We start from the raw sequence: 72,089 nt of genomic DNA, 5'->3' as shown, positions 1-72,089 counted from the left end.
TGTCACTTTAAAGAAGTAGTCCAGTTACACCTTTGTGGGCTTATAACTTGGCTTCTGAATATCCTAGAGAGGTCAGGTTTGTTTTAGAGTACTCCAATTAGCAGCCCCCATTACCACTAAAAGGAATGAAGTCATTAGCATTTATGGTTTGTAAATGGCACCCAGAATTATGTTGCACGAAGCACAATTTCACATCATTCTGGGTTCATTTGTGTGAAAACAAGGTCCAATCAGGCTGAAACGTTACAGGAAGATAGAATCTATTTAGTTGTAAGTGATCTGAACGTTTCATGATGATAGCACTTTCCTAAGGGGGTCAAACCATGTCCCAAAGGTCACTGGGCCTTGTGTCACTTTAAAGAAGTAGTCCAGTTACACATTCGTGGGCTTATAACTTGGCTTCTGAATGTCGTAGAGAGATCAGGTTTGTTTTAATGTACTCCAATCAACAGCCCCTACAACCACAAAAAGGAATGGAGTCATTAGCATTTATTGTTTGTAAATGGCACCCAGAATTATGTTGCACGAAGCACAATTTCTCATCATTCTGGGTTCATTTGTGTGAAAACAAGGTCCAATCAGGCTGAAACGTTACAGGAAGGTAGAATCTATTTAGTTGTAAGTGATCTGAACGTTTCATGATGATAGCGCTTTCCTAAGGGGATCAAACCATGTCCCAAAGGTCACCGGATCTGGTGTCAATTTAAAGAAGTAGTCCAGTTACACATTTGTGGGCTTATAACTTGGCTTCTGAATGTCCTAGAGAGATCAGGTTTGTTTTAATGTACTCCAATCAACAGCCCCTACAACCACAAAAAGGAATGGAGATATTAGCACTTATGGTTTGTAAATGGCATCCAGAATTATGTTGCACAAAGCACAATTTCACATCATTCTGGGTTCATTTGTGTGAAAACAAGGTCCAATCAGGCTGAAACGTTACAGGAAGGTAGAATCTATTGAGTTGCAAGTGATCTGAACGTTTCATGATGATAGCACTTTCCTAAGGGGGTCAAACCATGTCCCAAAAGTCACCGGATCTGGTGTCAATTTAAAGAAGTAGTCCAGTTACACATTTGTGGGCTTATAACTTGGCTTCTGAATGCCCTAGAGAGATCAGGTTTGTTTTAGTATACTCCAATCAACAGCCCCTACAACCACAAAAAGGAATGGAGTCATTAGCACTTATGGTTTTTAAATGGCACCCAGAATTATGTTGCAGGAAGCACAATTTCACATCATTCTGGGTTCATTTGTGTGAAAACAAGGTCCAATCAGGCTGAAACGTTACAGAAAGGTAGAATCTATTGAGTTGTAAGTGATCTGAACGTTTCATGATGATAGCACTTTCCTAAGGGGGTCAACCCATGTCCCAAATGTCACCGGATCTGGTGTCAATTTCAAGTAGTAGTCCAGTTACACATTTGTGGGCTTATAACTTGGCTTCTGAATGTCCTGGAGAGGTCAGGTTTGTTTTAATGTACTCCAATCAACAGCCCCTACAACCACAAAAAGGAATGGAGTCATTAGCACTTATGGTTTGTAAATGGCACCCAGAATTATGTTGCACGAAGCAAAATTTCACATCATTCTGGTTTCATTTGTGTGAAAACAAGGTCCTATCAGGCAGAAACGTTACAGGAAGGTAGAATCTATTGAGTTGTACGTGATCTGAACGTTTCATGATGATAGCACTTTCCTATAGGGGGTCAAACCATGTCCCAAAGGTCACCGGGCCTGGTGTCACTTTAAAGAAGTAGTCCAGTTACACCTTTGTGGGCTTATAACTTGGCTTCTGAATGTCCTAGAGAGATCAGGGTTGTTTTAGTGTACTCCAATCAACAGCCCCCACAACCACAAAAAGGAATGGAGTCATTAGCACTTATGGTTCTTAAATGGCACCCAGAATTATGTTGCACGAAGCACAATTTCACATCATTCTGGGTCCATTTGTGTGAAAACAAGGTCCAATCAGGCTGAAACGTTACAGGAAGGTAGAATCTATTGAGTTGTAAGTGATCTGAACGTTTCAAGATGATCGCACATTCCTATAGGGGGTAAAACCATGTCCCAAAGGTCACCGGGCCTGGTGTCACTTTAAAGATGTAGTCCAGTTACATCTTTGTAGGCTTATAACTTGGCTTCTGAATGTCCTAGAGAGATCAGGTTTGTTTTAATGTACTCCAATCAACAGCCCCTACAACCACAAAAAGGAATGGAGTCATTAGCACTTATGGTTTGTAAATGGCACACAGAATTATGTTGCACGAAGCACAATTTCACATCATTCTGGGTTCATTTGTGTGAAAACAAGGTCCAATCAGGCAGAAACGTTACAGGAAGGTAGAATCTATTGAGTTGTAAGTGATCTGAACGTTTCATGATGATAGCACTTTCCTAAAGGGGTCAAACCATGTCGCAAAGGTCACCGGATCTGGTGTCACTTTAAAGAATTAGTCCAGTTACACATCTGTGGGCTTATAACTTGGCTTCTGAATGTCCTAGAGCGGTCAGGTTTGTTTTAGTGTACTCCAATCAACAGCCCCTACAACCACAAAAAGGAATGGAGTCATTAGCACTTATGGTTTTTAAATGGCACCCAGAATTATGTTGCACGAAGCACAATTTCACATCATTCTGGGTTCATTTGTGTGAAAACAAGGTCCAATCAGGCTGAAACGTTACAGGAAGGTAGAATCTACTGAGTTGTAAGTGATCTGAACGTTTCATGATGATAGGACTTTCCTAAGGGGGTCAAACGATGTCCCAAAGATCACCGGATCTGGTGTCAATTTAAAGAAGTAGTCCAGTTACACATTTGTGGGCTTATAACTTGGCTTCTGAATGTCCTAGAGAGATCAGGTTTGTTTTAGTGTACTCCAATCAACAGCCCCTACAACCACAAAAAGGAATGGAGTCATTAGCACTTATGGTTTGTAAATGGCACCCAGAATTATGTTGCACGAAGCACAATTTCACATCATTCTGGGTCCATTTATGTGAAAACAAGGTCCAATCAGGCTGAAACGCTACAAGAAGGTAGAATCTATTGAGTTGTAAGTGATCTGAACGTTTCAAGATGATCGCACATTCCTATAGGGGGTAAAACCATGTCCCAAAGGTCACCGGGCCTGGTGTCACTTTAAAGAAGTAGTCCAGTTACACCTTTGTGGGCTTATAACTTGGCTTCTGAATGTCCTAGAGAGGTTAGGTTTGTTTTAGTGTACTCCAATCAACAGCCCCTACAACCACAAAAAGGAATGGAGTAATTAGCACTTATGGTTTGTAAATGGCCCCCAGAATTATGTTGCACGAAGCACAATTTCACATCATTCTGGGTCCATTTGTGTGAAAACAAGGTCCAATCAGGCTGAAACGTTACAGGAAGGTAGAATCTATTGAGTTGTAAGTGATCTGAACGTTTCATGATGATAGCACTTTCCTAAGGGGGTCAAACCATGTCCCAAAGGTCACCGGATCTGGTGTCAATTCAAAGAAGTAGTCCAGTTACACATTTGTGGGCTTATAACTTGGCTTCTGAATGTCCTAGAGACATCAGGTTTGTTTTAGTATACTCCAATCAACAGCCCCTACAACCACAATAAGGAATGGAGTCATTAGCACTTATGGTTTTTAAATGGCACCCAGAATTATGTTGCACGAAGCACAATTTCACATCATTCTGGGTTCATTTGTGTGAAAACAAGGTACAATCAGGCTGAAACGTTACAGGAAGGTAGATTCTATTGAATTGTAAGTGATCTGAACGTTTCATGATGATAGCACTTTCCTAAGGGGGTCAAACCATGTCCCAAAGGTCACCGGGCCTGGTGTCACTTTAAAGAAGTAGTCCAGTTACACCTTTGTGGGCTTATAACTTGGCTTCTGAATATCCTAGAGAGGTCAGGTTTGTTTTAGAGTACTCCAATTAGCAGCCCCCATTACCACTAAAAGGAATGAAGTCATTAGCATTTATGGTTTGTAAATGGCACCCAGAATTATGTTGCACGAAGCACAATTTCACATCATTCTGGGTTCATTTGTGTGAAAACAAGGTCCAATCAGGCTGAAACGTTACAGGAAGATAGAATCTATTTAGTTGTAAGTGATCTGAACGTTTCATGATGATAGCACTTTCCTAAGGGGGTCAAACCATGTCCCAAAGGTCACTGGGCCTGGTGTCACTTTAAAGAAGTAGTCCAGTTACACATTCGTGGGCTTATAACTTGGCTTCTGAATGTCGTAGAGAGATCAGGTTTGTTTTAATGTACTCCAATCAACAGCCCCTACAACCAAAAAAAGGAATGGAGTCATTAGCATTTATGGTTTGTAAATGGCACCCAGAATTATGTTGCACGAAGCACAATTTCACATCATTCTGGGTTCATTTGTGTGAAAACAAGGTCCAATCAGGCTGAAACGTTACAGGAAGGTAGAATCTATTTAGTTGTAAGTGATCTGAACGTTTCATGATGATAGCGCTTTCCTAAGGGGATCAAACCATGTCCCAAAGGTCACCGGATCTGGTGTCAATTTAAAGAAGTAGTCCGGTTACACATTTGTGGGCTTATAACTTGGCTTCTGAATGTCCTAGAGAGATCAGGTTTGTTTTAGTGTACTCCAATCAACAGCCCCTACAACCACAAAAAGGAATGGAGTCATTAGCACTTATGGTTTGTAAATGGCACCCAGAATTATGTTGCACGAAGCACAATTTCACATCATTCTGGGTCCATTTATGTGAAAACAAGGTCCAATCAGGCTGAAACGCTACAAGAAGGTAGAATCTATTGAGTTGTAAGTGATCTGAACGTTTCAAGATGATCGCACATTCCTATAGGGGGTAAAACCATGTCCCAAAGGTCACCGGGCCTGGTGTCACTTTAAAGAAGTAGTCCAGTTACACCTTTGTGGGCTTATAACTTGGCTTCTGAATGTCCTAGAGAGGTTAGGTTTGTTTTAGTGTACTCCAATCAACAGCCCCTACAACCACAAAAAGGAATGGAGTAATTAGCACTTATGGTTTGTAAATGGCCCCCAGAATTATGTTGCACGAAGCACAATTTCACATCATTCTGGGTCCATTTGTGTGAAAACAAGGTCCAATCAGGCTGAAACGTTACAGGAAGGTAGAATCTATTGAGTTGTAAGTGATCTGAACGTTTCATGATGATAGCACTTTCCTAAGGGGGTCAAACCATGTCCCAAAGGTCACCGGATCTGGTGTCAATTTAAAGAAGTAGTCCAGTTACACATTTGTGGGCTTATAACTTGGCTTCTGAATGTCCTAGAGACATCAGGTTTGTTTTAGTATACTCCAATCAACAGCCCCTACAACCACAATAAGGAATGGAGTCATTAGCACTTATGGTTTTTAAATGGCACCCAGAATTATGTTGCACGAAGCACAATTTCACATCATTCTGGGTTCATTTGTGTGAAAACAAGGTACAATCAGGCTGAAACGTTACAGGAAGGTAGATTCTATTGAATTGTAAGTGATCTGAACGTTTCATGATGATAGCACTTTCCTAAGGGGGTCAAACCATGTCCCAAAGGTCACCGGGCCTGGTGTCACTTTAAAGAAGTAGTCCAGTTACACCTTTGTGGGCTTATAACTTGGCTTCTGAATATCCTAGAGAGGTCAGGTTTGTTTTAGAGTACTCCAATTAGCAGCCCCCATTACCACTAAAAGGAATGAAGTCATTAGCATTTATGGTTTGTAAATGGCACCCAGAATTATGTTGCACGAAGCACAATTTCACATCATTCTGGGTTCATTTGTGTGAAAACAAGGTCCAATCAGGCTGAAACGTTACAGGAAGATAGAATCTATTTAGTTGTAAGTGATCTGAACGTTTCATGATGATAGCACTTTCCTAAGGGGGTCAAACCATGTCCCAAAGGTCACTGGGCCTTGTGTCACTTTAAAGAAGTAGTCCAGTTACACATTCGTGGGCTTATAACTTGGCTTCTGAATGTCGTAGAGAGATCAGGTTTGTTTTAATGTACTCCAATCAACAGCCCCTACAACCACAAAAAGGAATGGAGTCATTAGCATTTATTGTTTGTAAATGGCACCCAGAATTATGTTGCACGAAGCACAATTTCTCATCATTCTGGGTTCATTTGTGTGAAAACAAGGTCCAATCAGGCTGAAACGTTACAGGAAGGTAGAATCTATTTAGTTGTAAGTGATCTGAACGTTTCATGATGATAGCGCTTTCCTAAGGGGATCAAACCATGTCCCAAAGGTCACCGGATCTGGTGTCAATTTAAAGAAGTAGTCCAGTTACACATTTGTGGGCTTATAACTTGGCTTCTGAATGTCCTAGAGAGATCAGGTTTGTTTTAATGTACTCCAATCAACAGCCCCTACAACCACAAAAAGGAATGGAGATATTAGCACTTATGGTTTGTAAATGGCATCCAGAATTATGTTGCACAAAGCACAATTTCACATCATTCTGGGTTCATTTGTGTGAAAACAAGGTCCAATCAGGCTGAAACGTTACAGGAAGGTAGAATCTATTGAGTTGCAAGTGATCTGAACGTTTCATGATGATAGCACTTTCCTAAGGGGGTCAAACCATGTCCCAAAAGTCACCGGATCTGGTGTCAATTTAAAGAAGTAGTCCAGTTACACATTTGTGGGCTTATAACTTGGCTTCTGAATGTCCTAGAGAGATCAGGTTTGTTTAGTGTACTCCAATCAACAGCCCCTACAACCACAAAAAGGAATGGAGTCATTAGCACTTATGGTTTGTAAATGGCACACAGAATTATGTTGCACGAAGCAAAATTTCACATCATTCTGGGTCCATTTGTGTGAAAACAAGGTCCAATCAGGCTGAAACGCTACAAGAAGGTAGAATCTATTGAGTTGTAAGTGATCTGAACATTTCAAGATGATCGCACATTCCTATAGGGGGTAAAACCATGTCCCAAAGGTCACCGGGCCTGGTGTCACTTTAAAGTAGTAGTCCAGTTACACCTTGTGGCCTTATAACTTGGCTTCTGAATGTCCTAGAGAGGTTAGTTTGTTTTAGTGTAGTCCAATCAACAGCCCCTAAAACCACAAAAAGGAATGGAGTCATTAGCACTTATGGTTTGTAAATGGCACCCAGAATTATGTTGCACGAAGCACAATTTCACATCATTCTGGGTTCATTTGTGTGAAAACAAGGTCCAATCAGGCTGAAACGTTACAGGAAGGTAGAATCTATTGAGTTGTAAGTGATCTGAACGTTTCATGATGATAGCACTTTCCTAAGGGGGTCAAACCATGTCCCAAAGGTCACCGGATCTGGTGTCAATTTAAAGAAGTAGTCCAGTTACACATTTGTGGGCTTATAACTTGGCTTCTGAATGTCCTAGAGAGATCAGGTTTGTTTTAGTGTACTCCAATCAACAGCCCCTACAACCACAAAAAGGAATGGAGTCATTAGCACTTATGGTTTTTAAATGGCACCCAGAATTATGTTGTACGAAGCACAATTTCACATCATTCTGGGTCCATTTGTGTGAAAACAAGGTCCAATCAGGCTGAAATGTTACAGGAAGGTAGAATCTATTGAGTTGTAAGTGATCTGAACGTTTCATGATGATAGCACTTTCCTAAGGGGGTCAAACCATGTCCCAAAGGTCACTGGATCTGGTGTCAATTTAAAGAAGTAGTCCAGTTACACATTTGTGGGCTTATAACTTGGCTTCTGAATGTCCTAGAGAGATCAGGTTTGTTTTAATGTACTCCAATCAACAGCCCCTACAACCACAAAAAGGAATGGAGTCATTAGCACTTATGGTTTGTAAGTGGCACCCAGAATTATGTTGCACGAAGCACAATTTCACATCATTCTGGGTCAATTTGTGTGAAAACAAGGTCCAATCCGGCTGAAATGCTACAAGAAGGTAGAATCTATTGAGTTGTAAGTGATCTGAATGTTTCAAGATGATCGCACATTCCTATAGGGGGTCAAACCATGTCCCAAAGGTCACCGGGCCAAGTGTCTCTTTAAAGAAGTAGTCCAGTTACACCTTTGTGGGCTTATAACTTGGCTTCTGAATGTCCTAGAGAGGTTAGGTTTGTTTTAGTGTACTCCAATCAACAGCCCCTACAACCACAAAAAGGAATGGAGTCATTAGCACTTATGGTTTGTAAATGGCACCCAGAATTATTTTGCATGAAGCACAATTTCACATCATTCTGGGTTCATTTGTGTGAAAACAAGGTCCAATCAGGCTGAAACATTACAGGAAGGTAGAATCTATTAAAATGTAAGTGATCTGAAGGTTTCATGATGATAGCACTTCCCTAAGGGGGTCAAACCATGTCCCAAAGGTCACCGGATCTGGTGTCTAAAGAAGTTGTCCAGTTACACATTTGTGGGCTTATAACTTGGCTTCTGAATGTCCTAGAGAGATCAGGTTTGTTTTAGTATACTCCAATCAACAGCCCCTACAACCACAAAAAGGAATGGAGTCATTAGCACTTATGGTTTGTAAATAACACCCAGAATTATGTTGCACGAAGCAAAATTTCACATCATTCTGGTTTCATTTGTGTGAAAACAAGGTCCAATCAGGCAGAAACGTTACAGGAAGGTAGAATCTATTGAGTTGTACGTGATCTGAACGTTTCATGATGATAGCACTTTCCTATAGGGGGTCAAACCATGTCCCAAAGGTCACCGGGCCTGGTGTCACTTTAAAGAAGTAGTCCAGTTACACCTTTGTGGGCTTATAACTTGGCTTCTGAATGTCCTAGAGAGATCAGGGTTGTTTTAGTGTACTCCAATCAACAGCCCCCACAACCACAAAAAGGAATGGAGTCATTAGCACTTATGGTTCTTAAATGGCACCCAGAATTATGTTGCACGAAGCACAATTTCACATCATTCTGGGTCCATTTATGTGAAAACAAGGTCCAATCAGGCTGAAACGCTACAAGAAGGTAGAATCTATTGAGTTGTAAGTGATCTGAACGTTTCAAGATGATCGCACATTCCTATAGGGGGTAAAACCATGTCCCAAAGGTCACCGGGCCTGGTGTCACTTTAAAGAAGTAGTCCAGTTACACCTTTGTGGGCTTATAACTTGGCTTCTGAATGTCCTAGAGAGGTTAGGTTTGTTTTAGTGTACTCCAATCAACAGCCCCTACAACCACAAAAAGGAATGGAGTAATTAGCACTTATGGTTTGTAAATGGCCCCCAGAATTATGTTGCACGAAGCACAATTTCACATCATTCTGGGTCCATTTGTGTGAAAACAAGGTCCAGTCAGGCTGAAACGTTACAGGAAGGTAGAATCTATTGAGTTGTAAGTGATCTGAACGTTTCATGATGATAGCACTTTCCTAAGGGGGTCAAACCATGTCCCAAAGGTCACCGGATCTGGTGTCAATTTAAAGAAGTAGTCCAGTTACACATTTGTGGGCTTATAACTTGGCTTCTGAATGTCCTAGAGACATCAGGTTTGTTTTAGTATACTCCAATCAACAGCCCCTACAACCACAATAAGGAATGGAGTCATTAGCACTTATGGTTTTTAAATGGCACCCAGAATTATGTTGCACGAAGCACAATTTCACATCATTCTGGGTTCATTTGTGTGAAAACAAGGTCCAATCAGGCTGAAACGTTACAGGAAGGTAGAATCTATTGAGTTGTAAGTGATCTGAACGTTTCATGATGATAGCACTTTCCTAAGGGGGTCAAACCATGTCCCAAAGGTCACCGGATCTGGTGTCAATTTAAAGAAGTAGTCCAGTTACACATTTGTGGGCTTATAACTTGGCTTCTGAATGTCCTAGAGAGATCAGGTTTGTTTTAGTGTACTCCAATCAACAGCCCCTACAACCACAAAAAGGAATGGAGTCATTAGCACTTATGGTTTTTAAATGGCACCCAGAATTATGTTGTACGAAGCACAATTTCACATCATTCTGGGTCCATTTGTGTGAAAACAAGGTCCAATCAGGCTGAAACGTTACAGGAAGGTAGAATCTATTGAGTTGTAAGTGATCTGAACGTTTCATGATGATAGCACTTTCCTAAGGGGGTCAAACCATGTCCCAAAGGTCACTGGATCTGGTGTCAATTTAAAGAAGTAGTCCAGTTACACATTTGTGGGCTTATAACTTGGCTTCTGAATGTCCTAGAGAGATCAGGTTTGTTTTAATGTACTCCAATCAACAGCCCCTACAACCACAAAAAGGAATGGAGTTATTAGCACTTATGGTTTGTAAGTGGCACCCAGAATTATGTTGCACGAAGCACAATTTCACATCATTCTGGGTCAATTTGTGTGAAAACAAGGTCCAATCCGGCTGAAACGCTACAAGAAGGTAGAATCTATTGAGTTGTAAGTGATCTGAACGTTTCAAGATGATCGCACATTCCTATAGGGGGTCAAACCATGTCCCAAAGGTCACCGGGCCAAGTGTCTCTTTAAAGAAGTAGTCCAGTTACACCTTTGTGGGCTTATAACTTGGCTTCTGAATGTCCTAGAGAGGTTAGGTTTGTTTTAGTGTACTCCAATCAACAGCCCCTACAACCACAAAAAGGAATGGAGTCATTAGCACTTATGGTTTGTAAATGGCACCCAGAATTATTTTGCATGAAGCACAATTTCACATCATTCTGGGTTCATTTGTGTGAAAACAAGGTCCAATCAGGCTGAAACATTACAGGAAGGTAGAATCTATTAAAATGTAAGTGATCTGAAGGTTTCATGATGATAGCACTTCCCTAAGGGGGTCAAACCATGTCCCAAAGGTCACCGGATCTGGTGTCTAAAGAAGTTGTCCAGTTACACATTTGTGGGCTTATAACTTGGCTTCTGAATGTCCTAGAGAGATCAGGTTTGTTTTAGTATACTCCAATCAACAGCCCCTACAACCACAAAAAGGAATGGTGTCATTAGCACTTATGGTTTTTAAATGGCACCCAGAATTATGTTGCACGAAGCACAATTTCACATCATTCTGGGTTCATTTGTGTGAAAACAAGGTCCAATCAGGCTGAAACGTTACAGAAAGGTAGAATCTATTGAGTTGTAAGTGATCTGAACGTTTCATGATGATAGCACTTTCCTAAGGGGGTCAAACCATGTCCCAAATGTCACCGGATCTGGTGTCAATTTAAAGTAGTAGTCCAGTTACACATTTGTGGGCTTATAACTTGGCTTCTGAATGTCCTGGAGAGGTCAGGTTTGTTTTAATGTACTCCAATCAACAGCCCCTACAACCACAAAAAGGAATGGAGTCATTAGCACTTATGGTTTGTAAATAACACCCAGAATTATGTTGCACGAAGCAAAATTTCACATCATTCTGGTTTCATTTGTGTGAAAACAAGGTCCAATCAGGCAGAAACGTTACAGGAAGGTAGAATCTATTGAGTTGTACGTGATCTGAACTTTTCATGATGATAGCACTTTCCTATAGGGGGTCAAACCATGTCCCAAAGGTCACCGGGCCTGGTGTCACTTTAAAGAAGTAGTCCAGTTACACCTTTGTGGGCTTATAACTTGGCTTCTGAATGTCCTAGAGAGATCAGGGTTGTTTTAGTGTACTCCAATCAACAGCCCCCACAACCACAAAAAGGAATGGAGTCATTAGCACTTATGGTTCTTAAATGGCACCCAGAATTATGTTGCACGAAGCACAATTTCACATCATTCTGGGTCCATTTATGTGAAAACAAGGTCCAATCAGGCTGAAACGCTACAAGAAGGTAGAATCTATTGAGTTGTAAGTGATCTGAACGTTTCAAGATGATCGCACATTCCTATAGGGGGTAAAACCATGTCCCAAAGGTCAACGGGCCTGGTGTCACTTTAAAGAAGAAGTCCAGTTACACCTTTGTGGGCTTATAACTTGGCTTCTGAATGTCCTAGAGAGGTTAGGTTTGTTTTAGTGTACTCCAATCAACAGCCCCTACAACCAAAAAAAGGAATGGAGTAATTAGCACTTATGGTTTGTAAATGGCCCCCAGAATTATGTTGCACGAAGCACAATTTCACATCATTCTGGGTCCATTTGTGTGAAAACAAGGTCCAATCAGGCTGAAACGTTACAGGAAGGTAGAATCTATTGAGTTGTAAGTGATCTGAACGTTTCATGATGATAGCACTTTCCTAAGGGGGTCAAACCATGTCCCAAAGGTCACCGGATCTGGTGTCAATTTAAAGAAGTAGTCCAGTTACACATTTGTGGGCTTATAACTTGGCTTCTGAATGTCCTAGAGACATCAGGTTTGTTTTAGTATACTCCAATCAACAGCCCCTACAACCACAATAAGGAATGGAGTCATTAGCACTTATGGTTTTTAAATGGCACCCAGAATTATGTTGCACGAAGCACAATTTCACATCATTCTGGGTTCATTTGTGTGAAAACAAGGTCCAATCAGGCTGAAACGTTACAGGAAGGTAGAATCTATTGAGTTGTAAGTGATCTGAACGTTTCATGATGATAGCACTTTCCTAAGGGGGTCAAACCATGTCCCAAAGGTCACCGGATCTGGTGTCAATTTAAAGAAGTAGTCCAGTTACACATTTGTGGGCTTATAACTTGGCTTCTGAATGTCCTAGAGAGATCAGGTTTGTTTTAGTGTACTCCAATCAACAGCCCCTACAACCACAAAAAGGAATGGAGTCATTAGCACTTATGGTTTTTAAATGGCACCCAGAATTATGTTGTACGAAGCACAATTTCACATCATTCTGGGTCCATTTGTGTGAAAACAAGGTCCAATCAGGCTGAAACGTTACAGGAAGGTAGAATCTATTGAGTTGTAAGTGATCTGAACGTTTCATGATGATAGCACTTTCCTAAGGGGGTCAAACCATGTCCCAAAGGTCACTGGATCTGGTGTCAATTTAAAGAAGTAGTCCAGTTACACATTTGTGGGCTTATAACTTGGCTTCTGAATGTCCTAGAGAGATCAGGTTTGTTTTAATGTACTCCAATCAACAGCCCCTACAACCACAAAAAGGAATGGAGTCATTAGCACTTATGGTTTGTAAGTGGCACCCAGAATTATGTTGCACGAAGCACAATTTCACATCATTCTGGGTCAATTTGTGTGAAAACAAGGTCCAATCCGGCTGAAACGCTACAAGAAGGTAGAATCTATTGAGTTGTAAGTGATCTGAACGTTTCAAGATGATCGCACATTCCTATAGGGGGTCAAACCATGTCCCAAAGGTCACCGGGCCAAGTGTCTCTTTAAAGAAGTAGTCCAGTTACACCTTTGTGGGCTTATAACTTGGCTTCTGAATGTCCTAGAGAGGTTAGGTTTGTTTTAGTGTACTCCAATCAACAGCCCCTACAACCACAAAAAGGAATGGAGTCATTAGCACTTATGGTTTGTAAATGGCACCCAGAATTATTTTGCATGAAGCACAATTTCACATCATTCTGGGTTCATTTGTGTGAAAACAAGGTCCAATCAGGCTGAAACATTACAGGAAGGTAGAATCTATTAAAATGTAAGTGATCTGAAGGTTTCATGATGATAGCACTTCCCTAAGGGGGTCAAACCATGTCCCAAAGGTCACCGGATCTGGTGTCTAAAGAAGTAGTCCAGTTACACATTTGTGGGCTTATAACTTGGCTTCTGAATGTCCTAGAGAGATCAGGTTTGTTTTAGTATACTCCAATCAACAGCCCCTACAACCACAAAAAGGAATGGAGTCATTAGCACTTATGGTTTTTAAATGGCACCCAGAATTATGTTGCACGAAGCACAATTTCACATCATTCTGGGTTCATTTGTGTGAAAACAAGGTCCAATCAGGCTGAAACGTTACAGAAAGGTAGAATCTATTGAGTTGTAAGTGATCTGAACGTTTCATGATGATAGCACTTTCCTAAGGGGGTCAAACCATGTCCCAAATGTCACCGGATCTGGTGTCAATTTAAAGTAGTAGTCCAGTTACACATTTGTGGGCTTATAACTTGGCTTCTGAATGTCCTGGAGAGGTCAGGTTTGTTTTAATGTACTCCAATCAACAGCCCCTACAACCACAAAAAGGAATGGAGTCATTAGCACTTATGGTTTGTAAATAACACCCAGAATTATGTTGCACGAAGCAAAATTTCACATCATTCTGGTTTCATTTGTGTGAAAACAAGGTCCAATCAGGCAGAAACGTTACAGGAAGGTAGAATCTATTGAGTTGTACGTGATCTGAACGTTTCATGATGATAGCACTTTCCTATAGGGGGTCAAACCATGTCCCAAAGGTCACCGGGCCTGGTGTCACTTTAAAGAAGTAGTCCAGTTACACCTTTGTGGGCTTATAACTTGGCTTCTGAATGTCCTAGAGAGATCAGGTTTGTTTTAGTGTACTCCAATCAACAGCCCCTACAACCACAAAAAGGAATGGAGTCATTAGCACTTATGGTTTTTAAATGGCACCCAGAATTATGTTGTACGAAGCACAATTTCACATCATTCTGGGTCCATTTGTGTGAAAACAAGGTCCAATCAGGCTGAAACGTTACAGGAAGGTAGAATCTATTGAGTTGTAAGTGATCTGAACGTTTCATGATGATAGCACTTTCCTAAGGGGGTCAAACCATGTCCCAAAGGTCACTGGATCTGGTGTCAATTTAAAGAAGTAGTCCAGTTACACATTTGTGGGCTTATAACTTGGCTTCTGAATGTCCTAGAGAGATCAGGTTTGTTTTAATGTACTCCAATCAACAGCCCCTACAACCACAAAAAGGAATGGAGTCATTAGCACTTATGGTTTGTAAGTGGCACCCAGAATTATGTTGCACGAAGCACAATTTCACATCATTCTGGGTCAATTTGTGTGAAAACAAGGTCCAATCCGGCTGAAACGCTACAAGAAGGTAGAATCTATTGAGTTGTAAGTGATCTGAACGTTTCAAGATGATCGCACATTCCTATAGGGGGTCAAACCATGTCCCAAAGGTCACCGGGCCAAGTGTCTCTTTAAAGAAGTAGTCCAGTTACACCTTTATGGGCTTATAACTTGGCTTCTGAATGTCCTAGAGAGGTTAGGTTTGTTTTAGTGTACTCCAATCAACAGCCCCTACAACCACAAAAAGGAATGGAGTCATTAGCACTTATGGTTTGTAAATGGCACCCAGAATTATTTTGCATGAAGCACAATTTCACATCATTCTGGGTTCATTTGTGTGAAAACAAGGTCCAATCAGGCTGAAACATTACAGGAAGGTAGAATCTATTAAAATGTAAGTGATCTGAAGGTTTCATGATGATAGCACTTCCCTAAGGGGGTCAAACCATGTCCCAAAGGTCACCGGATCTGGTGTCTAAAGAAGTAGTCCAGTTACACATTTGTGGGCTTATAACTTGGCTTCTGAATGTCCTAGAGAGATCAGGTTTGTTTTAGTATACTCCAATCAACAGCCCCTACAACCACAAAAAGGAATGGAGTCATTAGCACTTATGGTTTTTAAATGGCACCCAGAATTATGTTGCACGAAGCACAATTTCACATCATTCTGGGTTCATTTGTGTGAAAACAAGGTCCAATCAGGCTGAAACGTTACAGAAAGGTAGAATCTATTGAGTTGTAAGTGATCTGAACGTTTCATGATGATAGCACTTTCCTAAGGGGGTCAAACCATGTCCCAAATGTCACCGGATCTGGTGTCAATTTAAAGTAGTAGTCCAGTTACACATTTGTGGGCTTATAACTTGGCTTCTGAATGTCCTGGAGAGGTCAGGTTTGTTTTAATGTACTCCAATCAACAGCCCCTACAACCACAAAAAGGAATGGAGTCATTAGCACTTATGGTTTGTAAATAACACCCAGAATTATGTTGCACGAAGCAAAATTTCACATCATTCTGGTTTCATTTGTGTGAAAACAAGGTCCAATCAGGCAGAAACGTTACAGGAAGGTAGAATCTATTGAGTTGTACGTGATCTGAACGTTTCATGATGATAGCACTTTCCTATAGGGGGTCAAACCATGTCCCAAAGGTCACCGGGCCTGGTGTCACTTTAAAGAAGTAGTCCAGTTACACCTTTGTGGGCTTATAACTTGGCTTCTGAATGTCCTAGAGAGATCAGGGTTGTTTTAGTGTACTCCAATCAACAGCCCCCACAACCACAAAAAGGAATGGAGTCATTAGCACTTATGGTTCTTAAATGGCACCCAGAATTATGTTGCACGAAGCACAATTTCACATCATTCTGGGTCCATTTGTGTGAAAACAAGGTCCAATCAGGCTGAAACGTTACAGGAAGGTAGAATCTATTGAGTTGTAAGTGATCTGAACGTTTCAAGATGATCGCACATTCCTATAGGGGGTAAAACCATGTCCCAAAGGTCACCGGGCCTGGTGTCACTTTAAAGATGTAGTCCAGTTACATCTTTGTAGGCTTATAACTTGGCTTCTGAATGTCCTAGAGAGATCAGGTTTGTTTTAATGTACTCCAATCAACAGCCCCTACAACCACAAAAAGGAATGGAGTCATTAGCACTTATGGTTTGTAAATGGCACACAGAATTATGTTGCACGAAGCACAATTTCACATCATTCTGGGTTCATTTGTGTGAAAACAAGGTCCAATCAGGCAGAAACGTTACAGGAAGGTAGAATCTATTGAGTTGTAAGTGATCTGAACGTTTCATGATGATAGCACTTTCCTAAAGGGGTCAAACCATGTCGCAAAGGTCACCGGATCTGGTGTCACTTTAAAGAATTAGTCCAGTTACACATCTGTGGGCTTATAACTTGGCTTCTGAATGTCCTAGAGCGGTCAGGTTTGTTTTAGTGTACTCCAATCAACAGCCCCTACAACCACAAAAAGGAATGGAGTCATTAGCACTTATGGTTTTTAAATGGCACCCAGAATTATGTTGCACGAAGCACAATTTCACATCATTCTGGGTTCATTTGTGTGAAAACAAGGTCCAATCAGGCTGAAACGTTACAGGAAGGTAGAATCTACTGAGTTGTAAGTGATCTGAACGTTTCATGATGATAGCACTTTCCTAAGGGGGTCAAACGATGTCCCAAAGATCACCGGATCTGGTGTCAATTTAAAGAAGTAGTCCAGTTACACATTTGTGGGCTTATAACTTGGCTTCTGAATGTCCTAGAGAGATCAGGTTTGTTTTAGTGTACTCCAATCAACAGCCCCTACAACCACAAAAAGGAATGGAGTCATTAGCACTTATGGTTTGTAAATGGCACCCAGAATTATGTTGCACGAAGCACAATTTCACATCATTCTGGGTCCATTTATGTGAAAACAAGGTCCAATCAGGCTGAAACGCTACAAGAAGGTAGAATCTGTTGAGTTGTAAGTGATCTGAACGTTTCAAGATGATCGCACATTCCTATAGGGGGTAAAACCATGTCCCAAAGGTCACCGGGCCTGGTGTCACTTTAAAGAAGTAGTCCAGTTACACCTTTGTGGGCTTATAACTTGGCTTCTGAATGTCCTAGAGAGGTTAGGTTTGTTTTAGTGTACTCCAATCAACAGCCCCTACAACCACAAAAAGGAATGGAGTAATTAGCACTTATGGTTTGTAAATGGCCCCCAGAATTATGTTGCACGAAGCACAATTTCACATCATTCTGGGTCCATTTGTGTGAAAACAAGGTCCAATCAGGCTGAAACGTTACAGGAAGGTAGAATCTATTGAGTTGTAAGTGATCTGAACGTTTCATGATGATAGCACTTTCCTAAGGGGGTCAAACCATGTCCCAAAGGTCACCGGATCTGGTGTCAATTTAAAGAAGTAGTCCAGTTACACATTTGTGGGCTTATAACTTGGCTTCTGAATGTCCTAGAGACATCAGGTTTGTTTTAGTATACTCCAATCAACAGCCCCTACAACCACAATAAGGAATGGAGTCATTAGCACTTATGGTTTTTAAATGGCACCCAGAATTATGTTGCACGAAGCACAATTTCACATCATTCTGGGTTCATTTGTGTGAAAACAAGGTACAATCAGGCTGAAACGTTACAGGAAGGTAGATTCTATTGAATTATAAGTGATCTGAACGTTTCATGATGATAGCACTTTCCTAAGGGGGTCAAACCATGTCCCAAAGGTCACCGGGCCTGGTGTCACTTTAAAGAAGTAGTCCAGTTACACCTTTGTGGGCTTATAACTTGGCTTCTGAATATCCTAGAGAGGTCAGGTTTGTTTTAGAGTACTCCAGTTAGCAGCCCCCATTACCACTAAAAGGAATGAAGTCATTAGCATTTATGGTTTGTAAATGGCACCCAGAATTATGTTGCACGAAGCACAATTTCACATCATTCTGGGTCCATTTATGTGAAAACAAGGTCCAATCAGGCTGAAACGCTACAAGAAGGTAGAATCTATTGAGTTGTAAGTGATCTGAACGTTTCAAGATGATCGCACATTCCTATAGGGGGTAAAACCATGTCCCAAAGGTCACCGGGCCTGGTGTCACTTTAAAGAAGTAGTCCAGTTACACCTTTGTGGGCTTATAACTTGGCTTCTGAATGTCCTAGAGAGGTTAGGTTTGTTTTAGTGTACTCCAATCAACAGCCCCTACGACCACAAAAAGGAATGGAGTAATTAGCACTTATGGTTTGTAAATGGCCCCCAGAATTATGTTGCACGAAGCACAATTTCACATCATTCTGGGTCCATTTGTGTGAAAACAAGGTCCAATCAGGCTGAAACGTTACAGGAAGGTAGAATCTATTGAGTTGTAAGTGATCTGAACGTTTCATGATGATAGCACTTTCCTAAGGGGGTCAAACCATGTCCCAAAGGTCACCGGATCTGGTGTCAATTTAAAGAAGTAGTCCAGTTACACATTTGTGGGCTTATAACTTGGCTTCTGAATGTCCTAGAGACATCAGGTTTGTTTTAGTATACTCCAATCAACAGCCCCTACACCAACAATAAGGAATGGAGTCATTAGCACTTATGGTTTTTAAATGGCACCCAGAATTATGTTGCACGAAGCACAATTTCACATCATTCTGGGTTCATTTGTGTGAAAACAAGGTACAATCAGGCTGAAACGTTACAGGAAGGTAGATTCTATTGAATTGTAAGTGATCTGAACGTTTCATGATGATAGCACTTTCCTAAGGGGGTCAAACCATGTCCCAAAGGTCACCGGGCCTGGTGTCACTTTAAAGAAGTAGTCCAGTTACACCTTTGTGGGCTTATAACTTGGCTTCTGAATATCCTAGAGAGGTCAGGTTTTTTTAGAGTACTCCAGTTAGCAGCCCCCATTACCACTAAAAGGAATGAAGTCATTAGCATTTATGGTTTGTAAATGGCACCCAGAATTATGTTGCACGAAGCACAATTTCACATCATTCTGGGTTCATTTGTGTGAAAACAAGGTCCAATCAGGCTGAAACGTTACAGGAAGGTAGAATCTATTTAGTTGTAAGTGATCTGAACGTTTCATGATGATAGCACTTTCCTAAGGGGGTCAAACCATGTCCCAAAGGTCACTGGGCCTGGTGTCACTTTAAAGAAGTAGTCCAGTTACACATTCGTGGGCTTATAACTTGGCTTCTGAATGTCGTAGAGAGATCAGGTTTGTTTTAATGTACTCCAATCAACAGCCCGTACAACCACAAAAAGGAATGGAGTCATTAGCATTTATGGTTTGTAAATGGCACCCAGAATTATGTTGCACGAAGCACAATTTCACATCATTCTGGGTTCATTTGTGTGAAAACAAGGTCCAATCAGGCTGAAACGTTACAGGAAGGTAGAATCTATTTAGTTGTAAGTGATCTGAACGTTTCATGATGATAGCGCTTTCCTAAGGGGATCAAACCATGTCCCAAAGGTCACCGGATCTGGTGTCAATTTAAAGAAGTAGTCCAGTTACACATTTGTGGGCTTATAACTTGGCTTCTGAATGTCCTAGAGAGATCAGGTTTGTTTTAATGTACTCCAATCAACAGCCCCTACAACCACAAAAAGGAATGGAGATATTAGCACTTATGGTTTGTAAATGGCATCCAGAATTATGTTGCACGAAGCACAATTTCACATCATTCTGGGTTCATTTGTGTGAAAACAAGGTCCAATCAGGCTGAAACGTTACAGGAAGGTAGAATCTATTGAGTTGCAAGTGATCTGAACGTTTCATGATGATAGCACTTTCCTAAGGGGGTCAAACCATGTCCCAAAAGTCACCGGATCTGGTGTCAATTTAAAGAAGTAGTCCAGTTACACATTTGTGGGCTTATAACTTGGCTTCTGAATGTCCTAGAGAGATCAGGTTTGTTTAGTGTACTCCAATCAACAGCCCCTACAACCACAAAAAGGAATGGAGTCATTAGCACTTATGGTTTGTAAATGGCACCCAGAATTATGTTGCACGAAGCAAAATTTCACATCATTCTGGGTCCATTTGTGTGAAAACAAGGTCCAATCAGGCTGAAACGCTACAAGAAGGTAGAATCTATTGAGTTGTAAGTGATCTGAACATTTCAAGATGATCGCACATTCCTATAGGGGGTAAAACCATGTCCCAAAGGTCACCGGGCCTGGTGTCACTTTAAAGTAGTAGTCCAGTTACACCTTGTGGGCTTATAACTTGGCTTCTGAATGTCCTAGAGAGGTTAGTTTGTTTTAGTGTAGTCCAATCAACAGCCCCTAAAACCACAAAAAGGAATGGAGTCATTAGCACTTATGGTTTGTAAATGGCACCCAGAATTATGTTGCACGAAGCACAATTTCACATCATTCAGGGTTCATTTGTGTGAAAACAAGGTCCAATCAGGCTGAAACGTTACAGGAAGGTAGAATCTATTGAGTTGTAAGTGATCTGAACGTTTCATGATGATAGCACTTTTCCTAAGGGGGTCAAACCATGTCCCAAAGGTCACCGGATCTGGTGTCAATTTAAAGAAGTAGTCCAGTTACACATTTGTGGGCTTATAACTTGGCTTCTGAATGTCCTAGAGAGATCAGGTTTGTTTTAGTGTACTCCAATCAACAGCCCCTACAACCACAAAAAGGAATGGAGTCATTAGCACTTATGGTTTTTAAATGGCACCCAGAATTATGTTGTACGAAGCACAATTTCACATCATTCTGGGTCCATTTGTGTGAAAACAAGGTCCAATCAGGCTGAAACGTTACAGGAAGGTAGAATCTATTGAGTTGTAAGTGATCTGAACGTTTCATGATGATAGCACTTTCCTAAGGGGGTCAAACCATGTCCCAAAGGTCACTGGATCTGGTGTCAATTTAAAGAAGTAGTCCAGTTACACATTTGTGGGCTTATAACTTGGCTTCTGAATGTCCTAGAGAGATCAGGTTTGTTTTAATGTACTCCAATCAACAGCCCCTACAACCACAAAAAGGAATGGAGTTATTAGCACTTATGGTTTGTAAGTGGCACCCAGAATTATGTTGCACGAAGCACAATTTCACATCATTCTGGGTCAATTTGTGTGAAAACAAGGTCCAATCCGGCTGAAACGCTACAAGAAGGTAGAATCTATTGAGTTGTAAGTGATCTGAACGTTTCAAGATGATCGCACATTCCTATAGGGGGTCAAACCATGTCCCAAAGGTCACCGGGCCAAGTGTCTCTTTAAAGAAGTAGTCCAGTTACACCTTTGTGGGCTAATAACTTGGCTTCTGAATGTCCTAGAGAGGTTAGGTTTGTTTTAGTGTACTCCAATCAACAGCCCCTACAACCACAAAAAGGAATGGAGTCATTAGCACTTATGGTTTGTAAATGGCACCCAGAATTATTTTGCACGAAGCACAATTTCACATCATTCTGGGTTCATTTGTGTGAAAACAAGGTCCAATCAGGCTTAAACGTTACTGGAAGCTAGAATCTATTGAGTTGTAAGTGATCTGAACGTTTCATGATGATAGCGCTTTCCTAATGGGGTCAAACCATGTCCCAAAGGTCACCGGATCTGGTGTCAATTTAAAGAAGTAGTCCATTTACACATTTGTGGGCTTATAACTTGGCTTCTGAATGTCCTAGAGAGATCAGGTTTATTTTAGTGTACTCCAATCAACAGCCCCTACAACCACAAAAAGGAATGGAGTCATTAGCACTTATGGTTCTTAAATGGCACCCAGAATTATGCTGCACTAAGCACAATTTCACATGATTCTGGGTCAATTTGTGTGAAAACAAGGTCCAATCCGGCTGAAACGCTACAAGAAGGTAGAATCTATTGAGTTGTAAGTGATCTGAACGTTTCAAGATGATCGCACATTCCTATAGGGGGTCAAACCATGTCCCAAAGGTCACCGGGCCAAGTGTCACTTTAAAGAAGTAGTCCAGTTACATCTTTGTGTGTGGGCTTATAACTTGGCTTCTGAATGTCCTAGAGAGATCAGGTTTGTTTTAGTGTACTCCAATCAACAGCCCCTAGAACCACAAAAAGGAATGGAGACATTAGCACTTATGGTTTTTAAATGGCACCCAGAATTATGTTGCACGAAGCACAATTTCACATCATTCTGGGTTCATTTGTGTGAAAACAAGGTCCAATCAGGCTGAAACGTTACAGGAAGGTAGAATCTATTGCGTTGTAAGTGATCTGAACGTTTCATGATGATAGCACTTTCCTAAGGGGGTCAAACCATGTCCCAAAGGTCACCGGATCTGGTGTCAATTTAAAGAAGTAGTCCAGTTACACATTTGTGAGCTTATAACTTGGCTTCTGAATGTCCTAGAGCGATCAGGTTTGTTTTAGTGTACTCCAATCAACAGCCCCTACAACCACAAAAAGGAATGGAGTCATTAGCACTTATGGTTTTTAAATGGCACCCAGAATTATGTTGCACGAAGCACAATTTCACATCATTCTGGGTTCATTTGTGTGAAAACAAGGTCCAATCAGGCTGAAACGTTACAGGAAGGTAGAATCTATTGAGTTGCAAGTGATCTGAACGTTTCATGATGATAGCACTTTCCTAAGGGGGTCAAACCATGTCCCAAAAGTCACCGGATCTGGTGTCAATTTAAAGAAGTAGTCCAGTTACACATTTGTGGGCTTATAACTTGGCTTCTGAATGTCCTAGAGAGATCAGGTTTGTTTAGTGTACTCCAATCAACAGCCCCTACAACCACAAAAAGGAATGGAGTCATTAGCACTTATGGTTTGTAAATGGCACCCAGAATTATGTTGCACGAAGCACAATTTCACATCATTCTGGGTCCATTTGTGTGAAAACAAGGTCCAATCAGGCTGAAACGCTACAAGAAGGTAGAATCTATTGAGTTGTAAGTGATCTGAACATTTCAAGATGATCGCACGTTCCTATAGGGGGTAAAACCATGTCCCAAAGGTCACCGGGCCTGGTGTCACTTTAAAGTAGTAGTCCAGTTACACCTTTTGGGCTTATAACTTGGCTTCTGAATGTCCTAGAGAGATCAGGTTTGTTTTAGTGTAGTCCAATCAACAGCCCCTAAAACCACAAAAAGGAATGGAGTCATTAGCACTTATGGTTTGTAAATGGCACCCAGAATTATGTTGCACGAAGCACAATTTCACATCATTCTGGGTTCATTTGTGTGAAAACAAGGTCCAATCAGGCTGAAACGTTACAGGAAGGTAGAATCTATTGAGTTGTAAGTGATCTGAACGTTTCATGATGATAGCACTTTCCTAAGGGGGTCAAACCATGTCCCAAAGGTCACCGGATCTGGTGTCAATTTAAAGAAGTAGTCCAGTTACACATTTGTGGGCTTATAACTTGGCTTCTGAATGTCCTAGAGAGATCAGGTTTGCTTTAGTGTACTCCAATCAACAGCCCCTACAACCACAAAAAGGAATGGAGTCATTAGCACTTATGGTTTTTAAATGGCACCCAGAATTATGTTGCACGAAGCACAATTTCACATCATTCTGGGTCCATTTGTGTGAAAACAAGGTCCAATCAGGCTGAAACGTTACAGGAAGGTAGAATCTATTGAGTTGTAAGTGATCTGAACGTTTCATGATGATAGCGCTTTCCTAAGGGGGTCAAACCATGTCCCAAAGGTCACTGGATCTGGTGTCAATTTAAAGAAGTAGTCCAGTTACACATTTGTGGGCTTATAACTTGGCTTCTGAATGTCCTAGAGAGATCAGGTTTGTTTTAATGTACTCCAATCAACAGCCCCTACAACCACAAAAAGGAATGGAGTCATTAGCACTTATGGTTTGTAAGTGGCACCCAGAATTATGTTGCACGAAGCACAATTTCACATCATTCTGGGTCCATTTGTGTGAAAACAAGGTCCAATCAGGCTGAAACGCTACAAGAAGGTAGAATCTATTGAGTTGTAAGTGATCTGAACGTTTCATGATGATAGCACTTTCCTAAGGGGGTCAAACCATGTCCCAAATGTCACCGGATCTGGTGTCAATTTAAAGTAGTAGTCCAGTTACACATTTGTGGGCTTATAACTTGGCTTCTGAATGTCCTGGAGAGGTCAGGTTTGTTTTAATGTACTCCAATCAACAGCCCCTACAACCACAAAAAGGAATGGAGTCATTAGCACTTATGGTTTGTAAATGGCACCCAGAATTATGTTGCACGAAGCAAAATTTCACATCATTCTGGTTTCATTTGTGTGAAAACAAGGTCCAATCAGGCAGAAACGTTACAGGAAGGTAGAATCTATTGAGTTGTACGTGATCTGAACGTTTCATGATGATAGCACTTTCCTATAGGGGGTCAAACCATGTCCCAAAGGTCACCGGGCCTGGTGTCACTTTAAAGAAGTAGTCCAGTTACACCTTTGTGGGCTTATAACTTGGCTTCTGAATGTCCTAGAGAGATCAGGGTTGTTTTAGTGTACTCCAATCAACAGCCCCCACAAACACAAAAAGGAATGGAGTCATTAGCACTTATGGTTCTTAAATGGCACCCAGAATTATGTTGCACGAAGCACAATTTCACATCATTATGGGTCCATTTGTGTGAAAACAAGGTCCAGTAAGGCTGAAACGTTACAGGAAGGTAGAATCTATTGAGTTGTAAGTGATCTGAACGTTTCAAGATGATTGCACATTCCTATAGGGGGTAAAACCATGTCCCAAAGGTCACCGGGCCTGGTGTCACTTTAAAGAAGTAGTCCAGTTACATCTTTGTAGGCTTATAACTTGGCTTCTGAATGTCCTAGAGAGATCAGGTTTGTTTTAATGTACTCCAATCAACAGCCCCTACAACCACAAAAAGGAATGGAGTCATTAGCACTTATGGTTTGTAAATGGCACACAGAATTATGTTGCACGAAGCACAATTTCACATCATTCTGGGTTCATTTGTGTGAAAACATGGTCCAATCAGGCAGAAACGTTACAGGAAGGTAGAATCTATTGAGTTGTAAGTGATCTGAACGTTTCATGATGATAGCACTTTCCTAAGGGGGTCAAACCATGTCGCAAAGGTCACCGGATCTGGTGTCACTTTAAAGAATTAGTCCAGTTACACTTCTGTGGGCTTATAACTTGGCTTCTGAATGTCCTAGAGCGGTCAGGTTTGTTTTAGTGTACTCCAATCAACAGCCCCTACAACCACAAAAAGGAATGGAGTCATTAGCACTTATGGTTTTTAAATGGCACCCAGAATTATGTTGCACGAAGCACAATTTCACATCATTCTGGGTTCATTTGTGTGAAAACAAGGTCCAATCAGGCTGAAACGTTACAGGAAGGTAGAATCTACTGAGTTGTAAGTGATCTGAATGTTTCATGATGATAGCACTTTCCTAAGGGGGTCAAACGATGTCCCAAAGATCACCGGATCTGGTGTCAATTTAAAGAAGTAGTCCAGTTACACATTTGTGGGCTTATAACTTGGCTTCTGAATGTCCTAGAGAGATCAGGTTTGTTTTAGTGTATTCCAATCAACAGCCCCTACAACCACAAAAAGGAATGGAGTCATTAGCACTTATGGTTTGTAAATGGCACCCAGAATTATGTTGCACGAAGCACAATTTCACATCATTCTGGGTCCATTTATGTGAAAACAAGGTCCAATCAGGCTGAAACGCTACAAGAAGGTAGAATCTATTGAGTTGTAAGTGATCTGAACGTTTCAAGATGATCGCACATTCCTATAGGGGGTAAAACCATGTCCCAAAGGTCACCGGGCCTGGTGTCACTTTAAAGAAGTAGTCCAGTTACACCTTTGTGGGCTTATAACCTCGCTTCTGAAAGTCCTAGATAGGTTAGGTTTGTTTTAGTGTACTCCAATCAACAGCCCCTACAACCACAACAAGGAATGGAGTAATTAGCACTTATGGTTTGTAAATGGCCCCCAGAATTATGTTGCACAAAGCACAATTTCACATCATTCTGGGTCCATTTGTGTGAAAACAAGGTCCAATCAGGCTGAAACGTTACAGGAAGGTAGAATCTATTGAGTTGTAAGTGATCTGAACGTTTCATGATGATAGCACTTTCCTAAGGGGGTCAAACCATGTCCCAAAGGTCACCGGATCTGGTGTCAATTTAAAGAAGTAGTCCAGTTACACATTTGTGGGCTTATAACTTGGCTTCTGAATGTCCTAGAGACATCAGGTTTGTTTTAGTATACTCCAATCAACAGCCCCTACAACCACAATAAGGAATGGAGTCATTAGCACTTATGGTTTTTAAATGGCACCCAGAATTATGTTGCACGAAGCACAATTTCACATCATTCTGGGTTCATTTGTGTGAAAACAAGGTACAATCAGGCTGAAACGTTACAGGAAGGTAGATTCTATTGAATTGTAAGTGATCTGAACGTTTCATGATGATAGCACTTTCCTAAGGGGGTCAAACCATGTCCCAAAGGTCACCGGGCCTGGTGTCACTTTAAAGAAGTAGTCCAGTTACACCTTTGTGGGCTTATAACTTGGCTTCTGAATATCCTAGAGAGGTCAGGTTTGTTTTAGAGTACTCCAATTAGCAGCCCCCATTACCACTAAAAGGAATGAAGTCATTAGCATTTATGGTTTGTAAATGGCACCCAGAATTATGTTGCACGAAGCACAATTTCACATCATTCTGGGTTCATTTGTGTGAAAACAAGGTCCAATCAGGCTGAAACGTTACAGGAAGGTAGAATCTATTTAGTTGTAAGTGATCTGAACGTTTCATGATGATAGCGCTTTCCTAAGGGGATCAAACCATGTCCCAAAGGTCACCGGATCTGGTGTCAATTTAAAGAAGTAGTCCAGTTACACATTTGTGGGCTTATAACTTGGCTTCTGAATGTCCTAGAGAGATCAGGTTTGTTTTAATGTACTCCAATCAACATCCCCTACAACCACAAAAAGGAATGGAGATATTAGCACTTATGGTTTGTAAATGGCATCCAGAATTATGTTGCACGAAGCACAATTTCACATCATTCTGGGTTCATTTGTGTGAAAACAAGGTCCAATCAGGCTGAAACGTTACAAGAAGGTAGAATCTATTGAGTTGCAAGTGATCTGAACGTTTCATGATGATAGCACTTTCCTAAGGGGGTCAAACCATGTCCCAAAAGTCACCGGATCTGGTGTCAATTTAAAGAAGTAGTCCAGTTACACATTTGTGGGCTTATAACTTGGCTTCTGAATGTCCTAGAGAGATCAGGTTTGTTTAGTGTACTCCAATCAACAGCCCCTACAACCACAAAAAGGAATGGAGTCATTAGCACTTATGGTTTGTAAATGGCACCCAGAATTATGTTGCACGAAGCAAAATTTCACATCATTCTGGGTCCATTTGTGTGAAAACAAGGTCCAATCAGGCTGAAACGCTACAAGAAGGTAGAATCTATTGAGTTGTAAGTGATCTGAACGTTTCATGATGATAGCACTTTCCTAAGGGGGTCAAACCATGTCCCAAAGGTCACCGGGCCTGGTGTCACTTTAAAGAAGTAGTCCAGTTACACCTTTGTGGGCTTATAACTTGGCTTCTGAATATCCTAGAGAGGTCAGGTTTGTTTTAGAGTACTCCAATTAGCAGCCCCCATTACCACTAAAAGGAATGAAGTCATTAGCATTTATGGTTTGTAAATGGCACCCAGAATTATGTTGCACGAAGCACAATTTCACATCATTCTGGGTTCATTTGTGTGAAAACAAGGTCCAATCAGGCTGAAACGTTACAGGAAGGTAGAATCTATTTAGTTGTAAGTGATCTGAACGTTTCATGATGATAGCGCTTTCCTAAGGGGATCAAACCATGTCCCAAAGGTCACCGGATCTGGTGTCAATTTAAAGAAGTAGTCCAGTTACACATTTGTGGGCTTATAACTTGGCTTCTGAATGTCCTAGAGAGATCAGGTTTGTTTTAATGTACTCCAATCAACATCCCCTACAACCACAAAAAGGAATGGAGATATTAGCACTTATGGTTTGTAAATGGCATCCAGAATTATGTTGCACGAAGCACAATTTCACATCATTCTGGGTTCATTTGTGTGAAAACAAGGTCCAATCAGGCTGAAACGTTACAAGAAGGTAGAATCTATTGAGTTGCAAGTGATCTGAACGTTTCATGATGATAGCACTTTCCTAAGGGGGTCAAACCATGTCCCAAAAGTCACCGGATCTGGTGTCAATTTAAAGAAGTAGTCCAGTTACACATTTGTGGGCTTATAACTTGGCTTCTGAATGTCCTAGAGAGATCAGGTTTGTTTAGTGTACTCCAATCAACAGCCCCTACAACCACAAAAAGGAATGGAGTCATTAGCACTTATGGTTTGTAAATGGCACCCAGAATTATGTTGCACGAAGCAAAATTTCACATCATTCTGGGTCCATTTGTGTGAAAACAAGGTCCAATCAGGCTGAAACGCTACAAGAAGGTAGAATCTATTGAGTTGTAAGTGATCTGAACATTTCAAGATGATTGCACATTCCTATAGGGGGTAAAACCATGTCCCAAAGGTCACCGGGCCTGGTGTCACTTTAAAGAAGTAGACCAGTTACACCTTGTGGGCTTATAACTTGGCTTCTGAATGTCCTAGAGACATCAGGTTTGTTTTAGTATACTCCAATCAACAGCCCCTACAACCACAATAAGGAATGGAGTCATTAGCACTTATGGTTTTTAAATGGCACCCAGAATTATGTTGCACGAAGCACAATTTCACATCATTCTGGGTTCATTTGTGTGAAAACAAGGTACAATCAGGCTGAAACGTTACAGGAAGGTAGATTCTATTGAATTGTAAGTGATCTGAACGTTTCATGATGATAGCACTTTCCTAAGGGGGTCAAACCATGTCCCAAAGGTCACCGGGCCTGGTGTCACTTTAAAGAAGTAGTCCAGTTACACCTTTGTGGGCTTATAACTTGGCTTCTGAATATCCTAGAGAGGTCAGGTTTGTTTTAGAGTACTCCAATTAGCAGCCCCCATTACCACTAAAAGGAATGAAGTCATTAGCATTTATGGTTTGTAAATGGCACCCAGAATTATGTTGCACGAAGCACAATTTCACATCATTCTGGGTTCATTTGTGTGAAAACAAGGTCCAATCAGGCTGAAACGTTACAGGAAGGTAGAATCTATTTAGTTGTAAGTGATTTGAACGTTTCATGATGATAGCACTTTCCTAAGGGGGTCAAACCATGTCCCAAAGGTCACTGGGCCTGGTGTCACTTTAAAGAAGTAGTCCAGTTACACATTCGTGGGCTTATAACTTGGCTTCTGAATGTCATAGAGAGATCAGGTTTGTTTTAATGTACTCCAATCAACAGCCCCTACAACCACAAAAAGGAATGGAGTCATTAGCATTTATGGTTTGTAAATGGCACCCAGAATTATGTTGCACGAAGCACAATTTCACATCATTCTGGGTTCATTTGTGTGAAAACAAGGTCCAATCAGGCTGAAACGTTACAGGAAGGTAGAATCTATTTAGTTGTAAGTGATCTGAACGTTTCATGATGATAGCGCTTTCCTAAGGGGATCAAACCATGTCCCAAAGGTCACCGGATCTGGTGTCAATTTAAAGAAGTAGTCCAGTTACACATTTGTGGGCTTATAACTTGGCTTCTGAATGTCCTAGAGAGATCAGGTTTGTTTTAATGTACTCCAATCAACAGCCCCTACAACCACAAAAAGGAATGGAGATATTAGCACTTATGGTTTGTAAATGGCATCCAGAATTATGTTGCACGAAGCACAATTTCACATCATTCTGGGTTCATTTGTGTGAAAACAAGGTCCAATCAGGCTGAAACGTTACAAGAAGGTAGAATCTATTGAGTTGCAAGTGATCTGAACGTTTCATGATGATAGCACTTTCCTAAGGGGGTCAAACCATGTCCCAAAAGTCACCGGATCTGGTGTCAATTTAAAGAAGTAGTCCAGTTACACATTTGTGGGCTTATAACTTGGCTTCTGAATGTCCTAGAGAGATCAGGTTTGTTTAGTGTACTCCAATCAACAGCCCCTACAACCACAAAAAGGAATGGAGTCATTAGCATTTATGGTTTGTAAATGGCACCCAGAATTATGTTGCACGAAGCAAAATTTCACATCATTCTGGGTCCATTTGTGTGAAAACAAGGTCCAATCAGGCTGAAACGCTACAAGAAGGTAGAATCTATTGAGTTGTAAGTGATCTGAACATTTCAAGATGATCGCACATTCCTATAGGGGGTAAAACCATGTCCCAAAGGTCACCGGGCCTGGTGTCACTTTAAAGAAGTAGACCAGTTACACCTTGTGGGCTTATAACTTGGCTTCTGAATGTCCTAGAGAGGTTAGTTTGTTTTAGTGTAGTCCAATCAACAGCCCCTAATACCACAAAAAGGAATGGAGTCATTAGCACTTATGGTTTGTAAATGGCACCCAGAATTATGTTGCACGAAGCACAATTTCACATCATTCTGGGTTCATTTGTGTGAAAACAAGGTCCAATCAGGCTGAAACGTTACAGGAAGGTAGAATCTATTGAGTTGTAAGTGATCTGAACGTTTCATGATGATAGCACTTTCCTAATGGGGTCAAACCATGTCCCAAAGGTCACCGGATCTGGTGTCAATTTAAAGAAGTAGTCCAGTTACACATTTGTGGGCTTATAACTTGGCTTCTGAATGTCCTAGAGAGATCAGGTTTGTTTTAGTGTACTCCAATCAACAGCCCCTACAACCACAAAAAGGAATGGAGTCATTAGCACTTATGGTTTTTAAATGGCACCCAGAATTATGTTGTACGAAGCACAATTTCACATCATTCTGGGTCCATTTGTGTGAAAACAAGGTCCAATCAGGCTGAAACGTTACAGGAAGGTAGAATCTATTGAGTTGTAAGTGATCTGAACGTTTCATGATGATAGCACTTTTCTAAGGGGGTCAAACCATGTCCCAAAGGTCACTGGATCTGGTGTCAATTTAAAGAAGTAGTCCAGTTACACATTTGTGGGCTTATAACTTGGCTTCTGAATGTCCTAGAGAGATCAGGTTTTTTTTAATGTACTCCAATCAACAGCCCCTACAACCACAAAAAGGAATGGAGTCATTAGCACTTATGGTTTGTAAGTGGCACCCAGAATTATGTTGCACGAAGCACAATTTCACATCATTCTGGGTCAATTTGTGTGAAAACAAGGTCCAATCCGGCTGAAACGCTACAAGAAGGTGGATCTATTGAATTGTAAGTGATCTGAACGTTTCAAGATGATCGCACATTCCTATAGGGGGTCAAACCATGTCCCAAAGGTCACCGGGCCAAGTGTCTCTTTAAAGAAGTAGTCCAGTTACACCTTTGTGGGCTTATAACTTGGCTTCTGAATGTCCTAGAGAGGTTAGGTTTGTTTTAGTGTACTCCAATCAACAGCCCCTACAACCACAAAAAGGAATGGAGTCATTAGCACTTATGGTTTGTAAATGGCACCCAGAATTATTTTGCCCGAAGCACAATTTCACATCATTCTGGGTTCATTTGTGTGAAAACAAGGTCCAATCAGGCTGAAACGTTACTGGAAGCTAGAATCTATTGAGTTGTAAGTGATCTGAACGTTTCATGATGATAGCACTTTCCTAAGGGGGTCAAACCATGTCCCAAAGGTCACCGGATCTGGTGTCAATTTAAAGAAGTAGTCCATTTACACATTTGTGGGCTTATAACTTGGCTTCTGAATGTCCTAGAGAGATCAGGTTTATTTTAGTGTACTCCAATCAACAGCCCCTACAACCACAAAAAGGAATGGAGTCATTAGCACTTATGGTTCTTAAATGGCACCCAGAATTATGCTGCACTAAGCACAATTTCACATGATTCTGGGTCAATTTGTGTGAAAACAAGGTCCAATCCGGCTGAAACGCTACAAGAAGGTAGAATCTATTGAGTTGTAAGTGATCTGAACGTTTCAAGATGATCGCACATTCCTATAGGGGGTCAAACCATGTCCCAAAGGTCACCGGGCCAAGTGTCACTTTAAAGAAGTAGTCCAGTTACATCTTTGTGTGTGGGCTTATAACTTGGCTTCTGAATGTCCTAGAGAGATCAGGTTTGTTTTAGTGTACTCCAATCAACAGCCCCTAGAACCACAAAAAGGAATGGAGAAATTAGCACTTATGGTTTTTAAATGGCACCCAGAATTATGTTGCACGAAGCACAATTTCACATCATTCTGGGTTCATTTGTGTGAAAACAAGGACCAATCAGGCTGAAACGTTACAGGAAGGTAGAATCTATTGCGTTGTAAGTGATCTGAACGTTTCATGATGATAGCACTTTCCTAAGGGGGTCAAACCATGTCCCAAAGGTCACCGGATCTGGTGTCAATTTAAAGAAGTAGTCAAGTTACACATTTGTGGGCTTATAACTTGGATTCTGAATGTCCTAGAGCGATCAGGTTTGTTTTAGTGTACTCCAATCAACAGCCCCTACAACCACAAAAAGGAATGGAGTCATTAGCACTTATGGTTTTTAAATGGCACCCAGAATTATGTTGCACGAAGCACAATTTCACATCATTCTGGGTTCATTTGTGTGAAAACAAGGTCCAATCAGGCTGAAACGTTACAGGAAGGTAGAATCTATTGAGTTGCAAGTGATCTGAACGTTTCATGATGATAGCACTTTCCTAAGGGGGTCAAAACATGTCCCAAAAGTCACCGGATCTGGTGTCAATTTAAAGAAGTAGTCCAGTTACACATTTGTGGGCTTATAACTTGGCTTCTGAATGTCCTAGAGAGATCAGGTTTGTTTAGTGTACTCCAATCAACAGCCCCTACAACCACAAAAAGGAATGGAGTCATTAGCACTTATGGTTTGTAAATGGCACCCAGAATTATGTTGCACGAAGCACAATTTCACATCATTCTGGGTCCATTTGTGTGAAAACAAGGTCCAATCAGGCTGAAACGCTACAAGAAGGTAGAATCTATTGAGTTGTAAGTGATCTGAACATTTCAAGATGATCACACGTTCCTATAGGGGGTAAAACCATGTCCCAAAGGTCACCGGGCCTGGAGTCACTTTAAAGTAGTAGTCCAGTTACACCTTTTGGGCTTATAACTTGGCTTCTGAATGTCCTAGAGAGATCAGGTTTGTTTTAGTGTAGTCCAATCAACAGCCCCTAAAACCACAAAAAGGAATGGAGGCATTAGCACTTATGGTTTGTAAATGGCACCGAGAATTATGTTGCACGAAGCACAATTTCACATCATTCTGGGTTCATTTGTGTGAAAACAAGGTCCAATCAGGCTGAAACGTTACAGGAAGGTAGAATCTATTGAGTTGCAAGTGATCTGAACGTTTCATGATGATAGCACTTTCCTAAGGGGGTCAAACCATGTCCCAAAGGTCACCGGATCTGGTGTCAATTTAAAGAAGTAGTCCAGTTACTTATTTGTGGGCTTATAACTTGGCTTCTGAATGTCCTAGAGAGATCAGGTTTGTTTTAGTATACTCCAATCAACATACCCTACAACCACAAAAAGGAATGGAGTCATTAGCACTTATGGTTTGTAAATGGCACCCAGAATTATGTTGCACGATTCACAATTTCACATCATTCTGGGTCCATTTGTGTGAAAACAAGGTCCAATCAGGCTGAAACGCTACAAGAAGGTAGAATCTATTGAGTTGTAAGTGATCTGAACGTTTCAAGATGATCGCACATTCCTATAGGGGGTAAAACCATTTCCCAAAGGTCACCGGGCCTGGTGTCACTTTAAAGAAGTAGTCCAGTTACACCTTTGTGGGCTTATAACATGGCTTCTGAATGTCCTAGAGAGATCAGGTTTGTTTTAATGTACTCCAATCAACAGCCCCTACAACCACAAAAAGGAATGGAGATATTAGCACTTATGGTTTGTAAATGGCACCCAGAATTATGTTGCACGAAGCACAATTTCACATCATTCTGGGTTCATTTGTGTGAAAACAAGGTCCAATCAGGCTGAAACGTTACAGGAAGGTAGAATCTACTGAGTTGTAAGTGATCTGAACGTTTCATGATGATAGCACTTTCCTAATGGGGTCAAACCATGTCCCAAAGGTCACCGGATCTGGTGTTAATTTAAAGAAGCAGTCCAGTTACACATTTGTGGGCTTATAACATGGCTTCTGAATGTCCTAGAGAGATCAGGTTTGTTTTAAGGTACTCCAATCAACAGCCCCTACAACCACAAAAAGGAATGGAGATATTAGCACTTATGGTTTGTAAATGGCACCCAGAATTATGTTGCACGAAGCACAATTTCACATCATTCTGGGTTCATTTGTGTGAAAACAAGGTCCAATCAGGTTGAAATGTTACAGGAAGGTAGAATCTACTGAGTTGTAAGTGATCTGAACGTTTCATGATGATAGCACTTTCCTAATGGGGTCAAACCATGTCCCAAATGTCACCGGAACTGGTGTCAATTTAAGAAGTAGTCCAGTTACACATTTGTGGGCTTATAACTTGGCTTATGAATGTCCTAGAGAGATCAGGTTTGTTTTAGCGTACTCCAATTAACAGCCCCCATTACCCCAAAAAGGAATGGAGTCATTAGCACTTATGGTTTTTAAATGGCACCCAGAATTATGTTGCACGAAGCACAATTTCACATCATTCTGGGTTCATTTGTGTGAAAACAAGGTCCAATCAGGCTGAAACGTTACAGGAAGGTAGAATCTATTGAGTTGCAAGTGATCTGAACGTTTCATGATGATAGCACTTTCCTAAGGGGGTCAAACCATGTCCCAAAAGTCACCGGATCTGGTGTCATTTTAAAGAAGTAGTCCAGTTACACATTTGTGGGCTTATAACTTGGCTTCTGAATGTCCTAGAGAGATCAGGTTTGTTTTAGTGTACTCCAATCAACAGTCCCTACAACCACAAAAAGGAATGGAGTCATTAGCACTTATGGTTTGTAAATGGCACCCAGAATTATGTTGCACGAAGCACAATTTCACATCATTCTGGGTCCATTTGTGTGAAAACAAGGTCCAATCAGGCTGAAACGCTACAAGAGGGTAGATTCTATTGAGTTGTAAGTGATCTGAATGTTTCAAGATGATCGCACATTCCTATAGGGGGTAAAACCATGTCCCAAAGGTCACCGGGCCTGGTGTCACTTTAAAGTAGTAGTCCAGTTACACCTTTGTGGGCCTATAACTTGGCTTCTGAATGTCCTAGAGAGGTTAGTTTGTTTTAGTGTACTCCAATCGACAGCCCCTAAAACCACAAAAAGGAATGGAGTCATTAGCACTTATGGTTTGTAAATGGCACCCAGAATTATGTTGCACGAAGCACAATTTCACATCATTCTGGGTTCATTTGTGTGAAAACAAGGTCCAATCAGGCTGAAACGTTACAGGAAGGTAGAATCTATTGAGTTGTAAGTGATCTGAACGTTTCATGATGATAGCACTTTCCGAAGAGGGTCAAACCATGTCCCAAATGTCACCGGATCTGGTGTCACTTTAAAGAAGTAGTCCAGTTACACATTTGTGGGCTTATAACTTGGCTTCTGAATGTCCTAGAGAGGTCAGGTTTGTTTTAGTGTACTCCAATCAACAGCCCCTACAACCACAAAAAGGAATGGAGTCATTAGCACTTATAGTTTGTAAATGGCACCCAGAATTATGTTGCACGAAGCACAATTTCACATCATTCTGGGTTCATTTGTGTGAAAACATAAGTGCTAATGACTCCATTCCTTTTTGTGGTTGTAGGGGCTGTTGATTGGAGTACACTAAAACAAACCTGATCTCTCTAGGACATTCAGAAGCCAAGTTATAAGCCCACAAATGTGTAACTGGACTACTTCTTTAAATTGACACCAGATCCGGTGACCTTTGGGACATGGTTTGACCCCCTTAGGAAAGCGCTATCATCATGAAACGTTCAGATCACTTACAACTCAATAGATTCTAGCATCCAGTAACGTTTCAGCCTGATTGGACCTTGTTTTCACACAAATGAACCCAGAATGATGTGAAATTGTGCTTCGTGCAAAATAATTCTGGGTGCCATTTACAAACCATAAGTGCTAATGACTCCATTCATTTTTGTGGTTGTAGGGGCTGTTTATTGGAGTACACTAAAACAAACCTAACCTCTCTAGGACATTCAGAAGCCAAGTTATAAGCCCACAAATGAGTAACTGGACTACTTCTTTAAATTGACACCAGATCCGGTGACCTTTGGGACATGGTTAGACCCCCTTAGGAAAGTGCTATCATCATGAAACGTTCAGATCACTTACAACTCAATAGATTCTACCTTCCTGTAAGGTATCAGCCTGATTGGACCTTGTTTTCACACAAATGGACTCAGAATGATGTGAAATTGTGCTTCGTGCAACATAATTCTGGGTGCCATTTACAAACCATAAGTGCTAATGACTCCATTCCTTTTTGTGGTTGTAGGGGCTGTTGATTGGAGTACACTAAAACAAACCTGACCTCTCTAGGACATTCAGAAGCCAAGTTATAAGCCCACAAAGGTGTAAATGGACTACTTCTTTAAAGTGACACCAGGCCCGGTGACCTTTGGGACATGGTTTGACCCCCTATGGGAATGTGGGATCATCATGAAACGTTCAGATCACTTACAACTCAATAGATTCTACCTTCTTGTAACGTTTCAGCCTGATTGGACCTTGTTTTCACACAAATGGACCCAGAATGATGTGAAATTGTGCTTCGTGCAACATAATTCTGGGTGACATTTACAAACCATAAGTGCTAATGACTCCATTCCTTTTTGTGGTTGTAGGGGCTGTTGATTGGAGTACACTAAAATAAACCTAACCTCTCTAGGACATTCAGAAGCCAAGTTATAAGCCCACAAAGGTGTAACTGGACTACTTCTTTAAAGTGACACCAGGCCCGGTGACCTTTGGGACATGGTTTTACCCCCTATAGGAATGTGCGATCATCTTGAAATGTTCAGATCACTTACAACTCAATAGATTCTACCTTCTTGTAGCGTTTCAGCCTGATTGGACCTTGTTTTCACACAAATGGACCCAGAATGATGTGAAATTGTGCTTCGTGCAACATAATTCTGGGTGCCATTTAAAAACCATAAGTGCTAATGTCTCCATTCCTTTTTGTGGTTGTAGGGGCTGTTGATTGGAGTACACTAAAGCAAACCTGATCGCTCTAGGACATTCAGAAGCCAAGTTATAAGCCCACAAATGTGTAACTGGACTACTACTTTAAATTGACACCAGATCCGGTGACCTTTGGGACATGGTTTGACCCCCTTAGGAAAGTGCTCTCATCATGAAACGTTCAGATCACTTACAACTCAATAGATTCTACCTTCCTGTAACGTTTCAGCCCGATTGGACCTTGTTTTCACACAAATGGACCAAGAATGATGTGAAATTGTGCTTTGTGCAACATAATTCTGGGTGCCATTTACAAACCATAAGTGCTAATGACTCCATTCCTTTTTGTGGTTGTAGGGGCTGTTGATTGGAGTATACTAAAACAAACCTGATCTCTCTAGGACATTCAGAAGCCAAGTTATAAGCCCACAAATGTGTAACTGGACTACTTCTTTAAATTGACACCAGATCCGGTGACCTTTGGGACATGGTTTGACCCCCTTAGGAAAGCGCTATCATCATGAAACGTTCAGATCACTTACAACTCAATAGATTCTAGCTTCCAGTAACGTTTCAGCCTGATTGGACCTTGTTTTCACACAAATGAACCCAGAATGATGTGAAATTGTGCTTCGTGCAAAATAATTCTGGGTGCCATTTACAAACCATAAGTGCTAATGACTCCATTCCTTTTTGTGGTTGTAGGGAGTGTTGATTGGAGTACACTAAAACAAACCTAACCTCTCTAGGACATTCAGAAGCCAAGTTATAAGCCCACAAAGGTGTAACTGGACTACTTCTTTAAAGTGACACTTGGCCCGGTGACCTTTGGGACATGGTTTGACCCCCTATAGGAATGTGCGATCATCTTGAAACGTTCAGATCACTTACAACTCAATAGATTCTACCTTCTTGTAGCGTTTCAGCCGGATTGGACCTTGTTTTCACACAAATTGACCCAGAATGATGTGAAATTGTGCTTCGTGCAACATAATTCTGGGTGCCACATACAAACTATAAGTGCTAATGACTCCATTCCTTTTTGTGGTTGTAGGAGCTGTTGATTGGAGTACACTAAAACAAACCTAACCTCTCTAGGACATTCAGAAGCCAAGTTATAAGCCCACAAAGGTGTAACTGGACTACTTCTTTAAAGTGACACTTGGCCCGGTGACCTTTGGGACATGGTTTGACCCCCTATAGGAATGTGCGATCATCTTGAAACGTTCAGATCACTTACAACTCAATAGATTCTACCTTCTTGTAGCGTTTCAGCCTGATTGGACCTTGTTTTCACACAAATGGACCCAGAATGATGTGAAATTGTGCTTCGTGCAACATAATTCTGGGTGCCATTTACAAACCATAAGTGCTAATGACTCCATTCATTTTTGTGGTTGTAGGGGCTGTTGATTGGAGTACACTAAAACAAACCTGATCTCTCTAGGACATTCAGAAGCCAAGTTATAAGCCCACAAATGTGTAACTGGACTACTTTAAATTGACACCAGATCCGGTGATCTTTGGGACATGGTTTGACCCCCTTAGGAAAGGGCTATCATCATGAAACGTTCAGATCACTTACAACTCAGTAGATTCTACCTTCCTGTAACGTTTCAGCCTGATTGGACCTTGTTTTCACACAAATGAACCCAGAATGATGTGAAATTGTGCTTCGTGCAACATAATTCTGGGTGCCATTTAAAAACCATAAGTGCTAATGACTCCATTCCTTTTTGTGGTTGTAGGGTATGTTGATTGGAGTATACTAAAACAACCCTGATCTCTCTAGGACATTCAGAAGCCAAGTTATAAGCCCACAAATGAGTAACTGGACTACTTCTTTAAATTGACACCAGATCCGGTGACCTTTGGGACATGGTTTGACCCCCTATGGGAATGTGAGATAATCATGAAACGTTCAGATCACTTACAACTCAATAGATTCTAGCTTCCAGTAACGTTTCAGCCTGATTGGACCTTGTTTTCACACAAATGAACCCAGAATGATGTGAAATTGTGCTTCGTGCAAAATAATTCTGGGTGCCATTTACAAACCATAAGTGCTAATGACTCCATTCCTTTTTGTGGTTGTAGGGAGTGTTGATTGGAGTACACTAAAACAAACCTAACCTCTCTAGGACATTCAGAAGCCAAGTTATAAGCCCACAAAGGTGTAACTGGACTACTTCTTTAAAGTGACACTTGGCCCGGTGACCTTTGGGACATGGTTTGACCCCCTATAGGAATGTGCGATCATCTTGAAACGTTCAGATCACTTACAACTCAATAGATTCTACCTTCTTGTAGCGTTTCAGCCGGATTGGACCTTGTTTTCACACAAATTGACCCAGAATGATGTGAAATTGTGCTTCGTGCAACATAATTCTGGGTGCCACATACAAACTATAAGTGCTAATGACTCCATTCCTTTTTGTGGTTGTAGGAGCTGTTGATTGGAGTACACTAAAACAAACCTAACCTCTCTAGGACATTCAGAAGCCAAGTTATAAGCCCACAAAGGTGTAACTGGACTACTTCTTTAAAGTGACACTTGGCCCGGTGACCTTTGGGACATGGTTTGACCCCCTATAGGAATGTGCGATCATCTTGAAACGTTCAGATCACTTACAACTCAATAGATTCTACCTTCTTGTAGCGTTTCAGCCTGATTGGACCTTGTTTTCACACAAATGGACCCAGAATGATGTGAAATTGTGCTTCGTGCAACATAATTCTGGGTGCCATTTACAAACCATAAGTGCTAATGACTCCATTCATTTTTGTGGTTGTAGGGGCTGTTGATTGGAGTACACTAAAACAAACCTGATCTCTCTAGGACATTCAGAAGCCAAGTTATAAGCCCACAAATGTGTAACTGGACTACTTCTTTAAATTGACACCAGATCCGGTGATCTTTGGGACATGGTTTGACCCCCTTAGGAAAGGGCTATCATCATGAAACGTTCAGATCACTTACAACTCAGTAGATTCTACCTTCCTGTAACGTTTCAGCCTGATTGGACCTTGTTTTCACACAAATGAACCCAGAATGATGTGAAATTGTGCTTCGTGCAACATAATTCTGGGTGCCATTTAAAAACCATAAGTGCTAATGACTCCATTCCTTTTTGTGGTTGTAGGGTATGTTGATTGGAGTATACTAAAACAACCCTGATCTCTCTAGGACATTCAGAAGCCAAGTTATAAGCCCACAAATGAGTAACTGGACTACTTCTTTAAATTGACACCAGATCCGGTGACCTTTGGGACATGGTTTGACCCCCTATGGGAATGTGAGATAATCATGAAACGTTCAGATCACTTACAACTCAATAGATTCTACCTTCCTGTAACGTTTCAGCCTGATTGGACCTTGTTTTCACACAAATGAACCCAGAATGATGTGAAATTGTGCTTCGTGCAACATAATTCTGGGTGCCATTTACAAACCATAAGTGCTAATATCTCCATTCCTTTTTGTGGTTGTAGGGGCTGTTGATTGGAGTACATTAAAACAAACCTGATCTCTCTAGGACATTCAGAAGCCAAGTTATAAGCCCACAAATGTGTAACTGGACTACTTCTTTAAATTGACACCAGATCCGGTGACCTTTAGGACATGGTTTGACCCCCTATGGGAATGTGAGATAATCATGAAACGTTCAGATCACTTACAACTCAATAGATTCTACCTTCTTGTAACGTTTCAGCCTGATTGGACCTTGTTTTCACACAAATGGACCCAGAATGATGTGAAATTGTGCTTCGTGCAACATAATTCTGGGTGCCATTTACAAACCATAAGTGCTAATGACTCCATTCATTTTGTGGTTATAGGGGCTGTTGATTGGAGTACACTAAAACAAACCTGATCTCTCTAGGACATTCAGAAGCCAAGTTATAAGCCCACAAATGTGTAACTGGACTACTTCTTTAAATTTATACCAGATCCGGTGACCTTTGGGACATGGTTTGATCCCCTTAGGAAAGCGCTATCATCATGAAACGTTCAGATCACTTACAACTAAATAGATTCTACCTTCCTGTAACGTTTCAGCCTGATTGGACCTTGTTTTCACACAAATGAACCCAGAATGATGTGAAATTGTGCTTCGTGCAACATAATTCTGGGTGCCATTTAAAAACCATAAGTGCTAATGACTCCATTCCTTTTTGTAGTTGTAGGGACTGTTTATTGGAGTACATTAAAATAAACCTGATCTCTCTAGGACATTCAGAAGCCAAGTTATAAGCCCACAAATGTGTAACTGGACTACTTCTTTAAATTGACACCAGATCCGGTGACCTTTGGGACATGGTTTGACCCCCTTAGGAAAGTGCTATCATAATGAAGTGTTCAGATCACTTACAACTCAATAGATTCTACCTTCCTGTAACGTTTCAGCCTGATTGGACCTTGTTTTCACACAAATGGACCCAGAATGATGTGAAATTGTGCTTCGTGCAACATAATTCTGGGTGCCATTTACAAACCATAAGTGCTAATGACTCCATTCCTTTTTGTGGTTGTAGGGGCTGTTGATTGGAGTACACTAAAATAAACCTAACCTCTCTAGGACATTCAGAAGCCAAGTTATAAGCCCACAAAGGTGTAACTGGACTACTTCTTTAAAGTGACACTTGGCCCGGTGACCTTTGGGACATGGTTTTACCCCCTATAGGAATGTGCGATCATCTTGAAATGTTCAGATCACTTACAACTGAATAGATTCTACCTTCTTGTAGCGTTTCAGCCTGATTGGACCTTGTTTTCACACAAATGGACCCAGAATGATGTGAAATTGTGCTTCGTGCAACATAATTCTGGGTGCCATTTAAAAACCATAAGTGCTAATGTCTCCATTCCTTTTTGTGGTTGTAGGGGCTGTTGATTGGAGTACACTAAAGCAAACCTGATCGCTCTAGGACATTCAGAAGCCAAGTTATAAGCCCACAAATGTGTAACTGGACTACTTCTTTAAATTGACACCAGATCCGGTGACCTTTGGGACAGGGTTTGACCCCCTTAGGAAAGTGCTCTCATCATGAAACGTTCAGATCACTTACAACTCAATAGATTCTACCTTCCTGTAACGTTTCAGCCTGATTGGACCTTGTTTTCACACAAATGGACCAAGAATGATGTGAAATTGTGCTTTGTGCAACATAATTCTGGGTGCCATTTACAAACCATAAGTGCTAATGACTCCATTCCTTTTTGTGGTTGTAGGGGCTGTTGATTGGAGTATACTAAAACAAACCTGATCTCTCTAGGACATTCAGAAGCCAAGTTATAAGCCCACAAATGTGTAACTGGACTACTTCTTTAAATTGACACCAGATCCGGTGACCTTTGGGACATGGTTTGACCCCCTTAGGAAAGCGCTATCATCATGAAACGTTCAGATCACTTACAACTCAATAGATTCTAGCTTCCAGTAACGTTTCAGCCTGATTGGACCTTGTTTTCACACAAATGAACCCAGAATGATGTGAAATTGTGCTTCGTGCAAAATAATTCTGGGTGCCATTTACAAACAATAAGTGCTAATGACTCCATTCCTTTTTGTGGTTGTAGGGAGTGTTGATTGGAGTACACTAAAACAAACCTAACCTCTCTAGGACATTCAGAAGCCAAGTTATAAGCCCACAAAGGTGTAACTGGACTACTTCTTTAAAGTGACACTTGGCCCGGTGACCTTTGGGACATGGTTTGACCCCCTATAGGAATGTGCGATCATCTTGAAACGTTCAGATCACTTACAACTCAATAGATTCTACCTTCTTGTAGCGTTTCAGCCGGATTGGATCTTGTTTTCACACAAATTGACCCAGAATGATGTGAAATTGTGCTTCGTGCAACATAATTCTGGGTGCCACATACAAACTATAAGTGCTAATGACTCCATTCCTTTTTGTGGTTGTAGGGGCTGTTGATTGGAGTACATTAAAACAAACCTGATCTCTCTAGGACATTCAGAAGCCAAGTTATAAGCCCACAAAGGTGTAACTGGACTACTTCTTTAAAGTGACACCAGGCCCGGTGACCTTTGGGACATGGTTTTACCCCCTATAGGAATGTGCGATCATCTTGAAACGTTCAGATCACTTACAACTCAATAGATTCTACCTTCTTGTAGCGTTTCAGCCTGATTGGACCTTGTTTTCACACAAATGGACCCAGAATGATGTGAAATTGTGCTTCGTGCAACATAATTCTGGGTGCCATTTACAAACCATAAGTGCTAATGACTCCATTCATTTTTGTGGTTGTAGGGGCTGTTGATTGGAGTACACTAAAACAAACCTGATCTCTCTAGGACATTCAGAAGCCAAGTTATAAGCCCACAAATGTGTAACTGGACTACTTCTTTAAATTGACACCAGATCCGGTGATCTTTGGGACATGGTTTGACCCCCTTAGGAAAGTGCTATCATCATGAAACGTTCAGATCACTTACAACTCAGTAGATTCTACCTTCCTGTAACGTTTCAGCCTGATTGGACCTTGTTTTCACACAAATGAACCCAGAATGATGTGAAATTGTGCTTCGTGCAACATAATTCTGGGTGCCATTTAAAAACCATAAGTGCTAATGACTCCATTCCTTTTTGTAGTTGTAGGGACTGTTTATTGGAGTACATTAAAATAAACCTGATCTCTCTAGGACATTCAGAAGCCAAGTTATAAGCCCACAAATGTGTAACTGGACTACTTCTTTAAATTGACACCAGATCCGGTGACCTTTGGGACATGGTTTGACCCCCTTAGGAAAGTGCTATCATAATGAAGTGTTCAGATCACTTACAACTCAATAGATTCTACCTTCCTGTAACGTTTCAGCCTGATTGGACCTTGTTTTCACACAAATGGACCCAGAATGATGTGAAATTGTGCTTCGTGCAACATAATTCTGGGTGCCATTTACAAACCATAAGTGCTAATGACTCCATTCCTTTTTGTGGTTGTAGGGGCTGTTGATTGGAGTACACTAAAATAAACCTAACCTCTCTAGGACATTCAGAAGCCAAGTTATAAGCCCACAAAGGTGTAACTGGACTACTTCTTTAAAGTGACACCAGTCCCGGTGACCTTTGGGACATGGTTTTACCCCCTATAGGAATGTGCGATCATCTTGAAATGTTCAGATCACTTACAACTGAATAGATTCTACCTTCTTGTAGCGTTTCAGCCTGATTGGACCTTGTTTTCACACAAATGGACCCAGAATGATGTGAAATTGTGCTTCGTGCAACATAATTCTGGGTGCCATTTAAAAACCATAAGTGCTAATGTCTCCATTCCTTTTTGTGGTTGTAGGGGCTGTTGATTGGAGTACACTAAAGCAAACCTGATCGCTCTAGGACATTCAGAAGCCAAGTTATAAGCCCACAAATGTGTAACTGGACTACTTCTTTAAATTGACACCAGATCCGGTGACCTTTGGGACAGGGTTTGACCCCCTTAGGAAAGTGCTCTCATCATGAAACGTTCAGATCACTTACAACTCAATAGATTCTACCTTCCTGTAACGTTTCAGCCTGATTGGACCTTGTTTTCACACAAATGGACCAAGAATGATGTGAAATTGTGCTTTGTGCAACATAATTCTGGGTGCCATTTACAAACCATAAGTGCTAATGACTCCATTCCTTTTTGTGGTTGTAGGGGCTGTTGATTGGAGTATACTAAAACAAACCTGATCTCTCTAGGACATTCAGAAGCCAAGTTATAAGCCCACAAATGTGTAACTGGACTACTTCTTTAAATTGACACCAGATCCGGTGACCTTTGGGACATGGTTTGACCCCCTTAGGAAAGCGCTATCATCATGAAACGTTCAGATCACTTACAACTCAATAGATTCTAGCTTCCAGTAACGTTTCAGCCTGATTGGACCTTGTTTTCACACAAATGAACCCAGAATGATGTGAAATTGTGCTTCGTGCAAAATAATTCTGGGTGCCATTTACAAACAATAAGTGCTAATGACTCCATTCCTTTTTGTGGTTGTAGGGAGTGTTGATTGGAGTACACTAAAACAAACCTAACCTCTCTAGGACATTCAGAAGCCAAGTTATAAGCCCACAAAGGTGTAACTGGACTACTTCTTTAAAGTGACACTTGGCCCGGTGACCTTTGGGACATGGTTTGACCCCCTATAGGAATGTGCGATCATCTTGAAACGTTCAGATCACTTACAACTCAATAGATTCTACCTTCTTGTAGCGTTTCAGCCGGATTGGATCTTGTTTTCACACAAATTGACCCAGAATGATGTGAAATTGTGCTTCGTGCAACATAATTCTGGGTGCCACATACAAACTATAAGTGCTAATGACTCCATTCCTTTTTGTGGTTGTAGGGGCTGTTGATTGGAGTACATTAAAACAAACCTGATCTCTCTAGGACATTCAGAAGCCAAGTTATAAGCCCACAAAGGTGTAACTGGACTACTTCTTTAAAGTGACACCAGGCCCGGTGACCTTTGGGACATGGTTTTACCCCCTATAGGAATGTGCGATCATCTTGAAACGTTCAGATCACTTACAACTCAATAGATTCTACCTTCTTGTAGCGTTTCAGCCTGATTGGACCTTGTTTTCACACAAATGGACCCAGAATGATGTGAAATTGTGCTTCGTGCAACATAATTCTGGGTGCCATTTACAAACCATAAGTGCTAATGACTCCATTCATTTTTGTGGTTGTAGGGGCTGTTGATTGGAGTACACTAAAACAAACCTGATCTCTCTAGGACATTCAGAAGCCAAGTTATAAGCCCACAAATGTGTAACTGGACTACTTCTTTAAATTGACACCAGATCCGGTGATCTTTGGGACATGGTTTGACCCCCTTAGGAAAGTGCTATCATCATGAAACGTTCAGATCACTTACAACTCAGTAGATTCTACCTTCCTGTAACGTTTCAGCCTGATTGGACCTTGTTTTCACACAAATGAACCCAGAATGATGTGAAATTGTGCTTCGTGCAACATAATTCTGGGTGCCATTTAAAAACCATAAGTGCTAATGACTCCATTCCTTTTTGTGGTTGTAGGGGCTGTTGATTGGAGTACACTAAAACAACCCTGACCTCTCTAGGACATTCAGAAGCCAAGTTATAAGCCCACAAATGTGTAACTGGACTACTTCTTTAAAGTGACACCAGATCCGGTGACATTTGGGACATGGTTTGACCCCCTTAGGAAAGTGCGATCATCATGAAACGTTCAGATCACTTACAACTCAATAGATTCTACCTTCCTGTATTGTTTCAGCCTGATTGGATCTTGTTTTCACACAAATGAACCCAGAATGATGTGAAATTGTGCTTCGTGCAACATAATTCTGGGTGCCATTTAAAAACCATAAGTGCTAATGTCTCCATTCCTTTTTGTGGTTGTAGGGGCTGTTGATTGGAGTACACTAAAGCAAACCTGATCGCTCTAGGACATTCAGAAGCCAAGTTATAAGCCCACAAATGTGTAACTGGACTACTTCTTTAAAGTGACACCAGGCCCGGTGACCTTTAGGACATGGTTTGACCCCCTATGGGAATGTGAGATAATCATGAAACGTTCAGATCACTTACAACTCAATAGATTCTACCTTCTTGTAACGTTTCAGCCTGATTGGACCTTGTTTTCACACAAATGGACCCAGAATGATGTGAAATTGTGCTTCGTGCAACATAATTCTGGGTGCCATTTACAAACCATAAGTGCTAATGACTCCATTCATTTTGTGGTTGTAGGGGCTGTTGATTGGAGTACACTAAAACAAACCTGGTCTCTCTAGGACATTCAGAAGCCAAGTTATAAGCCCACAAATATGTGACTGGACTACTTCTTTAAATTGACACCAGATCCGGTGACCTTTGGGACATGGTTTGATCCCCTTAGGAAAGCGCTATCATCATGAAACGTTCAGATCACTTACAACTAAATAGATTCTACCTTCCTGTAACGTTTCAGCCTGATTGGACCTTGTTTTCACACAAATGAACCCAGAATGATGTGAAATTGTGCTTCGTGCAACATAATTCTGGGTGCCATTTACAAACCATAAATGCTAATGACTCCATTCCTTTTTGTGGTTGTAGGGGCTGTTGATTGGAGTACATTAAAACAAACCTGATCTCTCTAGGACATTCAGAAGCCAAGTTATAAGCCCACAAATGTGTAACTGGACTACTTCTTTAAATTGACACCAGATCCGGTGACCTTTGGGACATGGTTTGACCCCCTTAGGAAAGTGCTATCATCATGAAACGTTCAGATCACTTACAACTCAATAGATTCTACCTTCTTGTAACGTTTCAGCCTGATTGGACCTTGTTTTCACACAAATGGACCCAGAATGATGTGAAATTGTGCTTCGTGCAACATAATTCTGGGTGCCATTTACAAACCATAAGTGCTAATGACTCCATTCCTTTTTGTAGTTGTAGGGGCTGTTGATTGGAGTATATTAAAACAAACCTGATCTCTCTAGGACATTCAGAAGCCAAGTTATAAGCCCACAAAGGTGTAACTGGACTACTTCTTTAAAGTGACACTTGGCCCGGTGACCTTTGGGACATGGTTTGACCCCCTATAGGAATGTGCGATCATCTTGAAACGTTCAGATCACTTACAACTCAATAGATTCTACCTTCTTGTAGCGTTTCAGCCGGATTGGACCTTGTTTTCACACAAATTGACCCAGAATGATGTGAAATTGTGCTTCGTGCAACATAATTCTGGGTGCCACTTACAAACCATAAGTGCTAATGACTCCCTTCCTTTTTGTGGTTGTAGGGGCTGTTGATTGGAGTACACTAAAACAAACCTGATCTCTCTAGGACATTCAGAAGCCAAGTTATAAGCCCACAAATGTGTAACTGGACTACTTCTTTAAATTGACACCAGATCCGGTGATCTTTGGGACATGGTTTGACCCCCTTAGGAAAGTGCTATCATCATGAAACGTTCAGATCACTTACAACTCAGTAGATTCTACCTTCCTGTAACGTTTCAGCCTGATTGGACCTTGTTTTCACACAAATGAACCCAGAATGATGTGAAATTGTGCTTCGTGCAACATAATTCTGGGTGCCATTTAAAAACCATAAGTGCTAATGTCTCCATTCCTTTTTGTGGTTGTAGGGGCTGTTGATTGGAGTACACTAAAGCAAACCTGATTGCTCTAGGACATTCAGAAGCCAAGTTATAAGCCCACAAATGTGTAACTGGACTACTTCTTTAAATTGACACCAGATCCGGTGACCTTTGGGACATGGTTTGACCCCCTTAGGAAAGTGCTATCATCATGAAACGTTCAGATCACTTACAACTCAATAGATTCTACCTTCCTGTAACGTTTCAGCCTGATTGGACCTTGTTTTCACACAAATGAACCCAGAATGATGTGAAATTGTGCTTCGTGCAACAAAATTCTGGGTGCCATTTAAAAACCATAAGTGCTAATGACTCCATTCCTTTTTGTGGTTGTAGGGGCTGTTGATTGGAGTATACTAAAACAAACCTGATCTCTCTAGGACATTCAGAAGCCAAGTTATAAGCCCACAAATGTGTAACTGGACTACTTCTTTAGACACCAGATCCGGTGACCTTTGGGACATGGTTTGACCCCCTTAGGGAAGTGCTATCATCATGAAACGTTCAGATCACTTACAACTTAATAGATTCTACCTTCCTGTAATGTTTCAGCCTGATTGGACCTTGTTTTCACACAAATGGACCCAGAATGATGTGAAATTGTGCTTCGTGCAACATAATTCTGGGTGCCATTTACAAACCATAAGTGCTAATGACTCCATTCCTTTTTGTGGTTGTAGGGGCTGTTGATTGGAGTACACTAAAACAAACCTGATCTCTCTAGGACATTCAGAAGCCAAGTTATAAGCCCACAAAGGTGTAACTGGACTACTTCTTTAAATTGACACCAGATCCGGTGACCTTTGGGACATGGTTTGAACCCCTTAGGAAAGTGCTATCATCATGAAACGTTCAGATCACTTACAACTCAATAGATTCTACCTTCCTGTAACATTTCAGCCTGATTGGACCTTGTTTTTACACAAATGAACCCAGAAAGATGTGAAATTGTGCTTCGTGCAACAAAATTCTGGGTGCCATTTAAAAACCATAAGTGCTAATGACTCCATTCCTTTTTGTGGTTGTAGGGGCTGTTGATTGGAGTATACTAAAACAAACCTGATCTCTCTAGGACATTCAGAAGCCAAGTTATAAGCCCACAAATGTGTAACTGGACTACTTCTTTAGACACCAGATCCGGTGACCTTTGGGACATGGTTTGACCCCCTATAGGAATGTGCGATCATCTTGAAACGTTCAGATCACTTACAACTCAATAGATTCTACCTTCTTGTAGCGTTTCAGCCGGATTGGACCTTGTTTTCACACAAATTGACCCAGAATGATGTGAAATTGTGCTTCGTGCAACATAATTCTGGGTGCCACATACAAACTATAAGTGCTAATGACTCCATTCCTTTTTGTGGTTGTAGGGGCTGTTGATTGGAGTACATTAAAACAAACCTGATCTCTCTAGGACATTCAGAAGCCAAGTTATAAGCCCACAAAGGTGTAACTGGACTACTTCTTTAAAGTGACACCAGGCCCGGTGACCTTTGGGACATGGTTTTACCCCCTATAGGAATGTGCGATCATCTTGAAACGTTCAGATCACTTACAACTCAATAGATTCTACCTTCTTGTAGCGTTTCAGCCTGATTGGACCTTGTTTTCACACAAATGGACCCAGAATGATGTGAAATTGTGCTTCGTGTAACATAATTCTGGGTGCCATTTACAAACCATAAGTGCTAATGACTCCATTCATTTTTGTGGTTGTAGGGGCTGTTGATTGGAGTACACTAAAACAAACCTGATCTCTCTAGGACATTCAGAAGCCAAGTTATAAGCCCACAAATGTGTAACTGGACTACTTCTTTAAATTGACACCAGATCCGGTGATCTTTGGGACATGGTTTGACCCCCTTAGGAAAGTGCTATCATCATGAAACGTTCAGATCACTTACAACTCAGTAGATTCTACCTTCCTGTAACGTTTCAGCCTGATTGGACCTTGTTTTCACACAAATGAACCCAGAATGATGTGAAATTGTGCTTCGTGCAACATAATTCTGGGTGCCATTTAAAAACCATAAGTGCTAATGACTCCATTCCTTTTTGTGGTTGTAGGGGCTGTTGATTGGAGTACACTAAAACAACCCTGACCTCTCTAGGACATTCAGAAGCCAAGTTATAAGCCCACAAATGTGTAACTGGACTACTTCTTTAAAGTGACACCAGATCCGGTGACATTTGGGACATGGTTTGACCCCCTTAGGAAAGTGCGATCATCATGAAACGTTCAGATCACTTACAACTCAATAGATTCTACCTTCCTGTATTGTTTCAGCCTGATTGGATCTTGTTTTCACACAAATGAACCCAGAATGATGTGAAATTGTGCTTCGTGCAACATAATTCTGGGTGCCATTTAAAAACCATAAGTGCTAATGTCTCCATTCCTTTTTGTGGTTGTAGGGGCTGTTGATTGGAGTACACTAAAGCAAACCTGATCGCTCTAGGACATTCAGAAGCCAAGTTATAAGCCCACAAATATGTAACTGGACTACTTCTTTAAAGTGACACCAGGCCCGGTGACCTTTAGGACATGGTTTGACCCCCTATGGGAATGTGAGATAATCATGAAACGTTCAGATCACTTACAACTCAATAGATTCTACCTTCTTGTAAAGTTTCAGCCTGATTGGACCTTGTTTTCACACAAATGGACCCAGAATGATGTGAAATTGTGCTTCGTGCAACATAATTCTGGGTGCCATTTACAAACCATAAGTGCTAATGACTCCATTCCTTTTTGTGGTTGTAGGGGCTGTTGACTGGAGTACACTAAAACAAACCTGACCTCTCTAGGACATTCAGAAGCCAAGTTATAAGCCCACAAAGGTGTAACTGGACTACTTCTTTAAAGTGACACCAGGCCCGGTGACCTTTAGGACATGGTTTGACCCCCTATGGGAATGTGAGATAATCATGAAACGTTCAGATCACTTACAACTCAATAGATTCTACCTTCTTGTAACGTTTCAGCCTGATTGGACCTTGTTTTCACACAAATGGACCCAGAATGATGTGAAATTGTGCTTCGTGCAACATAATTCTGGGTGCCATTTACAAACCATAAGTGCTAATGACTCCATTCATTTTGTGGTTGTAGGGGCTGTTGATTGGAGTACACTAAAACAAACCTGATCTCTCTAGGACATTCAGAAGCCAAGTTATAAGCCCACAAATATGTAACTGGACTACTTCTTTAAATTGACACCAGATCCGGTGACCTTTGGGACATGGTTTGATCCCCTTAGGAAAGCGCTATCATCATGAAACGTTCAGATCACTTACAACTAAATAGATTCTACCTTCCTGTAACGTTTCAGCCTGATTGGACCTTGTTTTCACACAAATGAACCCAGAATGATGTGAAATTGTGCTTCGTGCAACATAATTCTGGGTGCCATTTACAAACCATAAATGCTAATGACTCCATTCCTTTTTGTGGTTGTAGGGGCTGTTGATTGGAGTACATTAAAACAAACCTGATCTCTCTAGGACATTCAGAAGCCAAGTTATAAGCCCACAAATGTGTAACTGGACTACTTCTTTAAATTGACACCAGATCCGGTGACCTTTGGGACATGGTTTGACCCCCTTAGGAAAGTGCTATCATCATGAAACGTTCAGATCACTTACAACTCAATAGATTCTACCTTCTTGTAACGTTTCAGCCTGATTGGACCTTGTTTTCACACAAATGGACCCAGAATGATGTGAAATTGTGCTTCGTGCAACATAATTCTGGGTGCCATTTACAAACCATAAGTGCTAATGACTCCATTCCTTTTTGTAGTTGTAGGGGCTGTTGATTGGAGTATACTAAAACAAACCTGATCTCTCTAGGACATTCAGAAGCCAAGTTATAAGCCCACAAAGGTGTAACTGGACTACTTCTTTAAAGTGACACTTGGCCCGGTGACCTTTGGGACATGGTTTGACCCCCTATAGGAATGTGCGATCATCTTGAAACGTTCAGATCACTTACAACTCAATAGATTCTACCTTCTTGTAGCGTTTCAGCCGGATTGGACCTTGTTTTCACACAAATTGACCCAGAATGATGTGAAATTGTGCTTCGTGCAACATAATTCTGGGTGCCACTTACAAACCATAAGTGCTAATGACTCCCTTCCTTTTTGTGGTTGTAGGGGCTGTTGATTGGAGTACACTAAAACAAACCTGATCTCTCTAGGACATTCAGAAGCCAAGTTATAAGCCCACAAATGTGTAACTGGACTACTTCTTTAAATTGACACCAGATCCGGTGATCTTTGGGACATGGTTTGACCCCCTTAGGAAAGTGCTATCATCATGAAACGTTCAGATCACTTACAACTCAGTAGATTCTACCTTCCTGTAACGTTTCAGCCTGATTGGACCTTGTTTTCACACAAATGAACCCAGAATGATGTGAAATTGTGCTTCGTGCAACATAATTCTGGGTGCCATTTAAAAACCATAAGTGCTAATGTCTCCATTCCTTTTTGTGGTTGTAGGGGCTGTTGATTGGAGTACACTAAAGCAAACCTGATTGCTCTAGGACATTCAGAAGCCAAGTTATAAGCCCACAAATGTGTAACTGGACTACTTCTTTAAATTGACACCAGATCCGGTGACCTTTGGGACATGGTTTGACCCCCTTAGAAAAAGTGCTATCATCATGAAACGTTCAGATCACTTACAACTCAATAGATTCTACCTTCCTGTAACGTTTCAGCCTGATTGGACCTTGTTTTCACACAAATGAACCCAGAATGATGTGAAATTGTGCTTCGTGCAACAAAATTCTGGGTGCCATTTAAAAACCATAAGTGCTAATGACTCCATTCCTTTTTGTGGTTGTAGGGGCTGTTGATTGGAGTATACTAAAACAAACCTGATCTCTCTAGGACATTCAAAAGCCAAGTTATAAGCCCACAAATGTGTAACTGGACTACTTCTTTAGACACCAGATCCGGTGATCTTTGGGACATGGTTTGACCCCCTTAGGAAAGTGCTATCATCATGAAACGTTCAGATCACTTACAACTCAGTAGATTCTACCTTCCTGTAACGTTTCAGCCTGATTGGACCTTGTTTTCACACAAATGAACCCAGAATGATGTGAAATTGTGCTTCGTGCAACATAATTCTGGGTGCCATTTAAAAACCATAAGTGCTAATGACTCCATTCCTTTTTGTGGTTGTAGGGGCTGTTGATTGGAGTACACTAAAACAACCCTGACCTCTCTAGGACATTCAGAAGCCAAGTTATAAGCCCACAAATGTGTAACTGGACTACTTCTTTAAAGTGACACCAGATCCGGTGACATTTGGGACATGGTTTGACCCCCTTAGGAAAGTGCGATCATCATGAAACGTTCAGATCACTTACAACTCAATAGATTCTACCTTCCTGTATTGTTTCAGCCTGATTGGATCTTGTTTTCACACAAATGAACCCAGAATGATGTGAAATTGTGCTTCGTGCAACATAATTCTGGGTGCCATTTAAAAACCATAAGTGCTAATGTCTCCATTCCTTTTTGTGGTTGTAGGGGCTGTTGATTGGAGTACACTAAAGCAAACCTGATCGCTCTAGGACATTCAGAAGCCAAGTTATAAGCCCACAAATGTGTAACTGGACTACTTCTTTAAAGTGACACCAGGCCCGGTGACCTTTAGGACATGGTTTGACCCCCTATGGGAATGTGAGATAATCATGAAACGTTCAGATCACTTACAACTCAATAGATTCTACCTTCTTGTAAAGTTTCAGCCTGATTGGACCTTGTTTTCACACAAATGGACCCAGAATGATGTGAAATTGTGCTTCGTGCAACATAATTCTGGGTGCCATTTACAAACCATAAGTGCTAATGACTCCATTCCTTTTTGTGGTTGTAGGGGCTGTTGACTGGAGTACACTAAAACAAACCTGACCTCTCTAGGACATTCAGAAGCCAAGTTATAAGCCCACAAAGGTGTAACTGGACTACTTCTTTAAAGTGACACCAGGCCCGGTGACCTTTAGGACATGGTTTGACCCCCTATGGGAATGTGAGATAATCATGAAACGTTCAGATCACTTACAACTCAATAGATTCTACCTTCTTGTAACGTTTCAGCCTGATTGGACCTTGTTTTCACACAAATGGACCCAGAATGATGTGAAATTGTGCTTCGTGCAACATAATTCTGGGTGCCATTTACAAACCATAAGTGCTAATGACTCCATTCATTTTGTGGTTGTAGGGGCTGTTGATTGGAGTACACTAAAACAAACCTGATCTCTCTAGGACATTCAGAAGCCAAGTTATAAGCCCACAAATATGTAACTGGACTACTTCTTTAAATTGACACCAGATCCGGTGACCTTTGGGACATGGTTTGATCCCCTTAGGAAAGCGCTATCATCATGAAACGTTCAGATCACTTACAACTAAATAGATTCTACCTTCCTGTAACGTTTCAGCCTGATTGGACCTTGTTTTCACACAAATGAACCCAGAATGATGTGAAATTGTGCTTCGTGCAACATAATTCTGGGTGCCATTTACAAACCATAAATGCTAATGACTCCATTCCTTTTTGTGGTTGTAGGGGCTGTTGATTGGAGTACATTAAAACAAACCTGATCTCTCTAGGACATTCAGAAGCCAAGTTATAAGCCCACAAATGTGTAACTGGACTACTTCTTTAAATTGACACCAGATCCGGTGACCTTTGGGACATGGTTTGACCCCCTTAGGAAAGTGCTATCATCATGAAACGTTCAGATCACTTACAACTCAATAGATTCTACCTTCTTGTAACGTTTCAGCCTGATTGGACCTTGTTTTCACACAAATGGACCCAGAATGATGTGAAATTGTGCTTCGTGCAACATAATTCTGGGTGCCATTTACAAACCATAAGTGCTAATGACTCCATTCCTTTTTGTAGTTGTAGGGGCTGTTGATTGGAGTATACTAAAACAAACCTGATCTCTCTAGGACATTCAGAAGCCAAGTTATAAGCCCACAAAGGTGTAACTGGACTACTTCTTTAAAGTGACACTTGGCCCGGTGACCTTTGGGACATGGTTTGACCCCCTATAGGAATGTGCGATCATCTTGAAACGTTCAGATCACTTACAACTCAATAGATTCTACCTTCTTGTAGCGTTTCAGCCGGATTGGACCTTGTTTTCACACAAATTGACCCAGAATGATGTGAAATTGTGCTTCGTGCAACATAATTCTGGGTGCCACTTACAAACCATAAGTGCTAATGACTCCCTTCCTTTTTGTGGTTGTAGGGGCTGTTGATTGGAGTACACTAAAACAAACCTGATCTCTCTAGGACATTCAGAAGCCAAGTTATAAGCCCACAAATGTGTAACTGGACTACTTCTTTAAATTGACACCAGATCCGGTGATCTTTGGGACATGGTTTTACCCCCTTAGGAAAGTGCTATCATCATGAAACGTTCAGATCACTTACAACTCAGTAGATTCTACCTTCCTGTAACGTTTCAGCCTGATTGGACCTTGTTTTCACACAAATGAACCCAGAATGATGTGAAATTGTGCTTCGTGCAACATAATTCTGGGTGCCATTTAAAAACCATAAGTGCTAATGTCTCCATTCCTTTTTGTGGTTGTAGGGGCTGTTGATTGGAGTACACTAAAGCAAACCTGATTGCTCTAGGACATTCAGAAGCCAAGTTATAAGCCCACAAATGTGTAACTGGACTACTTCTTTAAATTGACACCAGATCCGGTGACCTTTGGGACATGGTTTGACCCCCTTAGAAAAAGTGCTATCATCATGAAACGTTCAGATCACTTACAACTCAATAGATTCTACCTTCCTGTAACGTTTCAGCCTGATTGGACCTTGTTTTCACACAAATGAACCCAGAATGATGTGAAATTGTGCTTCGTGCAACAAAATTCTGGGTGCCATTTAAAAACCATAAGTGCTAATGACTCCATTCCTTTTTGTGGTTGTAGGGGCTGTTGATTGGAGTATACTAAAACAAACCTGATCTCTCTAGGACATTCAAAAGCCAAGTTATAAGCCCACAAATGTGTAACTGGACTACTTCTTTAGACACCAGATCCGGTGACCTTTGGGACATGGTTTGACCCCCTTAGGGAAGTGCTATCATCATGAAACGTTCAGATCACTTACAACTTAATAGATTCTACCTTCCTGTAATGTTTCAGCCTGATTGGACCTTGTTTTCACACAAATGGACCCAGAATGATGTGAAATTGTGCTTCGTGCAACATAATTCTGGGTGCCATTTACAAACCATAAGTGCTAATGACTCCATTCCTTTTTGTGGTTGTAGGGGCTGTTGATTGGAGTACACTAAAACAAACCTGATCTCTCTAGGACATTCAGAAGCCAAGTTATAAGCCCACAAAGGTGTAACTGGACTACTTCTTTAAATTGACACCAGATCCGGTGACCTTTGGGACATGGTTTGAACCCCTTAGGAAAGTGCTATCATCATGAAACGTTCACATCACTTACAACTCAATAGATTCTACCTTCCTGTAACATTTCAGCCTGATTGGACCTTGTTTTTACACAAATGAACCCAGAATGATGTGAAATTGTGCTTCGTGCAACAAAATTCTGGGTGCCATTTAAAAACCATAAGTGCTAATGACTCCATTCCTTTTTGTGGTTGTAGGGGCTGTTGATTGGAGTATACTAAAACAAACCTGATCTCTCTAGGACATTCAGAAGCCAAGTTATAAGCCCACAAATGTGTAACTGGACTACTTCTTTAGACACCAGATCCGGTGACCTTTGGGACATGGTTTGACCCCCTATAGGAATGTGCGATCATCTTGAAACGTTCAGATCACTTACAACTCAATAGATTCTACCTTCTTGTAGCGTTTCAGCCGGATTGGACCTTGTTTTCACACAAATTGACCCAGAATGATGTGAAATTGTGCTTCGTGCAACATAATTCTGGGTGCCACATACAAACTATAAGTGCTAATGACTCCATTCCTTTTTGTGGTTGTAGGGGCTGTTGATTGGAGTACATTAAAACAAACCTGATCTCTCTAGGACATTCAGAAGCCAAGTTATAAGCCCACAAAGGTGTAACTGGACTACTTCTTTAAAGTGACACCAGGCCCGGTGACCTTTGGGACATGGTTTTACCCCCTATAGGAATGTGCGATCATCTTGAAACGTTCAGATCACTTACAACTCATTAGATTCTACCTTCTTGTAGCGTTTCAGCCTGATTGGACCTTGTTTTCACACAAATGGACCCAGAATGATGTGAAATTGTGCTTCGTGCAACATAATTCTGGGTGCCATTTACAAACCATAAGTGCTAATGACTCCATTCATTTTTGTGGTTGTAGGGGCTGTTGATTGGAGTACACTAAAACAAACCTGATCTCTCTAGGACATTCAGAAGCCAAGTTATAAGCCCACAAATGTGTAACTGGACTACTTCTTTAAATTGACACCAGATCCGGTGATCTTTGGGACATGGTTTGACCCCCTTAGGAAAGTGCTATCATCATGAAACGTTCAGATCACTTACAACTCAGTAGATTCTACCTTCCTGTAACGTTTCAGCCTGATTGGACCTTGTTTTCACAGAAATGAACCCAGAATGATGTGAAATTGTGCTTCGTGCAACATAATTCTGGGTGCCATTTAAAAACCATAAGTGCTAATGACTCCATTCCTTTTTGTGGTTGTAGGGGCTGTTGATTGGAGTACACTAAAACAACCCTGACCTCTCTAGGACATTCAGAAGCCAAGTTATAAGCCCACAAATGTGTAACTGGACTACTTCTTTAAAGTGACACCAGATCCGGTGACATTTGGGACATGGTTTGACCCCCTTAGGAAAGTGCGATCATCATGAAACGTTCAGATCACTTACAACTCAATAGATTCTACCTTCCTGTATTGTTTCAGCCTGATTGGATCTTGTTTTCACACAAATGAACCCAGAATGATGTGAAATTGTGCTTCGTGCAACATAATTCTGGGTGCCATTTAAAAACCATAAGTGCTAATGTCTCCATTCCTTTTTGTGGTTGTAGGGGCTGTTGATTGGAGTACACTAAAGCAAACCTGATCGCTCTAGGACATTCAGAAGCCAAGTTATAAGCCCACAAATGTGTAACTGGACTACTTCTTTAAAGTGACACCAGGCCCGGTGACCTTTAGGACATGGTTTGACCCCCTATGGGAATGTGAGATAATCATGAAACGTTCAGATCACTTACAACTCAATAGATTCTACCTTCTTGTAAAGTTTCAGCCTGATTGGACCTTGTTTTCACACAAATGGACCCAGAATGATGTGAAATTGTGCTTCGTGCAACATAATTCTGGGTGCCATTTACAAACCATAAGTGCTAATGACTCCATTCCTTTTTGTGGTTGTAGGGGCTGTTGACTGGAGTACACTAAAACAAACCTGACCTCTCTAGGACATTCAGAAGCCAAGTTATAAGCCCACAAAGGTGTAACTGGACTACTTCTTTAAAGTGACACCAGGCCCGGTGACCTTTAGGACATGGTTTGACCCCCTATGGGAATGTGAGATAATCATGAAACGTTCAGATCACTTACAACTCAATAGATTCTACCTTCTTGTAACGTTTCAGCCTGATTGGACCTTGTTTTCACACAAATGGACCCAGAATGATGTGAAATTGTGCTTCGTGCAACATAATTCTGGGTGCCATTTACAAACCATAAGTGCTAATGACTCCATTCATTTTGTGGTTGTAGGGGCTGTTGATTGGAGTACACTAAAACAAACCTGATCTCTCTAGGACATTCAGAAGCCAAGTTATAAGCCCACAAATATGTAACTGGACTACTTCTTTAAATTGACACCAGATCCGGTGACCTTTGGGACATGGTTTGATCCCCTTAGGAAAGCGCTATCATCATGAAACGTTCAGATCACTTACAACTAAATAGATTCTACCTTCCTGTAACGTTTCAGCCTGATTGGACCTTGTTTTCACACAAATGAACCCAGAATGATGTGAAATTGTGCTTCGTGCAACATAATTCTGGGTGCCATTTACAAACCATAAATGCTAATGACTCCATTCCTTTTTGTGGTTGTAGGGGCTGTTGATTGGAGTACATTAAAACAAACCTGATCTCTCTAGGACATTCAGAAGCCAAGTTATAAGCCCACAAATGTGTAACTGGACTACTTCTTTAAATTGACACCAGATCCGGTGACCTTTGGGACATGGTTTGACCCCCTTAGGAAAGTGCTATCATCATGAAACGTTCAGATCACTTACAACTCAATAGATTCTACCTTCTTGTAACGTTTCAGCCTGATTGGACCTTGTTTTCACACAAATGGACCCAGAATGATGTGAAATTGTGCTTCGTGCAACATAATTCTGGGTGCCATTTACAAACCATAAGTGCTAATGACTCCATTCCTTTTTGTAGTTGTAGGGGCTGTTGATTGGAGTATACTAAAACAAACCTGATCTCTCTAGGACATTCAGAAGCCAAGTTATAAGCCCACAAAGGTGTAACTGGACTACTTCTTTAAAGTGACACTTGGCCCGGTGACCTTTGGGACATGGTTTGACCCCCTATAGGAATGTGCGATCATCTTGAAACGTTCAGATCACTTACAACTCAATAGATTCTACCTTCTTGTAGCGTTTCAGCCGGATTGGACCTTGTTTTCACACAAATTGACCCAGAATGATGTGAAATTGTGCTTCGTGCAACATAATTCTGGGTGCCACTTACAAACCATAAGTGCTAATGACTCCCTTCCTTTTTGTGGTTGTAGGGGCTGTTGATTGGAGTACACTAAAACAAACCTGATCTCTCTAGGACATTCAGAAGCCAAGTTATAAGCCCACAAATGTGTAACTGGACTACTTCTTTAAATTGACACCAGATCCGGTGATCTTTGGGACATGGTTTGACCCCCTTAGGAAAGTGCTATCATCATGAAACGTTCAGATCACTTACAACTCAGTAGATTCTACCTTCCTGTAACGTTTCAGCCTGATTGGACCTTGTTTTCACACAAATGAACCCAGAATGATGTGAAATTGTGCTTCGTGCAACATAATTCTGGGTGCCATTTAAAAACCATAAGTGCTAATGTCTCCATTCCTTTTTGTGGTTGTAGGGGCTGTTGATTGGAGTACACTAAAGCAAACCTGATTGCTCTAGGACATTCAGAAGCCAAGTTATAAGCCCACAAATGTGTAACTGGACTACTTCTTTAGACACCAGATCCGGTGACCTTTGGGACATGGTTTGACCCCCTTAGGGAAGTGCTATCATCATGAAACGTTCAGATCACTTACAACTTAATAGATTCTACCTTCCTGTAATGTTTCAGCCTGATTGGACCTTGTTTTCACACAAATGGACCCAGAATGATGTGAAATTGTGCTTCGTGCAACATAATTCTGGGTGCCATTTACAAACCATAAGTGCTAATGACTCCATTCCTTTTTGTGGTTGTAGGGGCTGTTGATTGGAGTACACTAAAACAAACCTGATCTCTCTAGGACATTCAGAAGCCAAGTTATAAGCCCACAAAGGTGTAACTGGACTACTTCTTTAAATTGACACCAGATCCGGTGACCTTTGGGACATGGTTTGAACCCCTTAGGAAAGTGCTATCATCATGAAACGTTCAGATCACTTACAACTCAATAGATTCTACCTTCCTGTAACATTTCAGCCTGATTGGACCTTGTTTTTACACAAATGAACCCAGAATGATGTGAAATTGTGCTTCGTGCAACATAATTCTGGGTGCCATTTAAAAACCATAAGTGCTAATGTCTCCATTCCTTTTTGTGGTTGTAGGGGCTGTTGATTGGAGTACACTAAAGCAAACCTGATCGCTCTAGGACATTCAGAAGCCAAGTTATAAGCCCACAAATGTGTAACTGGACTACTTCTTTAAAGTGACACCAGGCCCGGTGACCTTTAGGACATGGTTTGACCCCCTATGGGAATGTGAGATAATCATGAAACGTTCAGATCACTTACAACTCAATAGATTCTACCTTCTTGTAAAGTTTCAGCCTGATTGGACCTTGTTTTCACACAAATGGACCCAGAATGATGTGAAATTGTGCTTCGTGCAACATAATTCTGGGTGCCATTTACAAACCATAAGTGCTAATGACTCCATTCCTTTTTGTGGTTGTAGGGGCTGTTGACTGGAGTACACTAAAACAAACCTGACCTCTCTAGGACATTCAGAAGCCAAGTTATAAGCCCACAAAGGTGTAACTGGACTACTTCTTTAAAGTGACACCAGGCCCGGTGACCTTTAGGACATGGTTTGACCCCCTATGGGAATGTGAGATAATCATGAAACGTTCAGATCACTTACAACTCAATAGATTCTACCTTCTTGTAACGTTTCAGCCTGATTGGACCTTGTTTTCACACAAATGGACCCAGAATGATGTGAAATTGTGCTTCGTGCAACATAATTCTGGGTGCCATTTACAAACCATAAGTGCTAATGACTCCATTCATTTTGTGGTTGTAGGGGCTGTTGATTGGAGTACACTAAAACAAACCTGATCTCTCTAGGACATTCAGAAGCCAAGTTATAAGCCCACAAATATGTAACTGGACTACTTCTTTAAATTGACACCAGATCCGGTGACCTTTGGGACATGGTTTGATCCCCTTAGGAAAGCGCTATCATCATGAAACGTTCAGATCACTTACAACTAAATAGATTCTACCTTCCTGTAACGTTTCAGCCTGATTGGACCTTGTTTTCACACAAATGAACCCAGAATGATGTGAAATTGTGCTTCGTGCAACATAATTCTGGGTGCCATTTACAAACCATAAATGCTAATGACTCCATTCCTTTTTGTGGTTGTAGGGGCTGTTGATTGGAGTACATTAAAACAAACCTGATCTCTCTAGGACATTCAGAAGCCAAGTTATAAGCCCACAAATGTGTAACTGGACTACTTCTTTAAATTGACACCAGATCCGGTGACCTTTGGGACATGGTTTGACCCCCTTAGGAAAGTGCTATCATCATGAAACGTTCAGATCACTTACAACTCAATAGATTCTACCTTCTTGTAACGTTTCAGCCTGATTGGACCTTGTTTTCACACAAATGGACCCAGAATGATGTGAAATTGTGCTTCGTGCAACATAATTCTGGGTGCCATTTACAAACCATAAGTGCTAATGACTCCATTCCTTTTTGTAGTTGTAGGGGCTGTTGATTGGAGTATACTAAAACAAACCTGATCTCTCTAGGACATTCAGAAGCCAAGTTATAAGCCCACAAAGGTGTAACTGGACTACTTCTTTAAAGTGACACTTGGCCCGGTGACCTTTGGGACATGGTTTGACCCCCTATAGGAATGTGCGATCATCTTGAAACGTTCAGATCACTTACAACTCAATAGATTCTACCTTCTTGTAGCGTTTCAGCCGGATTGGACCTTGTTTTCACACAAATTGACCCAGAATGATGTGAAATTGTGCTTCGTGCAACATAATTCTGGGTGCCACTTACAAACCATAAGTGCTAATGACTCCCTTCCTTTTTGTGGTTGTAGGGGCTGTTGATTGGAGTACACTAAAACAAACCTGATCTCTCTAGGACATTCAGAAGCCAAGTTATAAGCCCACAAATGTGTAACTGGACTACTTCTTTAAATTGACACCAGATCCGGTGATCTTTGGGACATGGTTTGACCCCCTTAGGAAAGTGCTATCATCATGAAACGTTCAGATCACTTACAACTCAGTAGATTCTACCTTCCTGTAACGTTTCAGCCTGATTGGACCTTGTTTTCACACAAATGAACCCAGAATGATGTGAAATTGTGCTTCGTGCAACATAATTCTGGGTGCCATTTAAAAACCATAAGTGCTAATGTCTCCATTCCTTTTTGTGGTTGTAGGGGCTGTTGATTGGAGTACACTAAAGCAAACCTGATTGCTCTAGGACATTCAGAAGCCAAGTTATAAGCCCACAAATGTGTAACTGGACTACTTCTTTAAATTGACACCAGATCCGGTGACCTTTGGGACATGGTTTGACCCCCTTAGAAAAAGTGCTATCATCATGAAACGTTCAGATCACTTACAACTCAATAGATTCTACCTTCCTGTAACGTTTCAGCCTGATTGGACCTTGTTTTCACACAAATGAACCCAGAATGATGTGAAATTGTGCTTCGTGCAACAAAATTCTGGGTGCCATTTAAAAACCATAAGTGCTAATGACTCCATTCCTTTTTGTGGTTGTAGGGGCTGTTGATTGGAGTATACTAAAACAAACCTGATCTCTCTAGGACATTCAAAAGCCAAGTTATAAGCCCACAAATGTGTAACTGGACTACTTCTTTAGACACCAGATCCGGTGACCTTTGGGACATGGTTTGACCCCCTTAGGGAAGTGCTATCATCATGAAACGTTCAGATCACTTACAACTTAATAGATTCTACCTTCCTGTAATGTTTCAGCCTGATTGGACCTTGTTTTCACACAAATGGACCCAGAATGATGTGAAATTGTGCTTCGTGCAACATAATTCTGGGTGCCATTTACAAACCATAAGTGCTAATGACTCCATTCCTTTTTGTGGTTGTAGGGGCTGTTGATTGGAGTACACTAAAACAAACCTGATCTCTCTAGGACATTCAGAAGCCAAGTTATAAGCCCACAAAGGTGTAACTGGACTACTTCTTTAAATTGACACCAGATCCGGTGACCTTTGGGACATGGTTTGAACCCCTTAGGAAAGTGCTATCATCATGAAACGTTCACATCACTTACAACTCAATAGATTCTACCTTCCTGTAACATTTCAGCCTGATTGGACCTTGTTTTTACACAAATGAACCCAGAATGATGTGAAATTGTGCTTCGTGCAACAAAATTCTGGGTGCCATTTAAAAACCATAAGTGCTAATGACTCCATTCCTTTTTGTGGTTGTAGGGGCTGTTGATTGGAGTATACTAAAACAAACCTGATCTCTCTAGGACATTCAGAAGCCAAGTTATAAGCCCACAAATGTGTAACTGGACTACTTCTTTAGACACCAGATCCGGTGACCTTTGGGACATGGTTTGACCCCCTATAGGAATGTGCGATCATCTTGAAACGTTCAGATCACTTACAACTCAATAGATTCTACCTTCTTGTAGCGTTTCAGCCGGATTGGACCTTGTTTTCACACAAATGAACCCAGAATGATGTGAAATTGTGCTTCGTGCAACATAATTCTGGGTGCCATTTAAAAACCATAAGTGCTAATGTCTCCATTCCTTTTTGTGGTTGTAGGGGCTGTTGACTGGAGTACACTAAAACAAACCTGACCTCTCTAGGACATTCAGAAGCCAAGTTATAAGCCCACAAAGGTGTAACTGGACTACTTCTTTAAAGTGACACCAGGCCCGGTGACCTTTAGGACATGGTTTGACCCCCTATGGGAATGTGAGATAATCATGAAACGTTCAGATCACTTACAACTCAATAGATTCTACCTTCTTGTAACGTTTCAGCCTGATTGGACCTTGTTTTCACACAAATGGACCCAGAATGATGTGAAATTGTGCTTCGTGCAACATAATTCTGGGTGCCATTTACAAACCATAAGTGCTAATGACTCCATTCATTTTGTGGTTGTAGGGGCTGTTGATTGGAGTACACTAAAACAAACCTGATCTCTCTAGGACATTCAGAAACCAAGTTATAAGCCCACAAATATGTAACTGGACTACTTCTTTAAATTGACACCAGATCCGGTGACCTTTGGGACATGGTTTGATCCCCTTAGGAAAGTGCTATCATCATGAAACGTTCAGATCACTTACAACTAAATAGATTCTACCTTCCTGTAACGTTTCAGCCTGATTGGACCTTGTTTTCACACAAATGAACCCAGAATGATGTGAAATTGTGCTTCGTGCAACATAATTCTGGGTGCCATTTACAAACCATAAATGCTAATGACTCCATTCCTTTTTGTGGTTGTAGGGGCTGTTGATTGGAGTACATTAAAACAAACCTGATCTCTCTAGGACATTCAGAAGCCAAGTTATAAGCCCACAAATGTGTAACTGGACTACTTCTTTAAATTGACACCAGATCCGGTGACCTTTGGGACATGGTTTGACCCCCTTAGGAAAGTGCTATCATCATGAAACGTTCAGATCACTTACAACTCAATAGATTCTACCTTCTTGTAACGTTTCAGCCTGATTGGACCTTGTTTTCACACAAATGGACCCAGAATGATGTGAAATTGTGCTTCGTGCAACATAATTCTGGGTGCCATTTACAAACCATAAGTGCTAATGACTCCATTCCTTTTTGTAGTTGTAGGGGCTGTTGATTGGAGTATACTAAAACAAACCTGATCTCTCTAGGACATTCAGAAGCCAAGTTATAAGCCCACAAAGGTGTAACTGGACTACTTCTTTAAAGTGACACTTGGCCCGGTGACCTTTGGGACATGGTTTGACCCCCTATAGGAATGTGCGATCATCTTGAAACGTTCAGATCACTTACAACTCAATAGATTCTACCTTCTTGTAGCGTTTCAGCCGGATTGGACCTTGTTTTCACACAAATTGACCCAGAATGATGTGAAATTGTGCTTCGTGCAACATAATTCTGGGTGCCACTTACAAACCATAAGTGCTAATGACTCCCTTCCTTTTTGTGGTTGTAGGGGCTGTTGATTGGAGTACACTAAAACAAACCTGATCTCTCTAGGACATTCAGAAGCCAAGTTATAAGCCCACAAATGTGTAACTGGACTACTTCTTTAAATTGACACCAGATCCGGTGATCTTTGGGACATGGTTTGACCCCCTTAGGAAAGTGCTATCATCATGAAACGTTCAGATCACTTACAACTCAGTAGATTCTACCTTCCTGTAACGTTTCAGCCTGATTGGACCTTGTTTTCACACAAATGAACCCAGAATGATGTGAAATTGTGCTTCGTGCAACATAATTCTGGGTGCCATTTAAAAACCATAAGTGCTAATGTCTCCATTCCTTTTTGTGGTTGTAGGGGCTGTTGATTGGAGTACACTAAAGCAAACCTGATTGCTCTAGGACATTCAGAAGCCAAGTTATAAGCCCACAAATGTGTAACTGGACTACTTCTTTAGACACCAGATCCGGTGACCTTTGGGACATGGTTTGACCCCCTTAGGGAAGTGCTATCATCATGAAACGTTCAGATCACTTACAACTTAATAGATTCTACCTTCCTGTAATGTTTCAGCCTGATTGGACCTTGTTTTCACACAAATGGACCCAGAATGATGTGAAATTGTGCTTCGTGCAACATAATTCTGGGTGCCATTTACAAACCATAAGTGCTAATGACTCCATTCCTTTTTGTGGTTGTAGGGGCTGTTGATTGGAGTACACTAAAACAAACCTGATCTCTCTAGGACATTCAGAAGCCAAGTTATAAGCCCACAAAGGTGTAACTGGACTACTTCTTTAAATTGACACCAGATCCGGTGACCTTTGGGACATGGTTTGAACCCCTTAGGAAAGTGCTATCATCATGAAACGTTCAGATCACTTACAACTCAATAGATTCTACCTTCCTGTAACATTTCAGCCTGATTGGACCTTGTTTTTACACAAATGAACCCAGAATGATGTGAAATTGTGCTTCGTGCAACATAATTCTGGGTGCCATTTAAAAACCATAAGTGCTAATGTCTCCATTCCTTTTTGTGGTTGTAGGGGCTGTTGATTGGAGTACACTAAAGCAAACCTGATCGCTCTAGGACATTCAGAAGCCAAGTTATAAGCCCACAAATGTGTAACTGGACTACTTCTTTAAAGTGACACCAGGCCCGGTGACCTTTAGGACATGGTTTGACCCCCTATGGGAATGTGAGATAATCATGAAACGTTCAGATCACTTACAACTCAATAGATTCTACCTTCTTGTAAAGTTTCAGCCTGATTGGACCTTGTTTTCACACAAATGGACCCAGAATGATGTGAAATTGTGCTTCGTGCAACATAATTCTGGGTGCCATTTACAAACCATAAGTGCTAATGACTCCATTCCTTTTTGTGGTTGTAGGGGCTGTTGACTGGAGTACACTAAAACAAACCTGACCTCTCTAGGACATTCAGAAGCCAAGTTATAAGCCCACAAAGGTGTAACTGGACTACTTCTTTAAAGTGACACCAGGCCCGGTGACCTTTAGGACATGGTTTGACCCCCTATGGGAATGTGAGATAATCATGAAACGTTCAGATCACTTACAACTCAATAGATTCTACCTTCTTGTAACGTTTCAGCCTGATTGGACCTTGTTTTCACACAAATGGACCCAGAATGATGTGAAATTGTGCTTCGTGCAACATAATTCTGGGTGCCATTTACAAACCATAAGTGCTAATGACTCCATTCATTTTGTGGTTGTAGGGGCTGTTGATTGGAGTACACTAAAACAAACCTGATCTCTCTAGGACATTCAGAAGCCAAGTTATAAGCCCACAAATGTGTAACTGGACTACTTCTTTAGACACCAGATCCGGTGACCTTTGGGACATGGTTTGACCCCCTTAGGGAAGTGCTATCATCATGAAACGTTCAGATCACTTACAACTTAATAGATTCTACCTTCCTGTAATGTTTCAGCCTGATTGGACCTTGTTTTCACACAAATGGACCCAGAATGATGTGAAATTGTGCTTCGTGCAACATAATTCTGGGTGCCATTTACAAACCATAAGTGCTAATGACTCCATTCCTTTTTGTGGTTGTAGGGGCTGTTGATTGGAGTACACTAAAACAAACCTGATCTCTCTAGGACATTCAGAAGCCAAGTTATAAGCCCACAAAGGTGTAACTGGACTACTTCTTTAAATTGACACCAGATCCGGTGACCTTTGGGACATGGTTTGAACCCCTTAGGAAAGTGCTATCATCATGAAACGTTCAGATCACTTACAACTCAATAGATTCTACCTTCCTGTAACATTTCAGCCTGATTGGACCTTGTTTTTACACAAATGAACCCAGAATGATGTGAAATTGTGCTTCGTGCAACATAATTCTGGGTGCCATTTAAAAACCATAAGTGCTAATGTCTCCATTCCTTTTTGTGGTTGTAGGGGCTGTTGATTGGAGTACACTAAAGCAAACCTGATCGCTCTAGGACATTCAGAAGCCAAGTTATAAGCCCACAAATGTGTAACTGGACTACTTCTTTAAAGTGACACCAGGCCCGGTGACCTTTAGGACATGGTTTGACCCCCTATGGGAATGTGAGATAATCATGAAACGTTCAGATCACTTACAACTCAATAGATTCTACCTTCTTGTAAAGTTTCAGCCTGATTGGACCTTGTTTTCACACAAATGGACCCAGAATGATGTGAAATTGTGCTTCGTGCAACATAATTCTGGGTGCCATTTACAAACCATAAGTGCTAATGACTCCATTCCTTTTTGTGGTTGTAGGGGCTGTTGACTGGAGTACACTAAAACAAACCTGACCTCTCTAGGACATTCAGAAGCCAAGTTATAAGCCCACAAAGGTGTAACTGGACTACTTCTTTAAAGTGACACCAGGCCCGGTGACCTTTAGGACATGGTTTGACCCCCTATGGGAATGTGAGATAATCATGAAACGTTCAGATCACTTACAACTCAATAGATTCTACCTTCTTGTAACGTTTCAGCCTGATTGGACCTTGTTTTCACACAAATGGACCCAGAATGATGTGAAATTGTGCTTCGTGCAACATAATTCTGGGTGCCATTTACAAACCATAAGTGCTAATGACTCCATTCATTTTGTGGTTGTAGGGGCTGTTGATTGGAGTACACTAAAACAAACCTGATCTCTCTAGGACATTCAGAAGCCAAGTTATAAGCCCACAAATATGTAACTGGACTACTTCTTTAAATTGACACCAGATCCGGTGACCTTTGGGACATGGTTTGATCCCCTTAGGAAAGCGCTATCATCATGAAACGTTCAGATCACTTACAACTAAATAGATTCTACCTTCCTGTAACGTTTCAGCCTGATTGGACCTTGTTTTCACACAAATGAACCCAGAATGATGTGAAATTGTGCTTCGTGCAACATAATTCTGGGTGCCATTTACAAACCATAAATGCTAATGACTCCATTCCTTTTTGTGGTTGTAGGGGCTGTTGATTGGAGTACATTAAAACAAACCTGATCTCTCTAGGACATTCAGAAGCCAAGTTATAAGCCCACAAATGTGTAACTGGACTACTTCTTTAAATTGACACCAGATCCGGTGACCTTTGGGACATGGTTTGACCCCCTTAGGAAAGTGCTATCATCATGAAACGTTCAGATCACTTACAACTCAATAGATTCTACCTTCTTGTAACGTTTCAGCCTGATTGGACCTTGTTTTCACACAAATGGACCCAGAATGATGTGAAATTGTGCTTCGTGCAACATAATTCTGGGTGCCATTTACAAACCATAAGTGCTAATGACTCCATTCCTTTTTGTAGTTGTAGGGGCTGTTGATTGGAGTATACTAAAACAAACCTGATCTCTCTAGGACATTCAGAAGCCAAGTTATAAGCCCACAAAGGTGTAACTGGACTACTTCTTTAAAGTGACACTTGGCCCGGTGACCTTTGGGACATGGTTTGACCCCCTATAGGAATGTGCGATCATCTTGAAACGTTCAGATCACTTACAACTCAATAGATTCTACCTTCTTGTAGCGTTTCAGCCGGATTGGACCTTGTTTTCACACAAATTGACCCAGAATGATGTGAAATTGTGCTTCGTGCAACATAATTCTGGGTGCCACTTACAAACCATAAGTGCTAATGACTCCCTTCCTTTTTGTGGTTGTAGGGGCTGTTGATTGGAGTACACTAAAACAAACCTGATCTCTCTAGGACATTCAGAAGCCAAGTTATAAGCCCACAAATGTGTAACTGGACTACTTCTTTAAATTGACACCAGATCCGGTGATCTTTGGGACATGGTTTGACCCCCTTAGGAAAGTGCTATCATCATGAAACGTTCAGATCACTTACAACTCAGTAGATTCTACCTTCCTGTAACGTTTCAGCCTGATTGGACCTTGTTTTCACACAAATGAACCCAGAATGATGTGAAATTGTGCTTCGTGCAACATAATTCTGGGTGCCATTTAAAAACCATAAGTGCTAATGTCTCCATTCCTTTTTGTGGTTGTAGGGGCTGTTGATTGGAGTACACTAAAGCAAACCTGATTGCTCTAGGACATTCAGAAGCCAAGTTATAAGCCCACAAATGTGTAACTGGACTACTTCTTTAAATTGACACCAGATCCGGTGACCTTTGGGACATGGTTTGACCCCCTTAGAAAAAGTGCTATCATCATGAAACGTTCAGATCACTTACAACTCAATAGATTCTACCTTCCTGTAACGTTTCAGCCTGATTGGACCTTGTTTTCACACAAATGAACCCAGAATGATGTGAAATTGTGCTTCGTGCAACAAAATTCTGGGTGCCATTTAAAAACCATAAGTGCTAATGACTCCATTCCTTTTTGTGGTTGTAGGGGCTGTTGATTGGAGTATACTAAAACAAACCTGATCTCTCTAGGACATTCAAAAGCCAAGTTATAAGCCCACAAATGTGTAACTGGACTACTTCTTTAGACACCAGATCCGGTGACCTTTGGGACATGGTTTGACCCCCTTAGGGAAGTGCTATCATCATGAAACGTTCAGATCACTTACAACTTAATAGATTCTACCTTCCTGTAATGTTTCAGCCTGATTGGACCTTGTTTTCACACAAATGGACCCAGAATGATGTGAAATTGTGCTTCGTGCAACATAATTCTGGGTGCCATTTACAAACCATAAGTGCTAATGACTCCATTCCTTTTTGTGGTTGTAGGGGCTGTGGATTGGAGTACACTAAAACAAACCTGATCTCTCTAGGACATTCAGAAGCCAAGTTATAAGCCCACAAAGGTGTAACTGGACTACTTCTTTAAATTGACACCAGATCCGGTGACCTTTGGGACATGGTTTGAACCCCTTAGGAAAGTGCTATCATCATGAAACGTTCACATCACTTACAACTCAATAGATTCTACCTTCCTGTAACATTTCAGCCTGATTGGACCTTGTTTTTACACAAATGAACCCAGAATGATGTGAAATTGTGCTTCGTGCAACAAAATTCTGGGTGCCATTTAAAAACCATAAGTGCTAATGACTCCATTCCTTTTTGTGGTTGTAGGGGCTGTTGATTGGAGTATACTAAAACAAACCTGATCTCTCTAGGACATTCAGAAGCCAAGTTATAAGCCCACAAATGTGTAACTGGACTACTTCTTTAGACACCAGATCCGGTGACCTTTGGGACATGGTTTGACCCCCTATAGGAA

The sequence above is a fragment of the Nothobranchius furzeri genome, unplaced genomic scaffold, assembly GCF_043380555.1.
Source record: "Nothobranchius furzeri strain GRZ-AD unplaced genomic scaffold, NfurGRZ-RIMD1 Scf043, whole genome shotgun sequence".
In the NCBI taxonomy this organism is placed as follows: Eukaryota; Metazoa; Chordata; class Actinopteri; order Cyprinodontiformes; family Nothobranchiidae; genus Nothobranchius; species Nothobranchius furzeri.
Note: the sequence above shows the minus strand (reverse complement) of the source record.